The sequence below is a fragment of the Catharus ustulatus genome, chromosome 1 (genome assembly GCF_009819885.2).
Source record: "Catharus ustulatus isolate bCatUst1 chromosome 1, bCatUst1.pri.v2, whole genome shotgun sequence".
Classification (NCBI taxonomy): Eukaryota; Metazoa; Chordata; class Aves; order Passeriformes; family Turdidae; genus Catharus; species Catharus ustulatus.
The window spans coordinates 44,473,773-44,545,861 of NC_046221.1; the positions used below are offsets into that span (position 1 = coordinate 44,473,773).

Below are 72,089 nucleotides of genomic sequence, written 5' to 3' on the forward strand. Positions count from 1 at the left end.
TGATGACAAATATCCACATGGCTTTCTGTAGTCCCTGATAAAAGTATCTGAGCTAACTGCACAGCAATGCAGTTGTTTTAGGGAAAAATACTACCCATGTTTGCAACTCACAACTTGTACTTTGCTTCAGTCAAGAACCACTGTACTCCTTGCTATGGTAAATAGCTTCTGAAGTAAGACAGTGCTTCACATTAAGCCTTCATATCCACAGTTCCTCAGTGTCTGAAAGGAGCCAGAGCAGATACCCCCAGCAGGTATCTTAATAAAAAGAGGGAAACAGACAATTCAGTGATATTTTAAAAAGAACCTGCTAGAAGTGTAGCTTTGCCATCTCCTGCTGACCATCCTGCTTCAGTGTGACTGTCAACAACCACTGTCTGTCAACAAAACTGAAGTCCCACTGTGCAGAGGGGGTGTGAGAAAATCCATCCTAGGTTCTGTGGGATGTATTGGCAAAATGTGAACAGCAAATCCATGATAATTCTGAGGTGCTACCCAAAAGCTTTTTCTAGATGAGAAACAGAAAGTTGTATCTCTTACTACATCTTTGACATGGCAACGGTGGCTTGGATGCCACACAGCCTGAGAGGCTGCCAACCTCAAAGTAAAGGTTCAGTAGTGCTTTTAGTTAACAGCAACTTTTATCAAATGTCACGTGCTGTTTTTGGGTCTGAGTTTATTCTGACTTGGTGCTGCATTACCAGTTGCCTTATCATGTGGGAAGACTGAAGTACAGGACATACAGTTGTTCTTTAACATTGCATATTCATGCCAGCTATGTAGATTGATATTACTGTAGATGTATTTGTTAAATTGTAAAAAAGAAAAATGGAGTGCAGGACAGATCAAGAAATTGCTGTCTTCTGACTGTGGCGTAAGTGCATGGCATTGAAGACAGTTCTGGAGCATTTCTTCTCTCTTTGCTCATCCTTATAGGGGCTGTGACTGTCCTTTAAAGCTCATTGGTATCTTCCTGTGTGTTGTGTTCACATAGAGGTGATATTTTACATGTGTTGGATGTATGCACTTTGTTCTCCTTGTTATGCCATAAAATTGATCCAACTCAGTTCTCCAGGTTTCATCCCCTTTGTAATCAGAAACTTACTGAGAAAGGAACACGGGGATGACCACACTGCTTGTTTAAGCATTTTGTAACAACTGAGCCTCTCATGCATCCTAGGCTAGTGAGATCTTGAACACCCCAAAACTGGCTGCTGTTTGCTGGGGTATTGGGAGCCAAAATGAAGAGCTGAACCTTTCTTCCAAGACAGAAGCTACTCCGTGTGAATTATATCTGCTAAGGTGGTTTGCAGAGAGAAAAGCTGGGCATGATTCAGTATGAGCTCTGCACTCCCACCCACTCTTTTTCCCATCAAGAGCTGAGCAGACTCCCAGATCAAAAAGCATTCCCTGGCTCCTGCAAGCAGAGAGAGAGGAATGCTGTGGAAGTGGAACACACTGCTATGGAGCAGCATGACTGTGGCTAACACAGTAGCACCTCCTGGTGTTTCATGGCGGGGAACAGGGAGATTTAAAGGGAGATACAGCAGTAAACAATATATATACAGGCACTCGTGTGTAGAGAGAGAGAAGTTAAGGTATTCCTATTGGGTTTAATCTCAGTGATGCATGTATTTATTGCTAAACTCTGCATAAATTTGTCTCATAAAACAAAGATCAACTTTCTGTGAATAATGTTTTATCTTGTCCTATCATCTGTTTTAATATATTCACTGACCTTCTTTCCTGTAATAAATCTACTCATTCCCTTTTCTCCAGTCATCTTCTCTTAAGCTGGCAGATCTTTCAATTTAAAGAATTGCATTTCAGGGACCGCTTGTTGATGGGAGAAAAAAAAGATACCTTTGCAGCAAGATAGGACAGTTTAACAATGTGGATGCTTGTAGGAGAACAGGTGGTGAGAAAAACAGTTTGGCAACAGAGGTGTTTACTCCTGACAATGAATAGAGATTTTCAACAAGGTATAGAATACCTACCAGTAGATGTTTTTCACATTCTCATGCACAACATAGCAGCACCAAGTATGAACTATTTACCGCTGTTTTGTTATTCTTGCTGGTACACTGATGACTTGGCAGAGAATATATTAAGAGCTGGGAAGGGTGGATGACCAATTGTCAGGGCAAAATTGCTTACCCTTCACACTGCCTCCAAATTATGTGACTAAAAAGACCCAGGTCTTAGAGGAATTTCATTGTGATCACATATTCTGTGTGCTGTACAAGAACACATACCTTAAGAAATATCCATTAGATTTTGTGTTCACGTGTGTGTAGACTGTATGCATGTATAGACATATTTAACTGATTGTTTTGTTGTGAGCTAAAAAGATAAGAGGCATAGATTTTTTGATGTTGCCCTGAGGTCTGAATGTTAGACTTTTTAAGCTATAAAATCTCATTCAGTGTGACCTTTTACATTCAAAGATTTTCACACTGCTTTCTGGCAGATCATACCCTCTAGGGGGCAGTTTGTACCACAAGTGAACATATTGAAACATAAGGATGGTCCCTCTGAGATGTAATTACTTCTAGAAGTATTTGTTAAAGAGCTGAACATGTTTATCTCTTTCATGAGAGAGGGAAAACTCAGAAAACTTATGTGAAATAACAGAAACAAGCCCAAACTAGCAAGCACAGAAAGCAATCTTGTGATTGCTAAGTGTTTCAGAGTCAATGAGTGAAAAGAGAATAAAATTAGGTAGAGTGCTGTTTTACAGCTAAAATTGCATGCCTCTGACTTCCTTGCAGAGGTACAACAATGAACAATAATTTATCTAGGATCACAGAATAAAATTCAACATGAGAAATGAATAATCAAGGTAGAGAAGAAAAACCATGTGGTTTAGCTGAGGTTTTAATGAGGGCAAGATGATTGGGGCAGGGGGAGGAATTAACCACGTCACACTATTGGTTGTTATTATAAGGAGCAATGCAAGCAATTCCATAACTCAGGTGACCATCACCTTACAGCAGCTGTTTTTCACAGAGGTTATGACATTTCATGTAGGCAATGCCTCTCTCTCTTATGTTTGTTTCTTTGGGCTGTTATTCTACATTTGCATGTATCATTTGGTCTTGTGATACCATTGGAATTTGTGTTGTACATTCTCAGTTGGTAGCAAAGCTCATGGAGATTTTTTCAAGATTAGGTCCTTTGAGGACAATGAGCAGTTGGAAAACAGATATGATTTGCAGTTTGGATGTGCGTGCAGGTGCCAAGTAATTTAGTTCTTAGTAATTGCAAGTTCATATAGTTACACTGGAACCTGTGGGCTGATGCTGTTTTATGTTTATGGAAAACCTGTCTCACTGATTCTTACTTCTGGTTTTAAATCTACCATGTTGAATTTTGTTCCATGATTCTGACAGAAAACAAGATGATAAAGAATTTATGTTTATAGTTCCCTGTTTCCTATATTTTTTTTTCAGAATGCAACATTGATCTTTCTATAGCAATTGATATTTCAAGGAGCACGGAGCCAGCACCCTCAATGCTTGTGAAACAGAGACTGCAAGCATTCCTCCCCAGACTTCTACTCCAGATAAAATCATTGCCAAATACCAGCTGTAATGCTCCAGTTGACATTGGGTTCAAGTTCCAAGTATTGACACAGGACAAACAATTAATCTTTGACTCTGGTTTTGAAGACTATAATGAAGAGATCATCCAGAAGTTCTTAGATGCACAGACCACTGTGGACACCTACATTAATGCAGACTTTTTGCAGGCACTTGAGGAGAACTTCTTTAATGTGACCTCTGCTAAAGTTAAGGTAACTTAATGGTATGAACATACATTTTAGAAAAATTAGGCATTTTGATATTTACTCTGGTGCTGAGTACTTCAGGAAGAAAAAAAAATTGTTCGGGAATAGATGACACTAATATGCAGAATCACAGAATGGTAGACATTAGAAGGAATCCCTGAAAGTCACCTTCTTCAATCCCTGTGCTCAAGGAGGATCAACTAGAGTAGGCTGTCTAGGGCTGTTTCCTGATGGCTTTTGTGTATCTCCAAGAATGAAGACTCCAGGCAACTTGTGCCAATGCTCAGTCATCCTCATGTTTTCTTAAGTTTATGTAGAACCTCTTGTTTTTTTCATTGATCTGATATAGCCTGATATATCAATTCCAATTCCCTAGGCACTCCTGTAGTGAGATGGTACCAGAACATTTGGCTTGATACATGTGGTGATGAATATTTATACAGATAACCTTCTTATATCTACTGTGGAATGATTGTATTTTGGGCAGTGGAAAGTGGTTTTCTTTCCGGAACTCTAATTCCTAAATGGAAACTGTTTTCTTATTCCTGATTCTGTATCTTTGTCCAGGATAGTGACAGCTCAAAGCGGAAGTCACAGGGAAAGGTCATCAGAGAAATTTGTCTACAGAAGTTTATTCATGTCATTAACTTGTCAAATAATTTCAAATAACAAAGCTGGCTTCTACTTACAGATAACTGATGATCAGGAAAATTTGCCTAGATGCTACAGTTAATTCGTTCATAAGGCACTGACTCTGTAAAGAACTGAGCATGTCCTGTAGTAGCTGCTTGAATATTAGCACTTCCTAAGTGCTTCTACCATGCAGGAAGACCTTCCTACTAAGTAAGAATTGGTTAGTTCTTGCCGAATACATAAGGGGTTTCCTCTCAACTTTATTTTCACTTCTATGAAATACCAATTTTGATCTGACATGGAGTGAGAAAGCTATATTACAAATTCCTCTGCTTTCAGATGAAATTTGGCATTCTGTTTTTAAGTTGGCGTTTGCATGGGTTTGTGACTTACCAATTTAAGTTGTTATTTGGTGCATATTTAATGTGGTTTTTTCCCAAAGATTTCTTAAAATATCTGAACAGGGAACATGACCACATAAGATTTTGCTTGTTTTGAGTCTCAGAGAAAGAACTTGTTTAACATAAAAGTAAAAGCAGTGCTTTTTTCCTGCTGATTGCCAGTTCTGGAGATCAGCATCAAACGGGGCTTCTTTCTGTTTAGACTTATTATTATTATATATAAACATGCTGCATATCTCAACACTTTATCAGTGGATTAATATTCTTCTCTGACACTGTTTATGTACAAATTGAAAGTACAAGACTTTAGAATGCACATGAAATCACAATTTAATCTTCCTAGGATCCTGAGAAATAACATGTTTGTTCTGTAAAGATTATTAGTTATAAAACTCATCAGGGAGCATGATTCTCTGTTGGTTGAATTTCTTCTTTTCTTTGTTATTTGTTTGCTTAGCAGCAAAAAAAAAAGTTGGACCTAATTGCAGCATTTTCAACAATGGATGTGTTCCAAAAAGAGCTTTATATAAACAAATGCTTTTAAAACGTATCTTTACATATATTTACATACAATGCCCACAGTAACACCCCACACTCCCTGTTCCCCATGTTTTTAAAATGGAAAGATCATAGAAAAAAACAGACCAAAGCCTACATTATTGTCTTTAACAATCTGCGATGAGTTTACCCACCCATGGTCCAGCTCTCCACTGTATCACATGGTGCTTGAGCAAACTTAGAATTTGTGCCAGCGCCTCCATGGTGTATGTTTTATAACTTACCAGTTAGCTCTAGCTTAAACTGGTGTGGCAGTCTTTTCATTTGCTTTTGTCACCTGTGGAAAAATTTACATTAACAGAAGTAATGGGGTTTACACTGGTCAGAACTGTGCCTTGCATAGAGAATGTAAAATAGGAAGGGTGGGAAGAAAGAAACTCTAGCTGTGCTTGTACTTTTATTGATCAGAGAGTTTATGAGGACTTGAAGTCATTACCATTGGGGCTAGAACACAATTTACTTGTGCAGCTTCTTTCTGGGCAAACTAATCCATTCAGTGAGTGGAACATGATCTTCTGTTGGTTTGAAGAGGGAGTTAGAAAAGAAAAATGGGAAGAGACTGGTAGCTTGAGGGGGTACTTTAAGAAATTGTGCTTTGCTCCATCCTGGAAGAGACTTGAACTATAGCTCTTTGGCCTGAAAAGATGGAAATGTAGCCAGTAAAAAAATATTAGTATCCTGAAGTGAGCTAACCCTGATGCCTTAAGAAGGAAACAAGGCAGAGAACAGAGCAGATTGATGACCTGCCTGTGTGGAAAGGGGAAAAAGACATAAATATCTGTATGGGGGGAGGACTAAACCCAGAGAGGATGCGCTTCCTGGTGTGACTCAGTTGACAGCCAATGGGAGCTGCTCTTGCAGTAATGGGAAAATTTGTTTGCTCTAAATTCTTCTCCACATTCACATATAAGAGAACTGTTCAGACATAAGAGAAAGTTCTTCAGTGGGTAGGTTAAAAAATAATTTAACCTAACTCCTACCTCACATGCTAAGATGACAGATATAATAGCCATGGTATATTCAGCAGGAAAAATCCCTCAAATGGAAGTGCTATCAGGGAAGGGAGGCTTTTGTGTCCTGTTCTCATTGTTCCTCACTACCATTTTCCAGCACACATTTCAGATCTTACTCAGTGTAGTGCAATTTTACCATCTCATAGCCATTTCTCAATGTGAACTGTAAGTCTTACAAAGACTGAACTTTCAGTTCTTTTCCAATTGACTTGTCATTACTTTCTTTCCTGACAGGTTCTATTGGTATTTTCAGATGGGCTGGATGGTTCGCTGGAAGACCTGAAGAAAGCAGCAGACTCACTTCGCTTTAAAGGTATTACAGTATCACATTGATGCTCCAGCTTCCTAATTCCACAGGCCTGATGTACAGCTCCCTCATTGCAACTTTTCCACTTAACACTGCCTCTCCATGCTCCTGTGGCATTGCTCAGGTGTCCCTGGGAGAGTATTTGCTTCTCCATGCGAAGCAGTGTACATGATGACTTGTCATTATACGGCAGATGCTGCCAGAAACGTGCCTAGGGGTGCAGAAGTTCTAGCTTCTGGAGTCCAGCTCCAACAGCTGGAGCAAATTGGCATGGACCCCTCTCACTGATGAGAACAGTACTAGTGGTTTGATACAACTCTGACCTCCCTAGGAAGAAGAGGGTTTGAACTTGTGTTTGGGCACTGAGTAGCAGTGATTTCTTTTAACATACTATATTGAAGCCATGAAATGTAAGTCTTTCAGGGAATTGCTGTTATTCAAGTTTATATTGTTGGCTAAATTATGTTTCAGGTATTCACTAATTTATATCTGTGCTTATGTTAAAGGTCTTGATGCACTTCTCTTGGTTGGTCTGGACAGTACACAGAACTTGACTGAATTTTGGGAAATAGAGTTTGGCAGAGGGTTTGGATACAATGAGCCTCTGAGTGTTGGGTTTGCAGATATTGCAAACATCTTGCAGAGAAACCTTGTAAGTCCTTCTGTGATATAAACAAAAGGGGGGTGGAAATTGGTCTTTGTTTTATGATTAGTATATGTCAATGAACTGTTTCTTATAACTTTTCAGGATACTGTTGCAGAAAGAAAATGTTGTAAAGTTATTTGTAAGTGTCTTGGAGAAAATGGTGATCATGGTGTCCGGGGAAATCCTGGGAGGAAGGTAGGAGGTCTAAGACAGACATTACATAAGAACTGCTTCATTTTTCAAAGTGTTTCTGTTTTTTATAGTATTTCAGAGCATGCATGCATGTCCCCATAACATTTAATGTTAGGACAGATGAAGGAGAAACATGAAATGTGATCCTTTCTCTGCTGCATGCTCCTGTGCAAAAGTGTTTTTGTAATGCAAATTACTTGTACATATAAAAATCATTAAGCACTCTACCACACCAATCCAGGAGAAAATGGAGAGGAATTAAAAAAATTAAGTCCAATTAATCTAGAGGTATATCTATTGGGAATGAGAAACTTCCAAATGACAAGCAGAGAGTAGAAAATAGTAATTTTTCACTAGGTATGTGCCTTATCCTTTTGTCACTGGTTATTCCAAATGTCCTCTTCTATAAGTCTGTTTTGATCCAAAAGGATTATTTTTTTCAAGGTTTTTAATTGTTTGGTTTAAACCTTTTTGAATATTACAGATGTCATTACTTCTACAGCATACTAGTAGTATTAATTATTAAAGTTTTTATTATATGTAGTCTCCATTTGACTACTATTCATTCCATTATTGCTTCTTATTCCAGTAACATGGGAGATAAATTATATCTGCAGTCAACATACTTCAGTTATGTGATTGCAGTTAAATGAAGTTTTGGTTATCTCTTAACAGAAATACAGTCTTCTAATACTTCTTCATAAACCGATTTACTGTTTTTTTCCATTACTCTTGGTCCTTTCCTTATACCCTTCTGTTTTACTAAAAGGCTGTATTAAGGTGCTTAGACAGTGTTCAGAGTGTAAACATAGTTGTTTTACAACTAGAAATCCCCTTTGTTCAGTTTCTCTCTGCTCAGATTTTGCCCTGAGGGTATGATATTTGTATGACTTCCAATACAAAGCTGAAACATTCCTTTGTGTTTGCAAGGCATCGCAATAACTTCGTCCCAACTAGTTTCCAACTCCTTATATTTTTCATTTCACCTTAGAATTTCATTACTATATAATGTTTCCTCTTCCAAATCACTAGAAAGATATTTAATTTGACCAGGTATCCTAATGAGCTTTGTTAAGCCATCAGAGAATCTCCTGAAATAACAAATGAAACTTTAATCATTGTTCTTTTCTCCAGTTTGTGTTTGGGTTTTTTTCCCATCCATGTCAAATACATAGCACTGTGCAGAGTGTCTGTGTAAATGCAGGGAGCCTGCCCTCCTCAGCATGACCAGATCTAATTTTCAGGGAATGGTTTCTATCTCTGTGTGCGGAATAATCTGATAGAGATGAAGCCAGTGTGCTTGGAGAACAGTGTTACATTTAAATTCTCATTTTTCAGGGAAGTACAGGTTACAGAGGATCTCCTGGCCATCCTGGTGAGGAAGGTGGGATTGTAAGTAAACATTTATCTTCCTGCTATGATGTTGTTAGTTGCTACCTGAACTTGTCTGCATTTACTCACTGAGTACCTATCAATGTTAACCCAAAATGTGTTAAAAGAACAGGTAAATACACAGATCTGTTTCTCTGTGCTTCTGCACCTCACCATAGATTAAAAACTGTTAAAAAAGCAACTCACTGAAAGTGTGTTATTCAGTTAAAAAAACCAACCCACCTTCAAGTACAGACATTTCAGTTGGAGATTGGTAATACCCTATAAACATGGCATGATAATGAGAGCAAAGAAACAGGTGCAACTCAAATTAGTAATTGAAGTTCTCTTATGGCCCATATGAAAATTTCCAAGTGACTTGCATTTGTATCTTTAGTGCAATGAATGGTGATACAGTTCTGTCTTACTTTAGTCTTACGAGATGAATGAAACGGTAATCATCATTGTACGGATGAAACTGAACATTTTCTTCTGTTTCTTAGGGGGAGAGAGGCCCAGCTGGTTTCAGTGGGACTCAAGGAGACAGGGGGTGTCCAGGTGTCAGAGGCCATAAGGCAAGTATATAACTTTGAAACATTTCCTAATTTTGTTTCTCACAAACCTGTTATCTGGGAGCAAATCCCTGTGCTGTCTTCCTGGAGCATGGATGAATTACAAGATCCAGCTGTGGAGACAGTGTTTGCTGTCTCATTTTGAGAGGTATTTTGTGTGACTCAAGCATGGTTGAATACCTCAGGATTTTACTGATTAAGCAGCTTGATGGTGACTTTTTCACCACCAACTCCAGACAGACCTTAGTTAAAGCTATACAACTTTATGGAATGGGAATGAAAATGAAGCTTGTACTATCTTCCCAGAGGAGAGGAGTAAATGCCGTATATGGCAGTAGAGGGTTTAACAGTAGGGGCTTCCAATACTGAGCATGGCATCCCTCTGCACATCAAGCTATTGTGCCCTGATTTTCAAGCTCAACAAAAATACTTCAACCAAAAATACTTTAACCAAATTTCATCATGTTTATTTTCAATTTCAGGGTGCCAGAGGCTATAGAGGAAGTCAGGTATGTGTTTTAGTGTGTGATCCATTTTCTTTGAGAACAGCGTTCTGCTTCCTTTTAAGTTCATGTTACCCTGTAAAATTAAATTATCAACAAGGAAGGAAAATAGTGTGAAAACTTCACAGCATTAATTTTACTTTTCTTATGGTTCTATAAGGATGGATTTAAGATACCTATCACATTAATCAAAATCAGCAGTCATAACTGTAGTTTTACATGATTGGAGTCGTAATTGATTTAGTCTAACTGATGGGAAAAGAATTTATTTACTGACTAGTTTAATAGTATGTAATTCTGTCAGCTGAGTCTCGTTCTAATTGTTGAGGAAGAGGAGCAGGGGGAAAAAATGGTTGTAACTAATATTTATTGGGGGTTTGGACAGCATTTTTACTAGATCATTATTGATATGTTTTCAATATCCAGACTTCTCTTCAAGCTGTGTTTGTCATCTCATCTGCTAATATTTAAAGTCTGCTTGTTTAACCTTGCAAACATACCTGTTCATCAAGGAGATATGATCACTAATTGGATAATAAAATGTGAAGCCTGGAAGTCAATGATCTATAATGCTAATAGTTTCCAAGCTACAGTGATTAAAATGAAATTAATTTGTATTGAATGTTTTGATATAAAACCACTTCTAAAAAATACTTGTGAGGCTCAAAGATTCAGAGGATGTTTGCCTCCATAACTGAGCAGCAGTGAGAAAGTTCAGAGAGTGTTTCTGAAACCTCAGCTCTGTTTAAAGTAGTGCTCGGTACTGACTTTTTAATCTTCTCACGTGTTTCTCTCTCCTTTTCCATTTTCTGCTCTGTTCTCTGAAGTAATTTGTCCTCTTTCAAATATCCAAAATGTCTGATTATACAAGTGGGAGAGTACTTGCTAGTGGTTTCAATTTTTCAAAGCTAAATAGTGCTGTAAGACTTACCAGTTGCACAGACTCTACTGAAATCCAGTGAATATGTGAATATATTCATTATGTTGTGTAGTTAAATCCACAAATTTTATTTTAAATAAAAATGTGAAACTTTCAGCGCATTAAAAATGTGGTTTAATTGTGCCAGCTTAGTGAGGCTGAAGCAGCTTAACGAAGTTTTGAAGTCTGCAAGGCATTTTATTGTAGCTATCTGAATAAAAGGAAATGCTGAATGTTGAATAGTATGAAGTTTGGCTCAGGTTTTCTGAGGTAGGAAATGACTGATGGAAAAATAATACTTCAATAAAAATTATGATTGTTTAGTGCAGAACATTTTTCTGGAATGCTTATTCATGAAATTCTTGTTTGTAACGTATTAATCTAATCAAAATGTACAACCAGCTGTTTTTTCTTGTAGTAGGTACAGAATTGTTTTCAATGAAAGAAGTTCTTCCTCAGGAATTTTAACTAGGTGGTTTTGCAAAGTCAGTTTAGCATCAAAACCTACAATGCAGTTGTATCTGTGGTTTCTCTCAGAGTGAGGCTGCTGATGTGTTTAATTTGTTCTTGTGCCACTTCCAGTGTTTGTTGAATATCATTTCAGCTTTCTGGTTAGTTGTCTGCTAAATTAATTTCTTACTACAAATTAAATCACTACAGTTAATTCCTTCATTTTTATCCTAGTAAAGAAAGATGGAAGAAGTTTCAAAATATCCTGTAAAAACTGAGTCATTTGGTTGAGTCTGAAACCTTGTGAAACATGCATACGTGAAGTAAGAGTCTCACAGTTATAACCTTATTTAGATGCCTCACACAAGTTAACACTGCAAACTCTTTAAGTCTGGGATGGACATTTCATGGGAAAATGACTTCCATAAATGTTTGCAATGTGCTGTATCATTTTTGTGGGCAAAGGGAAGAAAAAAACAAGGTGAATTGGAAAGAGAAGGTGACTGATATTTATATAGCTCTGGTATTTATGTAGTCTTGCTGAAAGAGTTATGAAGTTTCTTTAAAATCCTAAAGTCTAAGATCAGTCTTCTGTAATTATTTTTTAATCATGGTTATTCTTTCTGGTTTTTCAATCCACTATTCGTGTTATAAAACTGTGTAAAAAAAACCAAAAAAAGCACAGTACAAACACACATGATGGTTGAAATCAGAATTACAGGGTTATCAGCATGATAGACCAAATACTACTCGTTTATTTTGGAATATATTTGGATTTTGAAGGTGCTGCAGCTGGGAAAATATTTGAAAGCTGAAAGAATGAAAAGCAGAATTTAAATCCTGATGGAAATCTATAATTTAAATAGTTGTTTTTCTTATTAAGTGTCCTTAACAATTAGTTGTTTTAGACATTGCTAATTACTTTAAAAATATGAATTAGTAGTTCAAATTTATAGTTATTATTCTTGATTATTCTTGCTGACCGTTAAAACCCCAGATCTTATTGAAGTTTCCAAATGCAGGGCAAACACTTCTTTCTTTGCTCAAAGAGACAAATGGACTAATGCTAATTTTTTTTTCCTTATTGCTACAGGGTGAACATGGTGAGAGTGGATTTGATGGCACTGATGGAGAGCAGGTAAACATTACTTTAAATATGCAGTGCTATTAAAGACACCAATCTCAGGGTTGAAAGGGACAGATTTTGTACCTTGAAGGGCTTTAATGCTGAACAGAAGTTCTATTGTTGGATGTTTAGAATTGTGTATGTGATTAAAGCTTGATTCTGCCAGAAAAATCTTGAGAGCATGATTTAGCAGAAATAGTAATTTCACAAGTATAAGCCGCACCATTTTGACGAAAATTTTGCTCCCACCCCAGAAATGCGGCTTACACTCAGGAGCGGCTAACATATGAAAAATGTTCGGAAATTTCCAACCCCAGAAGTGTCAGCCAGGGTGCTGAGCTGAGCACCTGCCAGTAAAACTTGGGATCGCGCAATTGTTACAAATTGGTTACTCTGTTGCATGGCGGGTGGAGGTGGGCTCCATACCAGCAGCGCGGGGGGGCAGGCGGGGGGGGTCCCTCCTGCCGGCCCTGCAGCCCAGAGGGGAAACGAGGGGCTCCCACCGGCGCCGTGGGAGCGGGCGAGCTCCGTCCCCGCCTGCCACGGGAGCGGTGGGGGCTCCTTCCCCGCCTGCCACCACGGGGTAGTGCCGGGCTGGGGCGAGTGAGCCCGGCGGCAGCGACAACTGGCCCCTAGCAACCCCGCCAAGCGGCAGCGCTGAGCTGGGCCACCTGGCCCCCTTGGCAGCCCTGAGCAGCCCGAGTCCGCCTGGCCCCGAGCCGAGCCAGTAAACCCTGCAATCCCGCAATTCTGTTACTATTTGGCTACTTAGTTGCACGTGGGTCCTCGCTGCAAACAACAGAGCAGCTTATAATCAGGTGCGGCTTATGTATGGACAAAGACCCAAAGGTTGCTGACACCCGGAGCTGCGGCTTATAGTCAGGTGCAGCTTGTGATCGTGAAATTACTGTAATTTTTTGTCTTCTTTCTCTCCCCTTTCTAACTCTAGGGAGAACGTGGACTTCCTGGACCTTCTGGAGAGAAAGGCAGCAGAGGAAAATGGGTGAAGTACCCCTTACAGTAATGTTTAGATTTTACGGAAACATCTTTCCGAAGTGTAATGCTGTCTGTAATGCCTGTGAATTGTTTTTAGAACTGCCTTTTCTATAAATGCTGTCACTCCTAAATCAGTGTAGCTGCACTGACTTCAACAGATTTGGCTCTCTGCTGCCACAGATACTATTTATACTTGTACCTGAATTGTTTGTGCTCTTTTTATGGATTTAGGGCAGAAAAGGCCCCAGAGGAGAACCAGGTGATCGAGGACAGTCTGGTCTAAGAGGAGATCATGTAAGTTCATTCCTTTATTTTGTTTATATTTCACTGATCTGCACTGTGATTTTGTGATGGATATGTCTGAAATATATGTAATTTGAAGAGTTTTTCACAGTCCTAGAAAACACAGTACTCTGCAAAAAAACTGGATATTCTAGGAGTCTTGAACTCTTTAGATGTAGATGGACTGACATGTTTGGATGTGTTGCTTGGAAGCAGGTGTTTAAGCCTCAGATCTCCTGCTTGTTTATGATTTTTTGTTTGTTTGTTTGTTTTCACCATGGGAAACATAACTCATTTTGGAGCTACTTATCATAGAATCATAGAGTGCCTTGGGCTGACAGGGACCTTAAAGATCAACTAGTTAGTTCCACACTCCCTGCCATGGGCAGGGACACCTCATGCTAGACCAGATGGTCTGGTGGAAACACCAGGTGGACTAGGTCAGTCCTCCCTGTTGGTTCCCATCCTACAGAAATTCTGGATCACTTGAAAACCCTGTGCACTGACTCATGGTTAGCAATTTAAAATGATGCAAAGACAAGTTACTTCTTCATGTTCACATTTTTTCCTTGTATGCTCCAGAGACATAAATGTACTCCCTGAGGCTAAAATTCCAGTGCAGACACCACAATTCTTGTCTTGAAAAGACACAACTTTGTCTTTTCATGTATATTTCAAAGACTTTGTTCCAAACAATCATATATTTTGCTGAATCCTGTCTTTAAACCTTATACTGAAAAAAAAAAAGATCAGGTGTCATGGTAATTTGCCTCTTTGAAAGATCAGGATTTCACCTGATCTAGCATTAAGTGGCAAAGTGGAACTTCATTCTACTGTAACCCCTCATCTGAAACTCATGAGTTGTGATCTTAACTCAATTAACTATATAAAATCATCTGGAACAGCTTCACATTTTCAGTTTAATTTGTTACCCATTAGTAATTTTGGTTTTAATCTCTGTGAAGAAGAACTTAATGGACTTTGCAGAACTTCCTATATAGTGTTCTTACAAGCATCTTAATTTAAAATAGCCTTTTTATTTCTTACTGTCTGCAATTACAAATCTAATTCATTCTGTTTCTGTATCCTGCCTCTGTAGTCAAAGTAAGGTGTGTAACTGAAAATGCTAAGCTTTCCATTGATCTTTTCCAGGGAGATCCTGGGGCTAACAATAATGTTACTGGTCCTAAGGGTGAAAAGGGAAACCTAGCATCACAGGTAAACAAGTTGTTCTATTTTGTGGAGAGAGGATTTGTGTAATTGCTAACTCCTGTTGGCTGTCCAGTGACCAAGGAGGTTTTTGTTTGTTTGCATTTTGCCTTCAGTGTTTGTCTGCAATGCTGAAAGTTTAGGAAGTGCTTGATACAGTAAAAAAAGAAAAAAAAAGTTTAAAAGTGTTTACAAACACAATGGAAATATTCTCATAATAGAGAGCTAAGGAAAAATATGGCTTTAGTATAAATACATTATTATACCACAAATTTGCATCACCAACCTGTGAGACTTCTAGTAGTGAGTTGTAAGGATACTGTTAAAAATCATGCTGAGAAAAATTCACAGGGTATCAACAGGCTGTACTCATTTTGTTACGGAACTGCTATTGCCTCAGGGTGGTGAGTGAATTCTATTTTGATCTGTAAATAGAATATAAGGGCTGGGATATATGCTTATATAGTGATGTTTGAGTTTTAGCAGGTGTTTTAGCAAAACTGCAAGGAAAGAAGCATAAAAGAAAAGCATGGCTTGCATTGCTATTACAATTTGTTTGGAAGAGTGTTTAAAGAGTTTGGTCATTACTTTGTTTTGCAGGGAGACCCAGGCCCACAAGGACTCCAAGGAGAGCAGGGTGATGCCGGCCTAGATGTAAGAATAGCAATCAATATGGGATGGAAATAACTAATAAAAGATACACTGGGATTCCCACCAAAAAAATCCATTTTTGTCTTCTTTTTATCCCACCCTTCAAACTCCTGCAAGGAGAGGGGAAAAACACCTTCTGAAGTTTTCAAAGAGAAACCTATTTGGCATCAAATTTAGTAGCTTATATATGTTACAGTGTGTTTTCTTTTCTTTAAAATCAGGAATTTGCATTCCTGTTAATTCCATGTCTGATTCATGTGAAGTCACAAACCTTAAACTCAATTTCTTTTTAAATGAGCCCTAAATGCTTCACAATTCCACCTTAGATGAATCTATCCCTTCTTTCTGCCCATGACTACAAGTTTTCTATGTCTGTTCAAGCATATATATAAGCTCACTGGCAGCTGAGCTGTTTTAGTTCACTGGAGACTGGGAATCGTGAAGACCCTTTTTCTAGTCTGTCAGAATGGTACCTAATGCCAAAGTCTGGCATGATCACTCCTCAGACAGGCTGCAAAAACATCCTAAAGGCCTCTGGTGATGTCAGGTTTAGCAGTAACATTCACTAGAGCTCCTGAGCAGTGTGCAGCAGGAAGTGAAGGAAACCTCTGGATCACAGGCAGAGAAGAGGGCTTTTGTTCTCTTTATTTTAGCCAAAGGGCAGCTGACTGGGAAGATGTTTTTGAGAATGTTGTTGAAATGTCTCCTCTCTGCACTCATTAAGGATCTAAAATATTTTTTTCTTTTTGGAAAGGCTTACTTGTGTAAGAATTTCTGTCCCAAATTAATTTTTCTCATTTCTTACCTTAAATCATTCTGTGGAAATAATCTCTGCTTTCTTTAAGCTGTATTTGGTTTGATTGTATGTATAATGTGTTTTATGATGAACTGCTCTTTCACATATTGCTCAGTATTCTGGATGTAATCTCTCATGCTACTCCTTCCTAGGGTGCAGCAGGTCGAAGAGGCCCTCCAGGTATAAAGGTGAGTGGCTGACACTGGTGCTACCTATTTATATGCAGCTACATGTCCAGCCTGAGTGTTTGCTTCTCTTAAGAGAAAGATTTCAATGTGAGCCAAGACACAAGTGTTTAACAATCTAAAGTCTATTTCAAGCAAGGCAGCCTTTGAATCTCAGGTGGATGTAGTAGGGACCCTCCTGACTTGAAGGATTTAGATAGGAAGGGTGTTTTAATGAAAAAAAGGACACTTTTACTATTAGGGCGAGTATGGGAATGTAGCTAGAGAAAAGACTGTCACTAAAGATGACAGGAATGAGCAGTCAGGCTGCAAAGTCTGACAGTTTATTCCTCCTTTCCTGCATGCACACAGATATGTGCGATACACACGTGTGGCACAGATAAAATCAGGGCAAGTTCTACATGATGCTTTGCTCAAAATAAACAGTGTTAACTGTAGCTCTGACAATTGGCTAAAACATATAATCAATATTTTGGAAATAATTTCCCAGGTCAATATCTGGAAGAATATAGGATGTACAGAATAGGTCAAACCCACTGCATGCTGACTGATCATTCCAGGAAGATTGTCCAGTAGGAAAATTTCTCATGTTGTTGAGAGAAGACAAAATCTCTCTCATTGTTAGGTGGTAGCCCTGGTTTTCCTAGACCTATACCCCATAGAGTCACAATGAAAGAAAACTTTTCTGAGATGTACTTAGTAAAGACAACACTTCAATTCTCTTAAATGGTGATTCAGATAATATTCTTGGAAAAGAAAACTTGTTTGTCCCAGGGTATGAATTACAAAATACTGTTATCAAGGCAAATCTAAAAGCAACTATATTCAAAGGTGGCTTTGTACAAGTAAAAATTAAATTCTAGGTATTCTCAAGTATAGTTTACATGATTACTCTAGAAAACCTTGCTTTAGCATGTGTGGTTTACATTTGACCCAATCTCTGCCAAGTTGGTAACACAGATAAGATGGTATATGCCATGGTACAGCATTTCCCCCTTTATCTTAGGGCATATAAACCTAAGGAAACATTACAATTTTGTGTACAACATTGTCAGTGCCAACAGGGTGGAATATATCTTGAAGTTCTGCTGTGTATTGGAGTCTGGGGAATGGGTAGAGTTGTAGCTTCTGAATAAAAGTGCCAACCAGCATTTTGAGTAGGCTAAGTGTAAAATGTTAATAAACAAGAGCAAGAATAGTGATGCAATATAGAACATAAATTTAAATGACGGAATACTGTCTTTTATGACAGTAATATTCAGCAGCATAGTGTTTGATTTGTCTGATTTCTGGACTTCCGGTCCCTCATCTGTTGAGGGGTTTTCCTAAACTTTTATTACTTTTTTCCTCTGTGTGGTAGCCAGGTAACACAGATTTTTTACATTTAGAATGATTCAAATTAATATTTCACTAGGAAATATCAGTCAGAAGTGAGAGTGCAAGTTCCCTTAAATTACAGTCTGGTCACTTCCAAGGTTTTTGCAATACACTTGTGTGGCATGTGCCAAAACCCCTGTCCCCACCTGGTTTCTGAAAACCCCAATTTGGATTTCACTGTGAGAATCCAAAATTTTCATGGAGGCATTGCAGATAGAAATATACTGGAAGGTTTTGATACTGTCTGCGAGCAGGGATAAAGCACCATGCTTTGGCTATTGCCAGTATCAGCATAACTTGAAAGAATATGAGCATTTTTTTTCCTATTTCTGTCTCAAAAATTCTTTATAGGGTTTAAGAAGACATTTTAGATTAAAAATACTGAAGAATATTTAAGTCTGCCTCTTAATTATTCCAATCCTTGCTTGATCACTCAGCAATCCATTTCTTAGGTAATTAGGAAACTTTTTGCTTTTTTTTCTTTTCCCTGTTGGATTGCAGCTGAGATCTCATGGACGGTTGCATTATTCTCTCAGGTAACAGGAAAAAGAAATAATCTGACTAAACTGTGGTGATAACAAGACCAAAACTGAAGTCAGTGGAAATGGATCTGTACCGTATCTTGGTTGTACTAACAAGCACAAGAACTCTTATGTGGTTAGAAAAGAAGAATGTTCAATTTGTTTAGTAAATTCACTGAGTACAGAGTTAGTTGAATCTTTTCAACTAATTGAACAATTAGTTGAAATTGAGTTGAGAAATTAGTTGATTAGTTGAGACATTCCTCTTCATCTCCACAGAAGCCCCCATAGCCAGTGATGAGGCCACCCTTTTGTAAAATTGCAGGGAACAAGAGAAATGAATGAAACTCACAGCAACAGAGAACTTTCAAACTGTTTTCATCCAAGTACTGGATGATCACCTTAGACTTCTAAAAGCATATAAAAAACATTTGTCTGGGTCAGTGGGCATTGAAGGGTAGGTACCACTCAATGATCAAACATAGGTAATGTAGATATCCTTCACTGAAAAGGTGTAAAAAAGTGAATGGCAAAGAGAATTGCACATTTCTGTCTTCCATGTCCCCTGGAGAAGCAATAAGGAACACTAAACCCTGCAGTAGAACAGTGGCATCCATCCTGGGGTGAAATTGTAGGCACTGTGTCCTTCCACTGAGATCTCTTGTGTGGCAGGACATTACACAGCTGCCACAGGGCATAACTGTCTCAGTAGAAGTTATGAGAGCTTCACTGTAAAGCTCTCCTGGTGTCCCTGGGCCAGGAAGCAGATCTATTTAGTCTTGATGTTTGTGGGGTCTTCAAGGGCTCTTCTGTGGATCACAGCATCCTGCTTTGTAAGGAAATAGAGTATGGCCAGTCCCTCTGGAGGAGGACTGAAAATGGGGTAAGGAAGAATATCTCTTTCAGGTACATAAGAGAGATATTGGTGGTGACATACTCAGAGATGAATAATCGAATTAGAGACAGTGAGCCAGAATTCACCCACATAACACATAAGGACTTGTTCTAGGTTTAGGTGTTAATAAATGACACTGAAATAACAGCCTCATCAACAAAGTCATTAAATTCCATTGCAGTCAGCATGAACATGCTGCTGTTCACCATATCCTAAAAAAGACTCCTCCCAGGACTTGCAGTTCCAATTGTCTGTGCCTTTCTGTGATAAAAGGAAACTAATTTTTTCAAATAGTTGAAACAACATAAAGAAGCACAGCTAGGCATTGTTAACAGTCAGAGCTAGTCAGTGGGCAGAAGGAATAGAAGGTGTAGTATCAGAGAGGTATTTGTTGCAGAGAAGAACAACACTGCAATCTGTGAGCTGGAAATAAAGCAAAAGAGTGAAGAGGGAGAGAAAGGAGATTAACCTAAAGGAAGGCAAGAAAGAGAGGAAAAGACAGGGGAGAAAAAAGGACAACCACTTTTCTGGGTTTTGATTAAAACTAAATTTAAGTAGCTGAGAACTTTAAATTGGTTTTGGATTTTAGTAGAGTGTGCCTAAGGAATATACTCACTTTTATTGTGTCAAAATTATATTTGTGGAGATATATTTCTACTTGATTTTTTACATCTGGTAATATCATATACTTACTGATGTTCCATTTTACAGTGTTCTTACTCTGGCTATAAATTAAAATTATTTTTTGCTTTTGGCTTTTTGTTTCATCCATATTTTTATCTTTTGTTTCATTCATATGGTGCAGAATGAAAGTTCAGCCTTTTAAATTCATTTTTCCGGCCTTAGCAGTGGACAAGGGTAATGCACAAATAGTGCTGAGACATGGTGTAAAAAGTATTCAGCAGAATAAAACTGACCTCTTCTGCTGCAGCTTTTATATTAATCACACCTCCTAGAAAACCAAAGAAAAGCTCTTCTTCTGCTTTTTATTTGAGTTTTCTTTAACAGGAATTTGAAGCTGTTTGAAAACAGAGTGCTTTTCAATTCTATCAACTGATACTCTGTAGAGATATAAAATTAATATCTTTTGATGTACAAATAAGAGATACTAATTTGTCATTTTCTTGGGTTTTGGTCTGGCAGGGTGAGCAAGGAGATCTGGGAGAAACAGGTTACTCAGGAGAAGCTGGTCTTCCAGGCCCACAGGTAACTAATAGATCTTCTGAGTTGATTTTATGTACAGTAATTTCACGAATACAAGCCGCACCAATTTGACCAAAATTTTGGCGGAAACCCGGAAGTGCGGCTAATATTCCGGGGCGGCTAATACATTAACAAAATTCTAAAAGCTGCCAACACGGAAGTGAGAGCCCGCGGCAGCCCCAAGCCAAGCTGGAGCCCGGCCGGCCCCGGCAGAGGTGGGAAAGCCTGGCAGAGGCGGGGCCAGCAGTGTGGGGGGCGGGCGGCAGAGCCTGAGCCAGCAGGGCGGGGCAGGGGGGCGGCAGAGCCCGGGCCAGCAGGGCGGGGGAGCCCGGGAGAACTGGGGCTAGCAGTGCAGGGGAGCATGGCAGAAGCAGGAAGGCCGGCGGGTGGGGCTGCCTGGCAGCGGGGGAAGCCCAGCAGAATCAGGGCCAGCAGCATGGGGGAGCCCGGCGGTGCAGGGGCCTGCAGTGCCGGCCAGGGCGAGGAAACGCGGCGGCGGTGCAGACGGGAGGGGGTGGCCGGTGAGCCCGGCGGCGGCAGCCCGCCGGCAGGGCTAGGGAACGCGGCGCGGCGCGGCCGGCGAGCCGGGCAGCGGCGGGCAGGGCTAGGGAACGCGGCGCGGCGCGGCCGGTGAGCCGGGCGGCGGCAGCCCGCCGGCAGGGCTAGGGAACGCGGCAGCGGGGCGGTGCTGACGGGAGAGGGGGGCCAGCGAGCCCGGCGGCGGCAGCAGTGGCTGGCCCGCCGGCAGGGCGAGTACGTAAACAGCGCAGCGGCGAGGTGGCCGGTATGCCTGCCAGCGGCGGCAGTGGCTGGCCCGCCGGCAGGGCGAGTACGTAAACAACGCAGCGGCGAGGCGGCCGGCATGCCTGCCAGCGGCGGCAGTGGCTGGCCCGCCGGCAGGGCGAGTACGTAAACAACGCAGCGGCGAGGCGGCCGGCATGCCTGCCAGCGGCGGCAGTGGCTGGCCCGCCGGCAGGGCGAGTACGTAAACAGCGCAGCGGCGAGGCGGCCGGTATGCCTGCCAGCGGCGGCAGTGGCTGGTCCGCCGGCAGGGTGAGTACGTAAACAACGCGGCGGCGAGGTGGCCGGCATGCCTGCCAGCGGCGGCAGTGGCTGGCCCGCCGGCAGGGCGAGTACGTAAACGCAGTGGCGAGGCGGTGCTGACGGGAGAGGGGGGCCAGTGAGCCCGGCGGCGGCTGCAGCACCACCCGGCCGGCCCCGTCAGCAACCATGAGCGGGCCGAACCTTCCTGGCCCCGCCCCGAGCCAGTAAAGCCCTCTATGCCGCGATCCTGTTACTAATTGGCCAATTTGTGAAAGCTGCGCACGGATTCTCGTGACGAACGAAAGTGCGGCTAATATTCGGGGTGCGGCTTATCTATTGACAAAGACAGCAACATTGTTGAGGCACCGGAAGTGCGGCTTATAATCCGTGTGGCTTGTATTCGTGAAACTACTGTAAGTTATGGAGAAAATAAATTGTCAGCCTTGAAGTTTTGTTTGTTTTCTGGAAAGCTTTGTTAACTTCAACTAATGAATATTATGAGTAAGACTCCCCTTTTCTGTAACCCTGAGGAATTAAATGTGACAAGTTACATAGGTGTAGGTTCTAGCAAAATTAAAAGAGGAACAAAGAGTAACAAAAATAAGTAATTTAGCCAACACACCTCTAACTTACATGATATTATAAAGCCAATATCTTTAAAATGAATTAATCATAAATTGCTAGCAATAAATACATAAAATCTACTGTATTGGCAAAACCAATGAGAAAAGCTTTGTGTTTAAACAAAATTGCTGAGTGGAGTAATTTTGAAGAGAATTATCATGGTAGACTTCTTACAGTAGCTTTTAGTTTAAAGGTGCTTTTAGACACTCTAAAAGTGTTTTAATTTTATATTTTAAGATGGAGGCAGCATGCCTAGTTTATAGTAGGCTGCTTATGGCTCCCTTGGTATTTTAGATACCTCGGTGCACCTCTGAATTAGACTGGCAGGCAGTGACCATCTCAGGTGCTTCACACAGGCAAATCCATAGAACAGCCAGAAGTTTCACCTCTATAATAAGACTTGTGAAACAGGTGCTGGGATTCTGGTCATTGCAGCAACATGATTGTCATTCAAAAGCTGTCTACATTGAACTGACTTTTTGTTTCAATGGTTTTTTTGCATCAGGGCCCAAGAGGACCACAAGGACTCAGAGGACCTCCAGGACCACAAGGCGTACCAGGTCCTCTGGTTAGTGTTAAATAATATATTCCAGCTGAACCCATTAGGGCTTTTCATTCTCAGTGTTGTTGTTGTTCTTATAAAAAAATTTTTTTAAAGGTAGAAATCAAGGGCTTTTTGGTGTAATACTTCAGAAAACTGATTTTTGCAGTCTCATATGATAAAAAAACAACCTTGAAAACAAATTTAGGTGCGTGAATAGCAAGTGCTAGGGTGTGATGAGGCTGTAACTATTGAGCACTATCTGCTGAAATTTTCATTTTTGTGATGCTGTTGATTTTGGGGATTCTTGCTCTGGAATTACACTATTGTAACTCTGGACTGGAATGTCCTATGCTGGCAGCCTTGGTCATCTGTTTCAGTCAAGTAATGATGCTCATGCTTACATAACCAATTATATGTGTACATTGTTATTTTTATGCACGCATGTATTCACTACATATCTATGTAGACAGAAAATAACATTTGTGATATTTGATAACATTTTGAGAATTTTATGGCAGTTGTACAGATGACAGGAAATAAGTAGAACGATAGTTTGACCAGTAACTCTTACTTGTGGTCCTCAAAAGCCCAGTATTTTTACTGATTCTGTAGTAATTTCAAGTCGCAATGAATCCTTGAGTGCAGTGAGCCCTTGATTTCTTCATTGTGCAGCTTTTAACTGATACTTCTTATTACAGGGTGGTCTGGGGATGCCTGGTTCACCTGGCTCTGTTGGAAAGCTAGGTGCAAGAGGACCAAAGGTATAGATTTTCAAAGTATCTAATTGCAGCAATCTAACAGTGTCGTTCATTCAAGACTCTGACCAAAGAAGCATGGACTAACAAAGAGTTAGTTCCATGCTGTGAAATATGTGCACAATGTTAAATTTTTAAGGTATTTTTGGTTTGCATGGCAAGACAGGTGATGGACTTAGGGTAATCTTACATATATCAGAATTATACTAAGAAGTTTTTAGTGTTGCCATGACCACTGTTGTAATTGCTCTTGCAGTAATGATTCTGAATGGGACCTGGCTTCTCACAACATGATGCAGAAATAAGGCAGTGCTGACCCATGAGTTCGTTTTATGATTCCTAGAGTCTGTCCAATCCATTGAAAATACTCACCAGTGAATCAGAGAATATCTCATCTTCAAAGGGATCTACAAGGATCATCAAGTCCAACTTCTGCTTGCAGCAACTTGCAGTACTACCTAAAACTAAACCAAAAAGATCATCGTTCAGGTGCTGCTTGAAGTCTGACAGGTTTTGTGCCATGGCCGCTTTTCTGGGGAGCCTGTTCCAGTGACCAACACTGGATCAGTGACTTCACTCTTAGCTGAAGAACTTTTTCCTAACATCCAATCTGACCTTCTCAGTTCAAAGAAGTACAGCTGCTTATTTTAACCTTGTTTTCTAAAGATTCCAAACCAGCCCAAGGAACCTTCACTGTTATGATGTCTAATTGGAGGAATGCACATGTTGAGAAGAGCTGAATAAACATGAAGTCTAACAGAAAGGCTTATGCTAACAGGTTGTTCACATTAGAGTTCGCTTACTTAAAATAAATGTTATCCTTACTTCCCTTTTATTTATGTGTGTTGATATGTGGAATTTTATTTGATAAAAATAACTCAATTTAGGTGGCCTTGCATCTTTGAATCTAAAAATCACAAGTAATATCAGCCAGCTAAGGCTTTCCGTCTCTTTGAAGGGTTGTAACCTTTAGTGACAGAGAGGTATCAGAAGGTCAAAGGGCTGCCATGGAAAGAATCATTGTGTGAAAGCATATCAAAACAGTGACAAAGATTGGGAAGATATATGGGAATTTCCATCATACATTCCATTTTGTCAGTCTCGTTTTGTACTGTTTAATATTAGGGTCTTTGTTAGAAGAATGTTCAGTTAGAAAGTGAAAACAGAAAAGGGAACTGAAGGAAAGAAACCCTGCAAGAGGTTTCTGAGAGCGCAGCGCAGACAACCTGCATGAGAAATATCATTTGCTAACAACAGGTGCTTTTGGCTGGTAAAATTCCAGAATATATTCTGCTACCATTAATATAATTTTTTCCAAAATCTACCTTTTTTTTTTTTCCACTTGTAATTCTTTATTACAGTGGGAGTTTTATTGAGCAACACCTTTGGTGTTTAACTGCATGAATACTCAGCATATTCTGATTTGCCAAGTCCTTTCCAGTTCTACCACCAGGAACAGTCCATGAAACATGGTCTGTAATGGAATGTTTTTGCCAGCATCAAGTAGTCTATAAAATGTATAGGCACACTTCAGCTTAACAGACAGGTTTTCATTTCAGAAAGAAGAATTCTCCTGAATGAGGCAAGCTAATGGCTTTTGTGTTTCAATTATAACAGGGGGAACCTGGTGACCCTGGAGAGAAGGGCTTAGCTGGACCACCTGGACAGAGAGGCATTCCTGTGAGTCTTTCTGCCCTAATTCAGGACCCCTGTGTTTTAATAACTATCCATCTGAATCAGTAATGTTCATTCCCTTCTATTTTCTCTACTTGATACAATTAAAATTATTTCACCTTTGGTTCTCAGTTTCCTTATGGACACCAGATTTCTTGTGGGATAGAGAGAATATCTTTCCCCTCAAATTCTCTAGAAGAGAGAAAGTATGATGAAGGTAGGGCACACAGTGGAAAGGAACTATGACCTCTATCCTTGTTTTTCCTTTACACTTTTTGCCATCGTTTGCTAGTTTTTTTTATATTGTATTTTGATAGCTTGTCTGACTTCATCAGTCGTAACAGCTTGGGCACCTAATTGTAATAGGACAACTTTATTCCAAAATGAAATTTGGTATAAACTTAATCCTCTCTTAAAAGCAAACTCATAGTATGTTTAACCTACACAGGGCATGGATGGCAGAGATGCCTATGGTCCTGAAGGAAACAAAGGAGCAAAGGTAGGTGTTTGAAGTCAGAGAGTCTGTCTCCATTCTACTGTGTTATCAAACATGGCCACCCATATTTGATTAAAAAGAAATGTGAGACTTGCAAAGTGCATTTCTAAGGTTCAGTGAGAGGCTCAGGATTACCACAGTCTTTGTGAGACATTCTTCCATAGGACATGCTTTTGAGGACCACTCACTCTTTCCCTGATGTGTATATATATGTGGAGGATTGTGCTTCCAGTACACAGTGCTTTCTTCCCACTTCAGCCTGCCTGACTGAACATTATTGGCAAGTATTGGTGGGCCAGTCACTATGTACTCTTTTAATTTTTCTGGTTTCAGAGGAGGGATTCCTTAACTACCAAGGTGTTAAGGTAATCAAAAAATCCCTCCAAGGTGGAGGATGGTACCAAGGTGGGGGTGATACTCTCTAAACATCCTAACTGTTTAAACGTGAAATATTTTTCCTTATGCTCCTACGGTCAGCAGTAAGATCTGAGGATTAACCTCTGGATTGCTAAGAAATTCTTATCATTCCCTTCACAGTGCTGAAAAAAAAAAAAAAGTAATGAAATGCCTTTTTCTCTAAAATTGTACAAGAATTCAGATAAAATAAAAAGTATACAGAACGTATGAGGTCAAAATCATGGCATCAGTGGATCAGTCCATGAGCAAAGTGATCAGGATGTTGGACACTGCAGTCCACCTTTCAAAGAGTTTTTGCAGTTTTGCAACACTAATCCTTTCTTGTTGCTTGTGAAACAGAAAGGGTCCAGTGAATCTCGCTGGTAGACCCATCTGTTTCATTCTCCCTTTCTGTGGGAGAACCAGAGTACTACAGAAAGCTACAGAAAATATATTAAAGTCTTTCTCGGAGCCTCTCCAAATAGATGAACTCCTTTTTCTTAAATTACTTTTTGGTAAGATGGCTGTTGATACTTCTTATATTCCAATCTCTTTTCTTACCTTCTTAGCTCTAACAATTTTTTTGATGACACGGTTTCATAGACTGCGCATATGTTATATGCAAGAGGGCAAGGACATATGTAAGTGGTGTGAATTCCAATGTTCAGGGAAGATACTTCTGATTGGTTTTTGTGAGAGGTTCCTTATTTCTCATGGGTGAACAAAGAGCACACTAGAGACTGAAATAACTGAAAGCAGTTGATGCATCTACTTCTAGTAAGTCAAGAAAATATTGTTTAGTCTGGGTGGTATAAAATTTTAAACTACATTCAAACACTGAGTTCTGAATCTGAATTCACATGCTACATGGGAATTCCTCTACATGTTATTAGGAGGCATGAATAGGTTTTGATAAAACACTTACTTGAGATATGGAATGTTCTTGAAAATTTAGAAACTGATGAAAATTCTTAAAATGCTCTTCCTTTAGATGAGCAAGGTATTAATCTAAAATGGTGCCATTTGAGAGCAGAGTAGCAGCCACTATTGCTCAGATGAGTTGTAAAGCTGAGAATAATTTTGAGATTGTTTTTGGTTTAAAGACATCAAACACTAAGCAGATCACAAAGTTCTAGATTCTTATTAAATCTTTGTCCTTTCTTTTCATAGGGAGAATCTGGATTCATAGGATATCCTGGTCCAGAGGTATGACTAAATGGGCATGTTTGTTTTCTTTTTGTCTTGTTTTAAATTATTCTTATTTAGAAGAGGTTACCTGTGGTTTTGTCTGTCTTTTCCTTTCCAGTAAATTCTGGATTTCATTTATTTTCAGGGAGAAGAAGGAGATCAGGGCATTCCAGGAGCTGAAGGACCCAAAGGAATTAGGGGTAGAAGAGTAAGAATGATAAATCTGCTAACTGTGTGAGAGTTCTAAAAGTAAAACCCTTACAACCGAAGTGTTTCTTATCAAAGGTTTAAAATTGGTTGCCACTCTGATCTTCTAGAGCCATAATTTGGGCAAGAAGTCTTGAGAAAGCACAGTTCTAAATCTTTGGAAGTGTTAACTGGTAATAATTCTTAGTAGTGGTAGACTGTCTTCATGAAAATGCAGGATCCTACTCAAAGTATCATTACAGTGCTGTTTTTTTCCTTGATGACATTTGGTACCAGTGCATGCAATTATAAAGAATAAAACTTGTATTTCTATTTTTAGGGTAATTCTGGCACACCAGGTTCCTCAGGAGATCCAGGCGACCAAGGGCCATCAGGACCTATGGTAATTTTTTTTTTTTTAGAATAAAATTTTTATTTTTAAAAAGTCACTTTTAAATAGTTCTTAAAATTACTATTAAATTAATGGAATATCTAATAGTGTTTCACATGGTAAACTATGCTTAATCAGTCTGGCAGCTGCACAGGATTATGTCATGCCTGTGGATGTGTGTGCAGAGGAGCAACTGCTGCTGGAAATGGAATTGTAACAATACAATGCCGACCAGAATTTCTTCCACAGTATTTGGTATTCCTTTAGGCTGCATGCATATCTAATTAAAAGAACAGAGAATATTGAGATACAGAACTGTATAGATTTTCTGAAAGCCAATGCCTTTAAAAAAAAATTAAAAAGAAAATCCATTTAAAATCAAACTTGTAGTTACAGGCACTTATTTAGAGTTTAAATTGACTACAACCTGTTAATGTATAATACAAGTAGATATCTTGAGGTACTTTTTCTGTGTTCTGCATTTTATACAACAAAATGTTATATTAACTAACTAAACAGGTGAAAAATTGTGGGTATCAATAGGATTTAGGACTAACCCTTCAGGTAGTTAGGAAAATCCCTGTATGTGTCTTTCTTCATCCTGTGGCAATTCTGAAAATCATCTCCACAGTGACAAGAAACTATCCCTACTGTTAATGATTTTCTTGTTAAACTTTCTTAAGCTTACTCTTTCAGTTTAAAATTCTTTTCAGTTCAATGGAGCATTATTGGTAACATTATCTTTATCCATATAGCACGGGCCACGGGATGTGTGCAACTTAGAAAACATTTTTTCCCCTTCTCATCACACCGTGTTGGTTAACAAATGTACCTGTCCCAATTTATTCTATGATACTGGGCACAAGAATGGTTAAGAGTGCCAGCTGGAGTACACTACCCTCTCTGCTGCTTGGCCACTCACAAAATTTACAGATAGATCTTGTGAGTTGATGAACCAGAGCTGTAGGCCTTGCCAGTCCATGGTCCAAGAAGTCTTCAGAGATACTTCAAGCTTAAGATCTGCTCTTCAAGTGAGAGTAGAGCTTGGGATGGATAGGCTTGGTAGGATTATTGCTGTAGCAGTGCATCAGTGAAATGAAAAAGTGGGAACCCTGTAAGAAGTGGAATAGATAGGAATGCAGGAAGCGGTACAGGTGGTAGGTAGGGCCAGCCCAAACAGGCTTGTTTTACCCATCCTTGGTGATTTGATTATCTGTATGTGTCAAGTCTGTGCAGCTCTGTTGCCCCCACTGAGCTGCTGTAAGTAGCATTCTTTAGGACTCAGGCAATTCACAATTAACTCTTACTGAACAATAGCAAAGAAGAACATGGACCTGCTGGGAAATATAAGAAGAAGAAGCATGGAATGGCAGTGATGGTGCTAGCAGCAAGACAGCAGAGGAGGTGAGGAAGGTAGCTCAGGCAGATGGAGGAATGGAAGGTTAGTTGAAAGAGAAAGAACTAAAATAAAGAAGGGCTGTATTTCGGAGACATAAGGAGGTACTGTAATTTCAGGATTACAAGCCGCACCTGATTATAAGCCGCAGCTCCGGGTGTTGGCAACGTTTAGGTCTTTGTCCATATATAAGCTGCACCTGATTATAAACCGCACTGTTGTTTGCAGCGAGGACCCGCGTGCAACAGTTGCCAATTAGTAACAGAATCGCGGGATGGCGGAGTTTACTGGCTCGGCTCAGTTGGGGCTACCGACAGGACCAGGTGGCCCAGCTCGGCACTGCCACTCAGCAGGGCCGCTCGGGGCTGGCTGTCGCTGCCACTGCCAACGCCGCCGGGCTCGCTCACCCCAGCCCGATGCTGCCCTGCAGTGGCAGGCGGGGACGGAGCCCGCCTGCTCCCGCGGCGGCAACAGCAGGCAGGCACAGAGTCCCCCGACTCCCGCAGCAGCAGGCGGGGATGGAGCCTGTCCGCTCTCATGGTGCCGGTGGGAGGCGGGCACAGAGACCCTGCCTCCCCGCTGGGCCGCGGGGCTAGCTGGAGGGAGCCCCCCACCTCCCCCCCTGCGCTGCCTGCACGGAGCCTGCCTCCACCCGCCACACAACAGAGTAACCAATTTGTAACAATCGCGCAATCCCGGTTTTTACTGGCAGGTGCTCGGCTCGGCACCCTGGTTCGCACTTCCGGGGCAGGAAATTTCCGAACTTTTCTCCTATATTAGCCACTCCTGAGTGTAAGTCACATTTCTGAGGTGGGAGCAAAATTTTAGTCAAAATGGTGCGGCTTATAATAATGAAATTACTGTATATAATCTTGGTAAACTGTAGTGTTATGATAGAGAGAGGGTGAGGAAAAGAGTAGGACGTGGAGTTCAAATTTTTCTGGTGTATCTCTCTGCAGATCCCTGGGAGTAAGGGAAAATTTTCAGTAGTCTTAAGCATCTGAAATGCACACATGGTGAATACTCAAGTTCCCTTGAGAACTAGTTCTTTTTCCTGTATTTCATTCCTGTTATGAAGATTAAACAGTACTTTTATTTTGAAAAAAAGATTCTTGGAGTGCTGTCATTTTTCCACAGCTCCCAAGGAGAAAGTTGCAGAGTAGGCAAAGGTGTCATGGTGTGTATATGGTCTGCAGGATCTTTCAGGGTAGAACTGTGGGGATTGTACTGTGCAAGACAAGAGGGAAAGCCTGTCACTCACCAAAAGTTGGAAAGTATGTGAAGTGCAAATAACAGAACTGTAGCACAGAAAGTGCTGTTTATAAAGGAACACAATTCTGAATTATACTGTTCCTCAAGGGCAACAAGTATTGAACATTTAAAAACCATTAAGGAAAATGAACTGAGAAACAGATCTGACAAGTAGGCTGCAACTCTGAGCGGGTCCACAGAAATCTATGCTGGGAACTTCTGTCTACTCACAAATTCATGAATGATTGCTGGAAAATACTGTTTACCTGCATTTTCTTTGGGCTACAGAGCAATACATGGAAATACATTATCAGGGTCTGATTTTTTGGACCTGTGTTTTATTTGTTTCAGGGTGCCAAGGGGCCAATGGGCACCATTTTAATGGAAGTAAGTAATCACTTTACAGCTAACTATACTGCATGGAATTATCTGGTTTACTTTCGGTTGATAATCACTGACAATTAGCTGTTATAAAATAGTATCTTTTCCATGTGCTTGCCAGAGTGTGCAGTGGGTTCTTCCATTCTGCAAGCAGCCAAGGAATGAGAAACATTTATGCACGTGGGTTAACACCATGTCCAAACTTTTACAAACTGTTGGACAATTAATATTCATTTATCTGTTTCTTCACTCATATCAGTTTACACACCAGCTCATGTTAGGGTTACTTCTTCCCCTATTGTAAAGAAAGCCATTTCTTCAGCAACAGTTATGACTGGGAATAGAAGTGCAGGATTTCTTCAGAATCCTAATCCTATGTAAAATGAACATTTATGAGTAAAGGCTTCATTAATCCATGCATGAATGACTACCTGCAGGCAGTACTATTTCAGGTGTGTTCTGTGTCCAAAGGGTATCCGCTCCTTGTTCATGGACCTTTCTTTTCCTATGTGAGTCACTGTTGAAATGCCCATTGTTTATGAAAGTGACATTGACTGGTGACATCTTAGATCAGTTTATTTCACAAAATGAAGATACAACCTTCAGCTCAAACCAGCAGTAAGATTCCCAGTCTGGGGTGATCTGGGATTTGCCATTAATTCCCTTTTTCTGTTTTGAACCTACAGCCTTGTGAACTTGTGAATTTTACCCGAAAAAACTGCCGTAAGTGGGGAACATCTTCTTTTACCTCTGATTTCACCTAGGAACTCTTCCTAAATGGAATACCCTTAATTGGAAACCCTATAAATTGGTAGTTTGTATCTGGGTTCAGTTTGAATGGTAGTTGTTAATTGTGATGGGGTTTCAGCAGGTGTATGAAGCAGACTCACGCTTTTTGCTAAATTTTCCTCTCTATTTATTGCAAATAGCTCTTCCTCGTTAAAGATTAAATGAATCCTTGGCATTGTGCCAACACCATTTGGGGAGTTCTCTGAGAAGAGACGGTATTTGTGTATTAACTGTCCCCTAGATTAGGTGCATTCATTCTCAGATATGTGTGCTCAGCAGAATCCAGGACAATTTTTTAAATTCTTATCCAGTAAAATTGCACTGTTTTGAGTATTTGATTGTAAAAAAGGAATGTGGTCTTGCACTGACAGCCTCTGTCAGTTTTCTGAACTTTGAGCTAGGTTTTTCACTAAAGCCAGTGAATATGTCACTGTTTAAATGCATATGAGTCCAAAATAATTTAACTGCTCTCCCTCTCCTCCTTTCAGCATGCTCATCAGGTAAGCTCATTTGATCTCTATGCATCCATTCTTCGATAGACTTGAAGAACAAACTAACAATGTTTGAGTCATGGAAAGGTTCTCACATAACTTCTCTGCTTCGATATACAGACACATGTCCAGCTTATCCAACTGAAGTGGTTTTTGCCTTGGATATGTCTGATGATGTTACACCAGCTGCATTTGAAAGAATGAGGAATATTGTTATGTTATTGCTGAAGACAATTAAGATCAGCGAAAGCAATTGCCCAACAGGCGCTCGTGTCTCTGTTGTTTCTTTCAATACCAACATGCACTACCTCATCCGATTCTCTGAATTCCAAAAAAACAACTTGCTGCTACAAGCAGTCCAGAGAATCCCACTAGAGAGATCCAGTGGAAAACGAAATATTGGGGCAGCCATGAGATTTGTTGCAAGAAATGTCTTCAAACGTGTTCGTCAGGGCATCCTCACAAGAAAAGTTGCCCTATTTTTTGCCAATGGTCCATCGCAGGATGATGTTGCCATCAGCACTGCTGTGCTTGAGTTGAGTGCTTTGGATATCACTCCAGTGGTCATTGCCTTCAGTGAAGTGCCAAATGTCAGACGTGCCTTCTCTGTAAGTAGACAACCTATTGAAAACTGAGTCAGTCACCCACTTGATAAGGATCTGCTAGGATTTGAGTGAATCCTGTTCTCAACCATAAGTGCTACAGGAACTGTCCAATCCCTTATTAGAAAGGGGTACATTAAAGGCTAGTAATTTAACAAAGTAACAGTGATTCACTTGACCATAGCGATCACCATCTGACCTTTTCCTGAACATGAATTATTAATTATTTGTGCTTTTAGGGCAAATCAGAGAATTTCCATAATGTGTAATTTCACTTATTTACCTATGCCATTATACTTCTGAAGTTGTGACATACAATACCTATTTAACTAACAAAGTCTGGTGCTAGTTTCTAGAAAAATTAGTAGAAGGCTTCAAGCACATTAGATTAACAAAGCCCATTTTGATATCTTTATTGCCATTTGTACAGAAGATAATGACGAAATTTTGGTTTAAAATACGACTTCATCAAAAAAGATAGAAAACAAAAATAAAGAGTCCAATTTTTAAGGTACAGAAGGAAAGCAATTCTATATTTATTTAAAGTTTCATTATATAGATTGCATGTTCTCTGTCTTTTCAATTTGTTTTAATATCATCTGTGCTCAGTTTTAAGTTTTTCAGAACAAAGCTATTTCCTTTGCTGTTTCCTCAAAATTCTCCTAAAAAAAGTGCAAAACTTGAGTTCTGATCTGGCAACATCTATGTCAGTCCATTATTATTTTTACTGTATTTATTCTCATGCAGTCTCATATTTATTAGTTGATTAATGTATTTTTCTAGCTGAATGATAATGTAGCAGAATAAAATATTTCTGCGACCTATGAGAAGGAAATTTACAGGTTATTGCCTGGGTTGTTCCACAGGATAAACAGGAGCAAGAATCAGTATTTTTTTTACTTAGTATAAGCAGATTACAACTTTGAATGCATGTGATGATATCTGATGACTTTACATAAATCGGTCTTCAGAGTAGAAAAGTTTAAAAGAACTGCTTGTCAGGGGGAAAGGCAAAAAATTCACTGCCCAGCTTTTAAGTTTACAATGATGGCAAGACAACCAACCTCACCACCACCTCCAAGTAAACACAACTTCCCTTTTCCTTTCAGATGAACTTCTGCCCTTGCAGTTGAGAGATGGTGTAATCTTTATGATCCTACAAGTCTGTAGCAACAGATAATTACTGGCTTTGCTTTAGGAGCTTCACTTTAGAGACCACACACAGTCATTGCCAATTCTAATTCCTTTGAAGAATTCTATATGTAACATGCTTTACAGATGTTAATCAAAAATTAATTGTGTGGTGTATAACACACAAAGCCAAAGTTTAATGCAAAGAAGTAATTATTTTTTTGCTTACCATTATACTTTATTCATATATGTTCATTTCCTGTAATACTGTGATATTTTAGAGCCCTTTTTATTTATCCTATTCCACAAGGAAATGCTTTTCCATTGGATCACATCTGGATGGGGTTGGGTGATGGTCATCAAAATTGTAGAATAATGGAGTACCTTCAACAGTATCTTCAAGAATTCCTCAAGCATTTCTGTGGTCAAATCTTCCACTGTGAAAGATTGTCTTTCTTCAGATCATCTCAGGAAACACATGAGTTGCTCTCATGCTAAAACTTTCTAATGTTAGAATTTTCCCTCCAAGAAATTATCTTCACTCTTTGTCGAAGAAAAAAGCTAAGATATCCTGCCCTTTTGTCTGTGGAAAAATGTCACCCTATTAAAAAAAAAAAACCCTATAATCCTTTCCTGGCAGGGGAAAAAAAAAAAAAAAGAAAGAAGAGAAAGTCTTCATATATTTTGCCTGTCTTCTTAATTTTGCTTTTGTGTCTGCTTTAAAACACAGATTGATGACACAAGGAGATTTCAATTATTTGTTTGGGAAAGACAACAAGATGAAAATTTGGACGCCATCACATATTGTACACTTTGCTTTGGTAAGACATTTTACAAATTATGTCTATTGTATTGATCTATTAACAATTTCAATAACAAATTCTATAGCTTTATTTTTGCTGTGTGGTGGGGGGCAATTTTTATGGTACACCTTAAACATGTCTGTGCTTAAATATAAAAGAAAAATATTAATATTAATTTAATTCATTAAATATTAATGAAAAATGTGCTGGTCAGAATCCTACTGCCATAAATGGTACTGGAAGGAGTTTGCAGAGATGTGTTAAGAACTGTATGGTTGGTAGCATGGAGCAACTCAACCCAGCTCTGCGGCCCATAGAGATATCTGAGTGTTCCCATTTCAGGATGGCTACCAGACAGTGCTATGGCTCTTTCTTATAGTCTCCAACAGAAACTTCACTCCTTTACAGTGGAAACTTTACTCCTTTTTCTGTCTCTGACATTCCAACCAGTTGAGTCCTTCTGCTACTGGGCCTTCTCGCCCTCTGTGAAAGATCATTTTGTGGTTAGACAATACCACTGCTGAGAATTTTAACTTCCTCTTCAGTGGATGGTAAGAATTAGAATCCCAAAATCACAAAAGCTGTTTAATTAATTCCTAGCTCAGCCATGTGAAATTAATTATTGTGTTTGGCATTTCCTTTTTAACAGAAATGCACTGAAAATAGCAATATGATTTTGGGAAACCAGGCTTATTTACTGTAAGTTCTACGTTGCGAGAGGGGGTGAAGCAACTAAATGATAATATGTCAAAATATTGAACAACAATCTGAGATTGAAAAAATAGAGTTTGGTTCTGCGTCCTTTACAATGTTTAGATTTCAACTGAAGAAAATTTCTCCAGGGGACTGTTACCTATGAAATTTTGCCTTATGAATGTTTTTCTGCACTCATGCATGAATAATTTCCCATGGTGTCTCAAAATCTTCTTCAGCAAGACTCATCTGTTATTCCTTACTAGAACAAAAAGATTTCAAACTCCTGTTATAAATGGAAGTAGAGGTTTAGAAAAGCCCTTGCCTTTTGCACAGGCCTCTGGCAGCAGGTGGTAGCTTTATTGAGGAGGCCAGCACTCCAAAACCTACTCTTATTCATGAGTTCTTTAATATAATGGCTGATTTGGTCTATTACAGAATGAATTATATATTTAATAGATAGAAAACTAACAGACATAAGACTTAAACTAGTACTACATAGTAATAAGGACAAAAAGAAAAACTACTAGTAGATATAAACAGTGTGAAATTAAATCGGAATTTCACAATTATAAACCACACCATTTTGACTAAAATTTTGGTCCGAACCCAAACCCAAAGTACAGCTTATAATCAGGTGCGATTTATATACGGACAAAGAACAAAAAGTTGCTGTTTTAGTTTGGAGATCAGGTATCTGCTGAGAAAGGCAGGAACTTCTCTTTGAAATGGAGAATGTAAACCCCTCTCTCCAAATTATTCTAATTTTGAAATCAAGGGGTTTTCAGGGAAAAATGTGGGAATTAGGAATAACAGTTCTTTTCTAGGGAAATTAAAATAGAAATACAGTACTACAAAGAAACAAACTCGAAACCCTGACAAAGTCAGAGTACAACCTGACACCCTGTCAGGAAGAGTGTTGGTAGCAGTCCCATTAAATGGTGGCTGCATTCTCCTGCAGTGACAGATGTGATGCAGTCGGTGCAGTGCTCCTATAGAAGGTGCAGTTTCCCTCCGGAGGTCCAGTGGTGATGTGGAGAAATCCGGTTTTCCTCTGGAGTCCAGTGGAGAAAGGGGCTCCCTTATTGTCCCAAAACCTCTGTTTTAATCTTGGTAAGAAATGTTGGGCTCTTCCCCCTGGCTGGAGCAACTTCCAATGGGATGAAGTAATTTTATCAGTCACACAGTGGGACTCAATGGGTCATTAGCAGAAAATGACTGGCTGGAGGAAGGCTGGGTTGTGAAAAGATAAAGAACCATGCCCCTCCTGGTTTCAATGGATGGCCCATTAGCAGAATATCTGCCGTTGAGATAAGGATGACTGCCCTCACCCTCAACAGATGGTGATAGAATGGACCTTTTATCACACTCTGTATTGTAACATGCGGCTTATAATCAGGTGCGGCTTATGTATGGACAAAGAATGAAAAGTTGCTGGCACCCGGAGATGCGGTTTATACTCAGTGCAGCTTATAATCGTGAAATTACTGTATATTATTTCTTCACTAGCTGTAACACTAGCTGTAATTTCATGATTATAAGCCGCACTGAGTATAAGCTGCACTACTGGGTGCCAGCAACTTTGTTCTTTGTCCATATATAAGCCGCACCTGATTATAAGATGCACGTTACAATACAGGGTGTGATAAAAGGTCTATTCTATCACCATCTGTTGAGGGTGAGGGCAGTCATCCTTATCTCAATGGCAGATATTCTGCTAATGGGCCATCCATTGAAACCAGGCGGGGCATGGTTCTTTATCTTTTCACAACCCAACCTTCCTCCAACCAGTCATTTTCTGCTAATGGCCCACTGAGTCCCACTGTGTGATTGATAAAATTACTTCATCCCATTGGAAGTTACTCCAGCCAGGGGGAAGAGCCCAGCATTTCTTACCAAGATTAAAACAGAGGTTTTGGGACAATAAGGGAGCCCCTTTCTCCACTGGACTCCAGAGGAAAACGGGATTTCTCCACATCACCACTGGACCTCTGGAGGGAAACTGCACCTTCTACAGGAGCACTGCACCGACTGCATCACATCTGTCACTGCAGGAGGATGCAGCCACCATTTAATGGGACTGCTACCAACACCCTGCCTGACAGGGTGTCAGGCTGTACTCTGACTTTGTCAGGGTTTCGAGTTTGTTTCTTTGTAGTACTGTATTTCTATTTTAATTTCCCTAGAAAAGAACTGTTATTCTTAATTCCCATATTTTTGCCTGAAAACCCCTTGATTTCAAAATTAGAATAATTTGGAGGGAGCGGGGTTTACATTCTCCATTTCAAACAGAAGCTCTGGCTTTTCTCAGCAGACGCCTGTCTTCCAAACTAAAACAACAACTTTTTGTTCTTTGTCCGTATATATAAGCCGCACCTGATTATAAGCCGCACTTTGGGTTTCGGACCAAAATTTTAGTCAAAATGGTGTGTCTTATAATTGTGAAATTACTGTAATTTAGGACTCAATGTATCTTATAATCCAATCGTTGGTGGGGCACACACACACTGAGATCCTTTCCCTGAATCCCCAGAGAAACAGGGAACCTGCATTTAGGCTCCAGGGACAGGGGTCCCATACTTTCAGGTGTATGTGTAGAAGGCTTCTGCCTCTGTGCTAACTTGTGTGTCTTTTATAGTTTGTAAAACTGTCTCTCAGTCAAGAATATTTCCTTTGTCTCTTCCCACATCTGCTCTCCAAACTAAGATGTTGATTCTTAGCTGAGACCTGAGCTCTTTTGGTGCCAGAGATAAGCCCTTGCTGGACCTTTCCACCCCTAGGTTATCTCTTTATGTGCCAACTATCTGTGGTAGAGTGGAGGGGAGGGTAGATATCCCGCCCACAGCTCCCAAATGTTTTGGGAGTTTTGTTTTGGTTTTTGTTGTTGTTGTTGTGCATTTGTTGTTGGTGGTGGTGGTTGTTTTGGTTTATTGGGGGTTTTTTGTTATTGTTTAGTTGGTTGGGTTTTTTTAGATCAAAGTTTAGAAAAATTAAAAAATACTTTGTTGTGGGTTGACCCTGTCTGCCAGACACCCATCAAAGCCTCTCTATCACTCCCCTCCACAGCTGGAGAGGGGATGGAAAATACATTGAAGGGTTGATGAATTGAGATAAGGACAGAGTGAGATCACTCATCAAATACTGCCATCAGCAAAGCAAACTCGAATTAGAAATATTAATTGAATTTATTGCTAACAAAATTAGAGCAGGATAACAAAAAGTAAAATTAGACCTTAAAACCACCTTCCCCCCACCACTCCCTCCTTCTCAGCCCTACTGGCTCCCTACCAGCAGCACACAGATATGGGGAGTGAGGGTTATGGTCACTTCATCACGCATTTTTTCTGTCACTGCTTAGGGAGAGCATGGGGTCCCTCCCGTGGGAAATAGCTCTTCGTTAACTTCTCCAACAGGAGTCCATCCAATGAGTAACGGTTCTGTGAAAACTGGTGCAATGTGAGTTCATCCCATGGGCAGCAGTCCTCTCCAAACTGCTGCAGCATGGGTCATTCTTCCGTGCGGTGCAGTCCCTCATGCACAGGGTCACAAGTCTTGCCAGAAAACCTGCTCCAGCCTGGGGTCCTCTCTCCGTGGGTCTGCAGGTCCCTGCCAGGAGCCTACTCCAGCATGGGCCTCCCACAGGTTCACAGCCTCCTCTGAGGTGTCCGCCTGCTCTAGCATGGCGTTCAACCACAAGTTGCAAGTGGATCACTGCATCCCCATGGATCTCCAAGGGCTGCAGGGGCACAGCTGCCTCACCACGGTCTTCAACACGGGCTGCAGGGGAATCTCTGCTCCAGTACTTGGAGCACCTGCTCCCCTCCTTCTCCACTAACCTTAGTACCTGCATAGTTGTTTCTCTCACATATTTTCACTCTGCTTTTCTCTGATCACAACTAAATCTGCACAATAATTTTTTTTCTTCTTCTTAAATGTGTTATCACAGATGCATGTCCACCATTTTTCAATGGCTTGGCCAGTGGCATGTCTCTCTTGGAGCTAGCTGGCATCAGTTCTGCTGGACATGGAGGAAGCTTCCACCATCTTTTTACAGAAGCCACCCCTGTAGTGCCCCCCACAATCAAAACGTGGCCATACAACTTAATGCAGATCTACTGTGCAAAATTTTTATAAATCATTGTTTTTGTTGTACTGTTAAATAGTTCACTGCCTATTGGCTCTTCCTTTCTAGACAAATGTAATCCAAGAACCAACTGTGAGGTGCCTTTTTCTCCCCTGGTTCAGATGGATATGGATATAACTTACATCATGGAGAGCTCTCGCAGCATTAGCAGTGAAGAGTTTCAGACAACCAAAGACTTCGTGAGCAACATGTTGGATCAGTTTGTTGTTTCCTCACAGCCAAATGAATCATATGGAGGCATCAGAGTGGCACTGGTGCAGCAGGCTCCCAGGGGCTTCCTGCCTGACAGAAACCAGACACCCGTGGCACTGGAGTTTGACCTAGTCACATACAACAACAAAGATTTGATGAAGAAACACATCCAAGAGTCTGTTCACCAGCTGGAAGGGCCGTCAGCCATTGCTTCTGCTCTACAGTGGACAGTCGAAAATGTATTCTTTAAAGCTCCCAGACAAAGAAAACACAGGGTCATATTTACAATAGTTGGAAGCAAAACAAGCTCGTGGGACAGAGAAAGGCTGAGAGAGATTTCACTCGGAGCCAAGTGCCAAGGATTCACCTTGTTCACTCTTGCACTTGGCAGTGGTGTGAGTGACAATGAGCTGATGGAACTGTCCAGCTCCCCCACAGACCAGCACTCACTAACACTGGGCAGGGTTTCCAAACCGGAGAAGGTGTATGCTCAGAGGTTTAGCCGGGCATTCCTAAATCTTCTAGAGCGTAAGTATCACACAGCTGAATTTTCTTCAGTTATGGGAAGAAAGACAAAATGCTATGTAGAAAAAGGTAGTCAGTGCTATCATTCAGTTCCTGGTCATAACTTTGCTGCTAATCTTTCAGGATTAGTTTGCGTCAAATGCTGAACATCAGTAAAAGTAACGACAGAGCAGCAATTTATTCTGAAGTAGTCTTTTTACCTTAAACTTTTATTTAATGTGTGGCTTTGTGTACTCCACTTTCACTAAAGACAGACCATTCTTCAGCTAAGATAATACCGTTATATTTCAGATTTAGGCCCACATTTCTCCTCAGACGATTGGCAAGTCCAGATCTACTGAGCTGTATATGCCTATTCAGTTTCTGGAGCAGGTACAGCAGGTCTTAGATGCTTTGATATTGAAAAAGAGACTATCAAAAAGGAAATTGCCACTTATTTAAAATGCTCATCAGAAGCGTATGCTTGGAGATGTCAAAGCTTCTATAGAAGGATTAATAGTGTATTAAAGAGCAAGACAAAAGTATAAAAGATTGGTTCAGGAGTCATTCTTATCTATCTGATCTCTATAATAATTTTCATTTTTCTGGGCATAGGGTCAGTCACTCTGGACATGGTGTGTCACTTATTGAAAGATGCAAACTCCAATTCACAAAAACAGCCATATAGTAGTTTTTATTAACAATACTGGGTTTTCGAGAACTTTAAAACTCACCCCCACTACCTGTGCTTTCTCACAGAAGAAATGAACAGTTATCCCTCACCTGAACTTCAAGTGGAGTGTGAAAACTTAGACCGAGGAGACATACAACAGGAAGCATCCATGACTGAAAGGTTGGAAATTGCCTATTCATTTTTTGAGTGCATACCTCTGAATCCCTTTACCCCTTTGGGTTAGTTGTTACATTCAAAGTAGTTATAACAGAAATTGAATGGGCTCAAAAGATTTTTTCATATTTTTCAGAAGGAATGAACCAGATGCATTTTCTAAAGTCATATTGGTGCTTAAATATTTTTCCTCTCTCTCCTTGGAAGGATACCTTTTCCTGAAATGGCTGAAAGGGGTTCCCGTCAAGTTTTAGAAGACATGGAAAAAATTGAAAGTAGAGTGATGAAGAGTATAAAAGAGAGCGCTAAAGAACCTGTATACACAATGCCAGAAATGAGAGATGATTATGAGGAGAATGAGTATTTCACAGAGGAAAATGCTAAAAGGGAAAAACCTCAAGAGTGTGGAAAAGTTCAGGAGAAGAACAAGAAAAACTTAGAGAAAACAACAGAAACTAGAGGTGCCTGTAATGATTATGGTATGATTATAGAATATTAAAATATTTTTTTAATTCAGTAAAAAGGCTAAACTGTGAAGGACTCAATTGGATATTTTTACCAGATAAAGAATTTGCAATTACATTTCTCCAAAGCTTTTAGTCACCGTACATTAGTATTCGGTCCAAACTTACATAGTAAAGACTGAACTACAGGTATCATTATAACTTCAGTTTTGATTTTTAACTTTTTGTAATAGTATCATATAAAGTTCTTATCCCCCTTCCTAAAATATTTGATCATTTTAAAATCCCCAAGTTGCACTCAAATTAGTGAGTTACTTCTGCTGCTAATTTAGCTCAAAATGGAAGAACTAAATATATCTGCTGCAGTCTGTTCCTGTAGGAAGAACAGGATCCATCAGGAGGGGCATCAAAATATATACTCTTCATGTTTTTAAGTGCTTCCTAATGACACATTTTTCATTGCAGATTTGCCATTAGATATAGGTATGAAAAACTGATTGTGAGATTATTTGTCACCAACGTTCTTGTAACACTACTGTTTTTATTGTGTAAACTACAACTAGAGAGAATTTATGTGAAAATAAATGGTGTCTGCATAGTTTTGGGGTGCGGTAGCTCATTTCTATAGCTGTTATCCCTTTGTTTTTCATCCCTCTCCACTCAAGAATGGTTCTGGAAATGTCTGGTAGCCTCATTCAGGATGAGAGAGGATCAGTAACAGGAAGTTATGTTACTGTTTATAAATAAAATAAAATATGTCCTTTGAAAAAGTAGTTATGGTCACTGCACCTAAGTGAGAAATTACCTAAGTCACTTATGAGAGATGTATGAGCTGCCTCCCGCAATCCTGTGCTGTAATTAGTGACCCAACAGTTTACTTCTAGAAACATGTAGACCAGTTCCAGAACTTGCCTTCTGAGAGATGTACTTCGTGCTCATCCCTTGCTTGAGATTTTTGCTTTTCAGTTGATTAGGAGGTTATGCAATTTTAAATGTTTAAGTTGTATAATTATATTTCTTTATTTCTGAGTTCTTCCTCTTTAATATTGTATTGACACCAAAGTCTAGAGCTGCTTTCTGTCTTCTTTTGAGTAACTCTGAACTTGCATTGGTGAAAGGTAATTAGATCTGTTCTTACCAAATGTCAGATTTCTACTAAGTATGCTTCTCTCACCTACTTTGCTAATTTATGCAATTTAAATCTGTAATACTCTCGGATTTGGCTAAGAGACTAGCATGGATAGTTTAACAACATATGTATATTAATTTATGAAATTTTATTGATGGATACCAGTATAAGAAGTTGGAATAAAGAGGAGGGCAATTATTAAAAAGTTTATTCTCCTAGTCCCTATGATCTAGGTATAGTTATTTTAGAAACATTTTAACCAAAATGTCATGCTAGAGAACGGAACAAATTTTAGCAGTCCTTCTGTTTATGACAATAAAAATCTAGTTGTTTCAGACATTCTTTCTGGGTAAAGCAATCATAAAAAGAGGCTTTTCACACTGGCACTGTGGGGTTATAGATGAATACTTAGTGAATCTGTGTAAGACTTTGAACACTGGATACTCCTTTTGTCTGACAGTTTGCACTGAATGTTATTTTTCCCTGAATTTACGATGCTGAGAAGGGTGGATCTTTCTTTCATTAAATCTGTCTCTTATTTCCCTTTTCCAGATGCATGTGACCTTGTTCAAGATAGTGGAGAATGTCAGAATTACATTTTGAAGTGGTACTACAACAAAGAGCAGAAAATGTGTGGTCAGTTCTGGTATGGGGGCTGTGGAGGCAATAAAAATAGATTTGAAACACAAGAAGAATGTGGATTCTTGTGTATAGAGTCCTCCTAGTGCAGAGGCACTTAAATTACTTTAACTCTTCATTTAGATTATCAATGTGGAAAAGGCATTCAAAGAGGAAGTTTTACATACCCACTTGGCTCCCATATTTCAGTTGAAAGAAATACTTGATTATAAAGTAATTATCTGGTTATGTAATTGTGAAAATAAAATTTAGCTAATTTCTCCATTGATCTAACGTGTTATGTATTGAGAAACTCTTGTTAGCTAACGATGTATTGTTTAAAAGACATATAATTATTGAAACTTGACTTTCTTCCATAAACACCAAAATGTGCACTTTCTGAATATACTACATAAAACAAAGCAGCGCCTCAGAGATATACATGAAATAATATCAGATGCCAGACACTGACATCAAAATGTTTTGATGTGCTTGCTTACATTTATCCTGCTTATAGAAAATATGAAAACGCATTTATATCTCAAATGACAGAATTCCTAGAACTTAATTCACTTACCATAGCATCATTCTTGGCTTCTTATTTTTTTTTCTGAATAATCCATCACACAAATAAAATCAATCATTCTCAAATGTTTTACTTCTGCTGTTAGTTCTTGAAACAGGTGGAAATGTATTCTCATGGTGTGGCTTCCCATTGGTAAAAAAGCATTGGTCCCCTTTCCTTGTTACCAGATGTTAAAGAAGTGCTTTTATTTTAGAAAATTAAATTTTCATGATCACTCTTGAGTGAAAGAAAAATCATGAGGACATCTGATTGAAGATAGTAAATGCAATGCCCTGCAGAAGTGTAGGATTTAGCTGAACTTTTATACTCTGATGACTTACCCAAATTCTCTTGTTGCCCATTTTATGGCTGTAGAACTCACAGTGCCTTTAACTTTGTCACCATAGGCCGTTCTGCAGAGGTGGCTGTACTTAGCTGGCATTTTGTTCTTCTCTGGATTCACTTACAAGATGCAAGAATAGATCTAGCAGTATCTTTCTATATGCTCCCTTGAAAAAAAAAAAAAAGCAAAAGATTAAACAGGAAGAAAAGCTGTAAAATTATGCAGAAAATGTTTCGTATTGAAGAAATTAAGTAAAATAATGACATATATCCCATATGTGAAGATGGATGCCCCTGGATATAAAACAATATGTGCCAGCTTTCCTTTAATAAAATTTAAAATTTCCCCTTGAAAATATTGGCTTTGGTCTGATTCAGAGGAATCAGATGCACAGCATTGAGGCATTCCTAGCAGAACGGAAGGGCTGGTTATACTACTGACTCTATGGAAAGAAGTTCTTGTCCACTTGTAGAAGAAATTAACAGGGAATTTTATGAATGAAGTAATTCTGGTGCTACTGCTCAGTGCCATTGGACCAGACATACTGAACTTCTATATGAAATGCTTTGACTAAAAGCAGCCAAGTGCTGTGACACAAATGACTCTGTTAATGCCTCTTTCTCAGTCCCCTTTGGTGGGAGAGTGCAGGGCACACTTTGCTTCCACTTGGAGGGATGATTGTACACCTGAAATCAACTGCCCCAGGCATGGAAACCAAGCCCTACTGCCATGGATTGATCCAGTCTGCCCTGGAACAGGGTGATGCTCCAGAACACCTACAGTACATGGATGACACCATTGTGTAGGGCAATACAGCAAAAATTTTTTTGAGAAAGGGAAGAAAATACAGTAGTTTCACGAATACAAGCCGCACGGATTATAAGCCGCACCCCCGGTGCCTCGACAATGTTGCTGTCTTTGTCAATAGATAAGCCGCACCCCGAATATTAGCCGCACTTTCGTTCGTCGCGAGAATCCGTGCGCAGCTTTCACAAATTGGCCAATTAGTAACAGGATCGCGGCATAGCGGGCTTTACTGGCTCGGGGCGGGGCCAGGCAGGCTCGGCCCGCTCATGGTTGCCGACGGGGCCGGGTGGCCCAGCTCAGCGCCACGGCTCGGCGGGGCTGGCTGGGTGGTGCTGCCGCCGCCTCCGGGCTCGCTGGCCCCCCTCTCCCGTCAGCACCGCCCCGCTGCCGCGTTCGCTCGCCCGGCTGGCAGGGCTGCCGCCGCCGGGCTCGCCGTCCGCCCCGCTGCCCCTTTCGCTCGCCCCGTGCCGCGCCTCGCGAGTGCCGCGCCCGCCCCGCGCCGCGCCCGCCCCGCGGCGCTTTCGCGGCTCGCGGTTCGCGGCTCGCGGTTCGCGGCTCGCGGCTCGCGGCTCGCGGCTCGCGGCTCGCGGCTCGCGGTTCGCGGCTCGCGGTTCGCGGCTCGCGGCTCGCGGCTCGCGGCGGCGCTTTCGCGGCTCGCGGTTCGCGGCTCGCGGCGGCGCTTTCGCGGCTCGCAGTTCGCGGCTCGCGGTTCGCTGCTCGCGGTTCGCGGCTCGCGGTTCGCGGCTCGCGGCTCGCGGCTCGCGGCTCGCGGTTCGCGGCTCGCGGCTCGCGGCTCGCGGTTCGCGGCTCGCGGCTCGCGGTTCGCGGCTCGCGGCTCGCGGCTCGCGGCGGCGCTTTCGCGGCTCGCGGTTCGCGGCTCGCGGTTCGCGGCTCGCGGTTCGCGGCTCGCGGCTCGCGGCGGCGCTTTCGCGGCTCGCGGTTCGCGGCTCGCGGCTCGCGGTTCGCGGCTCGCGGCTCGCGGCGGCGCTTTCGCGGCTCGCGGTTCGCGGCTCGCGGCTCGCGGCTCGCGGCTCGCGGCTCGCGGTTCGCGGCTCGCGGCTCGCGGTTCGCGGCTCGCGGTTCGCGGCTCGCGGCTCGCGGTTCGCGGCTCGCGGCGGCGCTTTCGCGAGCGGCGGCGCTTTCGCTCGCCGGGCGGCGCTTTCGCGAGCGCCGCTTTCGCTCGCCCCGCCGGCAGGGCTGCCGCCGCCGCCACCAGGCTCGCCGGCCGCCCCCTCCCGTCTGCACCGCCGCCGCGTTTCCTCGCCCTGGCCGGCACTGCAGGCCCCCGCACCGCCGGGCTCCCCCACGCTGCTGGCCCCGATTATGCTGGGCTTCCCCCGCTGCCAGGCAGCCCCACCCGCCGGCCTTCCTGCTTCTGCCATGCTCCCCTGCGCTGCTAGCCCCAGTTCTCCCGGGCTCCCCCGCCCTGCTGGCTCAGGCTCTGCCGCCCGCCCCCCACACTGCTGGCCCCGCCTCTGCCAGGCTTTCCCACCTCTGCCGGGGCCGGCCGGGCTCCAGCTTGGCTTGGGGCTGCCGCGGGCTCTCACTTCTGTGTTGGCAGCTTTTAGAATTTTGTTAATAGATTAGCCGCCCCGGAATATTAGCCGCACTTCCGGGTTTCCACCAAAATTTTGGTCAAATTGGTGCGGCTTGTATTCGTGAAATTACTGTAGTCCAAATCCTTTTGAAAGCCAGTTTTGCCATATAACAAAATAGAGTGAAGGGACCTGCACGGGAGATCCAGATTTTTAGGTGCTTCTCCTGGCATCGTGATTACCCATGTTAGATTGGATGTTCTAAGGGAGGCTTTCCTCTGCACATCATGCAACTGATGCTATGTGGAGTAAGTAGGTCACACTGATCACATAATGAGTTCAAATAAGAAACCCCAGTCATCCAGGAATCTTGGAAGTCATCATGGGCAGCCAGAAGGCAAAGATTTTGGACTGTCTCCTGAGGAGAAGTTAGCACATGCTGGTAATGCCCCACTAAAATGCCCCACTATAATAAATTAGCAGAATGTGAGAAGCAATATGCCTTGTTTACTGCTGGATTCTACCATCCTGTGGGAAGGCATCAGATATGGAAAACCTCTGTATGGAGTCCCCTACTACAAGCCACAGAAACTACTGAAGGAAAAGGTGAATCGAGTCAATTTGCAGAGGTCAAAGCCATCCAGCTGGCTTTAGATGCTTTTGAATAGGAAAAGTGGTCAACACTTTATACTGATTTCTGGATGTTATCAAGTTCCCTGTGGGCCTGGCTGCAGCAATGGAAGCAGAATAACTGGCACCATAGGGCTAACTCCATCTGGGCTGCCACACTGTGGTAAAATATTGCTGCCTGTGTGGAGAATCTGGTTATGCAGGTATGTCATGTAGATGCTCATGTCAGGTCACTGAAGTATGTAAGAATAACGAGCAGCTCCAAGACTGAAGTGGCTCAGGTGGATTTGAATTGCCAACATAAACGTGAATTATTACTATCTCAATGTGTCCATGATACCTCAGGACATCAAGGAAGAGATGCAGCATATAGGTGGGCTCATGACTGAGGAGTGGACTTAGCCATAGACATTTTGCATGGATGTGAAAAATGCACTGCAATTAGGCAAGCCAGGCTGTTAAAACCTCTTTGGTACAGATGACAGTGACTGAAACGTAAGTATGAGGACACATGGCAGATTGAGTATATCACACTCCTACAAACCTGTGATGGCAAGAGTCATGTGCTTAAAATGGTTTGCAGCAGCCACCAGATGGCTGGAAACACCCTGTGCCCCATGCCACTGCCCCTTCTGGGCCCTGAAAAGCAAGTCTTATGGGACAAACTACTCCAGAAAGAAATTAATCCTTGAAACTCCTCTCCTAAACTATCTTGTAGACACTTGGGCCAAAGAACATGCCATTTGAGTGGGTGTATCACATTCCCTATCATGCACCAGCCTCTGGAAAAATCAAACACTGTAATGGACTGTTAAAAACTACACTGAGAGCAATGGGTGGTGGAGTCTTCAAATTCTGGCATTTAACATCTACTGAAGGCCACCTGGTTAGTGAACACTAGGGAATGTGCCAACCAGACTGGCCTTGACCAGTCAAAAAATTTACATACTGTAGAAGGGGATAGTGCGCTGTAGTGCAAATAAACATGTACTGAGGAAAACTGGGTTGTTCTACCTCAGGCAAAGATGAACCCATTCTACACTAGTCAGCATCTGGAAAGGATTGCCATGGTTTAACCCCAGCCAGAAACTATGCCCCACATAGCCAAGAAGAGAATTGGGAATGTAAAAGGGAGAAAACTCAAAGGTTGGGACAAAGGCAGTTTAATAGGTAAACTAAAAGTCATGCGTACAAGGAAAGGGAAACAAGGAATTCATTCACCACTTCCCATGGGCAGGCAGCTCAGCCATATTTAGGAAGGCAGAGCTACCTCATATGTAATGGTTACTTCGGAAGATAAATGGCATCACTCTGAACACCTCCCATTTTGTTCTTTCCCAGCTTTAGATGCTGAACATGTTGCCATGTGGTATAGGATATCCCTTGGATCAGTGGGGGTTGGCTGTCCCAGCTTGTGTCACCTCCCAACTCGTTGTGCCTCTCCAACTTTCTTGGTGGCATGGTAGGGTGAGGCCTTGACTCTGTGCATGCACTGCTCTGCAATAACCAAGACATCCATAGATTATCAACGCTGTTTTCATCACAAACACAAAACAGACCTGCATATCATATATTGTGAAGAAAATCAACTTTACCCCAGCCAACAAACATCAGAACATTCTCCACCCCTACAGGTGGTGTGTTGACCATATCTGGATACCAGGTGACCACCAAACCACTCTTCATATTTCCCTGCTCCAGTGTGGGGTCCCTCCCACAGAGTGCAGTCCTTTGGGAAGAGGCTATTCCAGCATGAGACCCCTACAGAGTCACCAGTCCTGCCAGCAAATCTACTCCAACATCTTCTCTCCAAGAGACCAACTTTATAGACACTCAAATTTTTGGTCTTTTTCTAGACGAAATAGATTCTCTGTGCCCTTTTGACAGCCCTACATAAAACTGCACTTCTGTAGATGGATTATGTTATAGTTGTCATCAGCCATTTTTGCCTGTCTCACCTTCTTCTGTCAACTAGGACAAATCTCTGAGCAAATCTTGAGTGACTTGGTAGCAGTCTTTGGTAGAGTTTTGTAAAGGCTGATCATTTTATGCCTTGGTAGTCATAGTCCAGATCTCTGTCAGGCCTGTCAGGTGAAGGAACTGTTCAGGTGCCTGAAAGTGTTTTTAATGTTGTATCAGGCTGCCCATCAATGATAAATCCAAGAGTTTTCATGAGCCAAGAAACTGATTTGACAGAGTAATACCACTCTGAAGTCCTTGGTCAAAGGAGGTTTCTCTGCAGTTATCTAGGTTATCTAGGTGATACCTTCTGCTCATTGGTATCACCTTTGCTTTGTCAAGGTCAATGTCTGTTTTACCTTCATAGAGTGCTGTTTTACTCTTTCCTTTATGGTATGTCTTCTGTTCTTGGGACCTGACCTTTCTCAGGAGATGAAAGAAGAGAGAAGAAAGTGTCCAAAAAGCCTCTGAACCTCTGGGCCAAGTTTTTTGCCAGCCTCATAGCAGTGCTGTTCTCCAGCAATTCTACAGGACAGCCTGTTAGCAGGTGTACATCACTGTGTCTCTCACAGGAAGCAAAAAAAAAGATCCCAATGCCTTCAGAGGCAGCTGGCACAGTCCAACTCACATCAAACCTGAATGCACCTTCTGGACAACAGACACCTTTGCCATGTTCATCCACTGTTTCTTGAGTCAAGTAGGGTAGTGAAGCATTTTGTACAACCCTTTTCTGCCTAGATTGCTTTCATTCTAGGTGAGTGCATGTTTCATGTTTCAGGGATGTCTGTCAGCAGTTTTTAAGATCTTAGGAAACATCTTTTCATCTTTTTACTTTCAAATCCCGTTCCTTTTTTGAAGAAAAGAAAAATACTTTAAAAAGAGACGTAAATAAATAAGGAAATGAAAAACCTAAAAGCCTTAGCTCTTATGTGTGTCTAATGGAAGATTATGATAGCTATGTATTATTTTCATCTGAGAAATACGGTATTTGTGAAAATCAGGGACTGCTGGATGCCTTCTTCAAATTAAAACCCTTTTTAGAAGGAAGCTGTGTATTACACCTTTCCAGATATTTATTGCTAACCTGCAGAAAAAGCTGAGAACACAGGAAAAACCAACTAATTGCAATCTTCTGTAACAGAGATGTGCAGGACAATGTTCTCTAGTGGGATCTAAGGGGAAAATATTATATAATTCCTCTTCTTTAATTTGTTTTCTCATCTAGTTTAAGCCACAGCTTTAAATTTTGAGATTCTCTTAACTTTACACTCTCCTTGACAAGAAATCTCTGAGCTGCCAGAGAATTCCTAAGGCAAGGCAGTGCTAGCAGCCACAGCCTCAAGAAGGAGCATGTCTAAAGTGCCATCAAGAGCCAACTCTATAATTACTAAAATTGAAGTTGAAAGTCAGAACTGCCTGGACTCACAAAAAAGAAGATATTCTTGTAGTTGAAGACCACATTACAATTGTCTTATCCCTGTTCTTATCCTGCCTTCCTATCTCAGCTGTACCTAGATTACCCCCAGTACCTGCAATGACACTTTGTGCAGGACACTTTTCCAGAGTCCTTAGATCAGCAGAGCCTGAGCTCATGAGGAAGTTAGGTGCTTGGCTGTGGACTTGCTGAGGTTTTAAAAGAGCTACCAGCAATATATCCAGAAATATAGCATTGCAGTAGTTTGCACTGATAATTGTTTCTTAATGACTTGAATACACATAGATGTTTTTATACACATATATTTATTAAATAATATACTAATAATCCTGCAAAGTAAATGTTTTCTTTAATTAGTAAACTCATAGGAATTGATTCTTCTCAACTAAAATAAGTTCACAAAATCAAACACCAGAGCACAAATTTGCTCCCACCAAAACTGGAACTAAAATCACAACTCAATATTCTGTAAAAAGATTTTCATCACATTATTACTTAAAAAAACAAGATGAAGACATTTTTTGGAAAATAGTGATAATAGCAATATAAGATACCCAGACTTCCTGAAATCACAAACATGCCATTTATTAAGGGTTAATAGCAGTTCAAAACACATTTTTTAAAAATAGTTACCATTTAATTAATAGATGGCTAGTTAAGTGTTTTCCACTTTCCTTCAAATTAAAAAAAAAACCCAGGATGCATCTGAACTTCAATACAGCAGGCTCTTCCTGGTACCTATGCATGGTTAAAACCTAGTTTCTTCAACTTAATGACTGTAGCCATTCTTTTCACCTCCCTCAGAGAGGATGCACCGAGAGACCCACCATGACCAAAATGAAGACCAGGTAACATGCTATATCCAGGTAAAGGAAGTCTAAAGATTAAACAAAAATTCTGAAAATATAATTGTGTCTTAGAATAATTCTTCAATGTTTTTATTACATATTTTTCTAGCTTCTGCATAATTTTTCTTTTCATGGATGCAAGGATTTGTTGCGAAAAGGGTACAATATTACTCTAGACAAGCTGAACGTGTGAATGCAGTATTCTTTAGGGCTCTCTCTCGCAATAATTGAAGATTTTCAGAGTTTTTCAGAGATGTCAGTGAGTGTTAAATAAACGTTACTTTTTTAAAAAAGCTGTGTGCAGGTATCTGCTCTAGTGCCCAGTTTGTGGTTTTGCCTAGGAAACATGTGGGAAATCTAACTGCAAGCATTAATTCCTGTGTTTAGGGTTTTCTTTTTCTTCCCTTTTTTTCCTGTGTGGTTGATTGGTTGTTTATGTGAAAAATTCATGCACATTTTTATTATTTCAGGAACGATGCGGAAGATAGGAGTGATGGAATTAGTGGAGAAGAGATACATTATTTCCTTTCTTTTACCTTCTTGACCTCAAAGTTACCGAGTGGTAAAAATGAAATAATATACCATATTTTGTCTCTAAGAGATCTCCTGGGGTTCCTGGAAAGAAAGGAGAAAAGGGTGACTTTGGATATCAGTAACACTTAGTCATCTTTTATTGGTCAGGGTTTGGATTTAAGAACAATAGTATGGCTATTTCATGAAACTGTCCCTGTGAAAAATGTCTTTAATAAACTCTCAACCACAAGGCCCAACTTTGTACCACAAAGTTATTTTCATGTCTTTTTGTATGAATTTCTATCAGAAGAGGTATTATAGGACTTAAAATACTTTTTGTTCCTCTGAAAAAGAGCAAGCTACTGATGAATAGTCAGTGGGTAGTTTTGAAAACAGGGTATGCATTCATTAGAAGAGGCTAGTGTAGGACAGGGGAGAAAACAGACAAGATTGTTGTAGTAATCTTTATCAGACGGTGATTTTTAACACATGTGCAATGCTTTAAAATTACTGCTTGGTAACTCACTTCCAGATAAAACGTTCTTACCCTTTCTGTCCTTATAGAGGTGTTGAAGGATGCATGATTTTTAGTGTCAAGATTTTATTTCAAGAATATTACCACTGCATCAGTTTCAGGAGTACTGGCTTTGAATTATTTTTGCTGTGTGGATTGCTAGTTCTTTCTGTGTCTTCAGTGATCAGTGCTGAAATCAAACTGAATAGATAGATCCCCTGAAATCTTCATTGACATCTGTAAATGCCAGGAAGTATGTAAAGGAGGAAGGTGTAAAGGAGAAAGAAAAATGTAAAGAAAAAGTGAAACCTTTTCAATACAATTAGTCCCAACATATTACTGTCTATTAGGTCACACAAAAAAAGCCTTAACAAGACAAAGATATGTTGTCATTTAGAAACAGATCAGTTGTGAACAGCCTGGTTACAATGGCTTGCAATGAAAACCAGGATACAAAGAACCTCAGGTGAACATTTTTAATATTCACAAGTGGAAAAACCCCAGCATTAATGATTTGTGTGTGTTAACTGAACTTTTTTGTATGCATTGATTTTTGGGGTCAAAAAGGATAGAAAAACCAGGAAGTAAGAGTCTTCCAGTAAAGAATATACTGAAAGCGTGCTATGTTGTTTAATTATGAGGTACTGGATATGCAACCAGATGAGGATTGAAGTCTGAATATTTTTCATAACTAATTTTTAAAAATTCTTATAAGTACACAACTTAAATCAGAAATGCATATCGCTAAGAGACAAAAGCAATTTTAAAAAATTAATAATACTTCATTATTACCAATAAAAGATCAGATTTATAATAATGCTACCTTCCTAGAAATAATGCAGAAGATAAGTGATAGTGTAAGGCACTTCTCCTGCGCAGTACTTTTTTCAAGCTGTGATAAATTCTACAATTATACCTAATAAATTGCTGTAGTTATCTGTAACAAGCTATTAACAGAGCCTTGACAGTTTTATTACAGTAAGCTAAGACAGAAAACAAGACAAAAGGTCACAGATGTGGCCATGCAGAAACGATCAAGTATGAATCGATGCTATTAATCTAATAATGATCATCATTTTAGTTCCTAGGAATCCTAGTTATTTCATTATAGAAAACCCTTCCTATAAAGGTTTTCTGTCTTTGCTCCTTGGTCTCCTTTCTGTGTATGTCTCTTGTTCCAAGCGCTGTGGCACAGGGGCTTTTGTAAGGACTTGCTTTCAAGAGCAGTTGGAATTTTTGTAGGTGTGTATTTACCTTTTTGTTGTTTATGCTCACACTTCCTACAACCTCCACTGCATTCTCAAATATTTTGTATAATTGTGGTTTAGTACTTAATTAAAAATGGAGTAAATATACTGATTTTCACAATCCAGTAGAGTAATTTAGCCAGACAAAAACTCCAGGCTGAATGTGAAGTATGAAACCCCAATCAGTTCTCATAACAATGAAAATTGCATAAATAGGACTGGTCTGTGAAATTGGTGCTACACTTTAGACTTCAAACAATAAGGCTGCTTAATATCTGTACTCTCTGTGGATGCAGAACTATCACCACAGAAAAAGCAGGCTGGCTCTACTGAACACCATGATTTAGTGACACTGTGGGCAAACCTCCGACCTAAAGCTTTTGGGTAAGTTGTCATTTGTACATGGGGTAAAGAAGAGTAAGAAGTACTTAATGTTCCCACACTTTACTGACTGATGTACATTCCCAATAGATGCAGAAAATCTGCCAGAGGCTTGTTGTTACGATGTTACTGGGCATTTTCAATGTTCTGTGCACAGAAATTGCCTGGTAATATTTTCTCCAATATTTGTGCTTACACAGCAATTAGGGAGCAATTAGAGGTTTTGTTAAATAAATTGAACTGACAGCTCTTCACTGTTCTCATGGGAAATCAGTGTGTGCTTCAGTAAACAAGTAGATAAATCACACTTTGGAAGCAACCCACTTCTGCACAGACAGTATTACTTGGAGAAAATATATCAGTCAACAGAAAGTTGTGGCAGATTAAAAGGAGGAGTACTTTCAGTTCTGTGGAACAAGATGTTGCAAGTCTTTTGTTATCTTGTGATACTGCTGTAAACTAACAACTGCATCTCATTTTCCTTTTCTCCAGTAAAAATTTTGACTGGTCATTGTGCAAATTTAGTTTGAGTCTTTTACACAAATCTATGATTAATTTTTAAAATTCCATATCCTTGTGTTTCAGGGGGAAAATGCTGTCATAATTTCTTGAGAAGCTTGCATTTTTATCAGAGGAACTTCTTGTCGAATTTTAATTGCATTTTTTCCTACTAACTAGGGTAAAGCTAGAGACAAGAGACTTGCAGGAGAACATGGACTAAAAATACATAGAGACAGAATGATAAGCACATAATCATTGATATTCTTTAATGGATTTTTTAATAGGTTCCTCCTTTATGGGCTGATTTCACACTTGTATTGATTTTTAAATGTTATGTCTCTCATTTGCAAAAGCTGTTAATACTCTGTTCCTTTGTAAGTCACACTAAACAGAAGCAATGACCATCTCTGAACATCCTACTATATATGCTCTGTTCATCTTGCTTTTTTGCATTTTAGGTAAAAAACTGCTGTAGAAGAAATAAGCTGGTTTAAGAACAGTGAGATGATCACTTTTATTCCCCATAAAATTCTTTGTCCTGCTTTTTCTTTTTCTTTTTCTTTTTCTTTTTCTTTTTCTTTTTCTTTTTCTTTTTCTTTTTCTTTTTCTTTTTCTTTTTCTTTTTCTTTTTCTTTTTCTTTTTCTTTTTCTTTTTCTTTTTCTTTTTCTTTTTCTTTTTCTTTTTTTTTTTTTTTCTGGCTTCTTATATGGTTCTTTCTCCCTTTTCTTCACAAGCTTTTCCATGGCTGAATAGTTACTTCAGATGTTCTCTGCTATGACAGGCACTGACAAGGGCTGACTGCTCCTTACCGAAGTATGTGCTAATTTTATTTTAAGGACTATATTTTTAAATGGACTTTGAACGTATTGGATGAATAACTCATTTAACAAAAATGAGCTGAACTACTAGAAGAAAATTGGTGCTTTGATGTTATCCACCCAGGCTGTTCATCTCGTATAAGTGAAAATGGTGTCAGACCTTATTTTTCATTTACATTAATTCAGTGGAACTTAACCATGTAGCAAATAAGGGAAGAAGAAAAGAAATCTACTCATTTCCAGTAGAAAATAAGAATTTTATGTTGCCTCTGTATGTTTTTTGAATACCACATATGTAACATACTACTATTCATAGAACTATTCCAGGAACTATTCCAGAACCTGCTGGTCTGGAAGACAGTTGAAGTGACAGACTATCTCTAGAATGAAGGGCAAGACTCCAAATATTTTGCCATTACTGGAAACTACAGTAATTTCACGAATACAAGCTGCACCGTTTTGACCAAAATTTTGCTCCCATACCGGAAATGCGGCTAATACTCAGGAGCGGCCAATATGTGAATAATTTTCTGACATTTTCAACCCCGGGAGTGCAAACCAAGTCAGTGCAAACTGCAAAGTCGAGCTCCTGCCAGTAAAACCCTGCATTTACGCGGTTGTTACAAATAGGTTACAGTAAATTCACGACTACAAGCCGCACTGAGTATAAGCTGCATCTCTGGGTGTTGGCAAATATTTCGGTTTTTGTCCGTAAATAAGTCGCACCTGAATATAAGCCGCTCTGTCGTTTGCAGCGGGGACCCGCATGCAACAAAGTTGCCAAATACTAACAGAACCGCGGCATGGCGGGGGGTTTACTGGCTCAACTAAGGCTGTGCAGGCTCGGCCCGCTAGGGGCTGCTGACGGGGCCAGGTGGCCCAGCCCGGCACTGCCACTCGGGGCTGGCCACCGCCTCTGGGTTCATTCGCCCCGGCCCGGCTCCCGCTGCGGCGCTGGCCGGGCACGGAGAGAGCGCCCCACTCACGCCGCGGCGCTGGCCGGGCACAGAGCATCCCCTGCTCCCGCCACGGCGGCGGAGGGCGGGGGCAGAGCACCCCCCCTCCTCCCCGGGCCGCAGCAACGGTGGCGCAGGGCCCCCGTCGGCTCCCCGAGCCGCAGCAATGGCAGCGCCCCCCCTCCGTCCTCCCCGGGCCGCGGCAATGGTGGCGCAGGGCCCCCATCGGCTCCCCGACCTGCGGCAATGACAGCGCGGGCTCCCCCCCTCTTCCCCGACCTGCGGCAATGGCGGCGTGCCCCACCCCCGTCCTCCCCGAGCCACGGCAATGGCGGCGCGCCCCCCCCCCCCACCCCGTCCTCCCCGAGCCGCGGCAATGGCGGCACGCCCCCCCCCCCCCCGTCCTCCCCGAACTGCAGCAATGGCGGTGCGGGGCCCCCCGTCTCTCCCCTGGGCTGCGGCAGAGGAGGAAAGAGAGCTCTCCCGCCTCTCTCCCCGCCCCCCGTGCTGCCTGCAGGGAGCCAGGGCAACACAGTAACACTGTAACAATCGCCGAATGCCGGCTTTTACTGGCAGGTGCTTGGCTCGGCACCCTGGCTGGCACGTCTGGGGTTGTAAATGTCAGAAAATTATTCACAGATTAGCCGCCCCCGACTATTAGCTGCACTTCCGGGTTTCCACCAAAATTTTTGTCAAATTGCTGCGGCTTGTATTCGTGAAATTACTGTACTCTGTTGCACAGTAGGTGGAGCTGCTCCATGCAGGCAGCACAGGGGGTGGGGAAGGCGGGGTAGGTCCCTCCCACTGGCCCCGCGGCCCAGGGGCAAGGCGGGGGCTCTCTCCTGCTTAGCCCTGCAGCTCGGGGGAAGCAGGGGCTCTCTCCTGCTTGGCCCCGTGACTCGGGGGAAGCAGGGGCTCTCTCCTGCTTGGCCCCACGGCTTCGGGGGGCTCCCGTTCACGCGTGACGCCACCGCAGGAGCAGGCAGGCTACATCCCCGCCTCCCATTGCTGCTGCAGGTGCCGGCGGGCTCTGTGCCCCCCCTGCCGCCGCAGGGCAGCGCCAGGCCGGGGTGAGTGAGCCCAGCGGTGGCGGTGGCCAGCCCCGAGTGGCCCCGCCGAGTGGTAGCGCCGAGCTGGGCCACCCAACCCTGTCGGCAGCCCCGAGCCCTCATGGCCCGAGCCGAGCCAGTAAACCCCGCCCTGCTGCGGTTCTGTTACTAATTGGCAACTTTGTTGCACACGGGTCCTCTCTGCGAATGACAGAGCCGCTTATACTCAGGTGCGACTTATTTATGGACAAAAAACAAAATGTTTGCCAACACTCGACGATGCGGCTTATACTCAGTGTGGCTTGTATTCGTGAATTTACTGTATGTTTGTTCTTTTTCATTCTGAAGGGAAAATAAGGAAAGAAACAGAACATTTTCTTCCTGTTGTGGTGGTCTGGAGTAGTTATTTGTGCAGTACTCTGAATAATTCCAATGAAGTGTTGCACATATATTGTAAATTGCTTGACTGTATTATTCTGTGAACTTATTTATTAAATAAAGAAGACAGGGAATCCATCTGTATGCAAGTACAAATCAGGTACTTCTGAATGCAAGTGGCTGATTGTATACCTATAAATGTAACTTCCATAAGTCACCATCTAAATGCATGACTTAGAACCTCTCCTTTTAACTAATGCAAAAGAGAACGATTACTGTAATTTTTGGTTGTCAGTAGCACCGTAAATTTTGTAATTATGTGTTTCTAACAAACTGTCTAGAAGTGCCATTGTGGGAATTCAACAGTATGTATCTTTAGTCTCAAATGAAAGAGGCTCACTTTAGAAATATTTATTTCCTCTTTGACTTTCAGCTTTCCAAGTTCAACATAGTATAAAAGACAGATTGGGTTCATTTTCCCCTCATTAATTGTTACTGTTGCTAAGAAGTCTGCAGCTCTCGCTAAGGTGATATTTTTCCTGTACGTCTTTGTCCAGATGATATACTGTGAATTTTTTACAACTTCAAAATAGGATTAAAGGTGAAATGAATTGCAACAGTCATGTTCAAAAATTCCTATAAGCACTAGAAGTCGGTCCTTGCAAACAAACAAAAAAATGTTTTCTCAACCTAATTTGAATAAAGATTATATATATACATATGTTTATGTATGGACAGATATATGTGTATATATATGTGTATATATACTTATATATAAAAATATATACAGTAATTTCACAACTATAAGGTGCAACCTTTTGACTAAAATTTTCCCCGGAACCCGGAAGTGCGCCTTATAGTCCGGTGTGCCTTATAGGATGTACAAAGTTGCGACACTTACCACCCTGGAAGTGTGAGCCGTGAGCCGTGGGGGGAGCCAGCAGTGCCATGGCTGCCGGGTGAAGGCGGGCCAGGGGGCCTGTGGCACCACCCCTCCCAGGTCCAGGCGGGCCCGGTGGCTTGCGGCACCGCCCCTGCTGGGTGGAGGCGGGCCCGGGGGCCAATGGCTACCAGGTTGAGGCGGGGCCTCGGCCAGCAGCCGCGCGGGGGGGAGCTGGGGGCGGAACCTCGCTGCAAAAAAAAGTGCGCCTTACAGTCCGGTGTGCCTTATGGTCGTGAAATTACTGTATAAACTGCATCATTTTGACTAAAATTTTGGTCCGAACATGAAGTGTGGTTTATAATCCAGTGCAGCTTATATATGGACAAAGAATGAAAAGTTGTTGTTTTAGTTTGGAGGACAGGTGTCTGCTGAGAAAGGCAGGAGCTTCTCTTTGAAATGGAGAATGTAAACCCCCTCCCTCCAAATTATTCTAATTTTGAAATCAAGGGGCTTTCCAGCAAAAATGTGGGAATTAGGAATAACAGTTCTCTACTAGGGAAATTAAAATAGAAATACAGTACCACAAAGAAACAAACTCCAAATCCTGACAAAGTCAGAGAACAACCTGACACCCCGTCAGGCAGGGTGTTGGTAGCAGTCCCATTAAATGGTGGCTGCATCCTCTTGCAGTGACAGATGTGATTCAGTTGGAGCAGTGCTCCTGGAAAAGGTGCAGTTTTCCCTCCAGAGGTCCAGTGGTGATGTGGAGAAATCCAGTTTTCCTCTGGAGTCCAGTGGAGAAAGGGGTTCCCTTAGTGTCCCAAAATCTCTGTCTTTATCTTGGTAAGAAATGTTGGGCTCTTCCCCCTCGTTGGAGCATCTCCCAATGGGATAAAGTAATTTTATCAGTCCCACAGTGGGACTCAATGGGCCATTAGCAGAAAATGACTCACTGTTGGAAGGATGGGTTGTGAAAAGATAAAGAACAATGCCCCGCCTGGTTTCAATGGATGGCCCATTAGCAGAGTATCTGCCGTTGAAATAAGGATCACTGCCCCCACTCTCAACAGATGGTGATAGAATAGACCTTTTATCACACTCTCTATTGTAACCCAAGACAGTTGCCAACACCTGGACGTGCGGCTTATAATCAGGTGCGGCTTATATATGGACAAAGAACGAAAAGTTGCCGACACTCGGAAGTGCGGCTTATAATCGTGAAATTACTGTAGTTAAAATAAGAGATAACAGGTAGTAAATTACTACTGTGGAATTTCAATATCCCCAAATCATAGTGGACATTAAAAAAGCATATAAAAAATGTGTAATGCAAATAATCCTTGGCTTTGATTGATTTTTTCCCCATGATTAGTAAACTATCTGAGCAATTAAGTGAGATGAAAGGAAAATAACTTGAAATTTGTTCTTTTTCTTTTTTATTAGGATACTAAATTACTGAATGGACAGGCCTGATTTTCTGTACATATCTCAAGCAAAGTCCTTGTTACAAGCACATGTAATGCACAACCTCACTATGTATGTTTGTGTCTGGCTTTTTGTTCTTGTCCACAGCCATGTGAACTCATTATCTATATCTACAAAGACAGCTATAAGCATTCAATTGTATTTTAAGATTATAAAGCAGAGTAATCACTTGCTTTCTTCCTGATTTATTAATATCACATTGGTTCTGTGTTCAGCACTCCTGTGAATATACGGTCTTAGCAGGCAAGTGTTTGAAAAATGTTGTTAGGGCTGAGAATGCAGAATTGGATTTTTTGCTTGTTTAGGTTACTTTATTTTACTGAAGTTACTGTAGCATAATTTATCAGAAATATTAAGTGCCTTGGTATCCAGTGGTTCCAGTTACCATGAGATAAGTTTGCATTACTTTTCCTAGTCTATCTATCCTATTTCCTTAGGAGGTGACTCTGACAAATAGTGTGACTTTCTACAACAAGAAGTATACTTATATCTGTAAATTCTGAGAGAAACCTCTCAATGAAAATTTTTGTTGTGGAGCAGGGCCAGGTCCTGCTTGTCCTTTTACTCCATCCTCCAATAAAACCAAAAGGAGTTTAGCAAGTATACATAGCAGCGGAAGACAGTAATGTCTTAAGTCACTGAAAGAGCTAAAATCTGTAGAACTACAGAAAATAAATTCAGCGTGTGTTCCAACAGTGATCTCAGCATTTGTTTCAAAAACTCTTCAGATGCAATGTTTTTCAACTAAACTTTCTTTTTCTCTTTCTTTGGCTTTCTGGGATGCTGAGTACATTTTACTCCTATGTTACTGGTACTAATGGTACTGTTCATTTGTCAAATTGACCTAGCAGAGATCTGATAAGCTGTGAACTACTTTGCCTATGTAATAGTAGGCTCCACTCAACCAAACATTCTGAGGTGTGTGTTTCCTTCACAGGGGTTAAATCCTTCATTGAGCCAGGTGTGTTTACTGATCTGCAGCTTCAGCTTGCTCATCCATTTATAGGTAAGAGAAAATGAACTGAAAAACAACATTTAAAACTTCAAATCTTCAAATCTTTTATGTATCACAAATTTCTATTTACAATAAAGGTCATTGGTCTTCTTAGAGACTTGCATCCTTTTGTTCCAGTGATATATTATTTAACATATTAGTAAGGGTATTGTTGGCAATAATGAAGTAGTCATTATTCCTCCTTTGTAATTTTCCCTTATTCTCTATGTTCCTGTGCTTCTTATTTTTTATTCTTTCTTTCTGCTTTTCCCTGAGAGATACAACTTGCATTATCCATCTCTGACCTTTCATAATTCTAATTGTCTTGCAGCTTCAGCACTGCAGATTTTCTTCCTTCTCTGACCTTCTATTCTGTTTAACTTCACTCCCATTGGTTCCTCCATTGCTTCACACTGAACTGACAAATAATTTTATTACATCCATTATTTAAAACTTTCTCCTCCTTGTTTGTTCTGATTTCAATACTGCTCTCCTTTGTTTTGCTTTAGGTAGTTTTTTTCCCCCTAACTATAGTCAGTACTTGGTGTGTTCCATGCCCAAATGTGTCTGATACCAGTCATGTACAGGAAATGATAATGAAAACCATGTTCTACACTGAATTTGACTGGAATGGTGAGTCAGTTATCTCCTCCCATCATGAGTGCTGATAAATGATCTTATCGTTACTGTACTCATGCTGCCTGCTGTAGCTTGTGATTTTTTAAATGACTTTTTTCTTCATGATGCAGCAGATTATTTACTTCATCACAATTCTGCTTTTAGATGTAATATAATGACTGAAGTAATCACAAGATGAAATGTGTTTTACTACAGAAATGTCACATACATTATAAAACCTGAACAGCTCTCTTAGTAATAATACAGTAATAATAGAATCAAATCAGTATCGGAGCCACACAGCAGTATTTGAATTAGTGCAGGCCCTCACTGTGCCACAGAGGAGCTTTAAAAGGGAATATTGTGTTCTGAAATTGCAGGGTACAGCTTTACCCCCCAATGCTGACTGTTGCAGGCTCACTCAGAGGTCGGTAGTGCAGGTGCTTCCTCTGCAGGCACACTCAGCAAGGAGGCTGCAGCAGATTTGCATTACCAGAGGTTCAGAGTGCAGGTGAATGTGGGCCTGCCAGAACTTGGACAAAACCCAAGATCATTTCTACTCCTGTTGTTGTCCTGGTGCTGGAAAAGCAACTTCTTTTCTCTGCTGCAACTTTTCCATCTGTAAATAGTACTAATAGAATTTAGCATCATTTTTTCAAATATCTTTGTAAAACCTTTTCACAGAAACAACAATTTGTACTCTTCCATGCTTCAGTATACATTGGGCAGATTTTTATCTAGCTCTCCATTTTTCTGTGAGCTTCTATCAAGTATGGGATGTAGTTCATCATTGTGCTACATAGCTTTTATGTGTATTACTCTCTGTGTCTGAGATACAAGAACAAAATAATTTGGGGGTGTTTTTTGTTTCCTGCAGCTTTGTTACCACCACCTCATCTACTTCTCAGAGTTTCACAGCAACAATACACTACTCAAATCAGTAAGAAATATTTCTCAGCAGAGATCCTCCAGTGAACAGGACACTGGATATGTGATGAGGTTTGTTGCCATGAATGTTTTTGGGAGAACTGTACAAGGTGCTGAAGTGAAAAAAATAGTTCTGATTTACAGCTATGGACCAGCTTCTTCTGTTAAACAAACTGTTGGGGAGATGAGTGCAGTAGAAGTCATTCCACTAGTTATTATGAAGTTTCTTGTTTTGAGGGACTGCATGAAGAATGAGTAGGTGTGGAGTTTCTGCTACATGAGAAAAACTGCAAAATGCCTCTACTTGTCTTTTCTGGTGCAGAGCCATCTTCTCATATGCAGATGTGTCTATGAGTGAGTGCAGATTCCCTTTACAAAATGAGTTCTCAGAAATGAGCAGCACTCTGCCGCTTGATATGCTTTCCCCTTGTGATCATATTTCTCATTCTCTGTCATTTATTTCAAAGAAAATGAATGAAAGGCTGATAACTGGGCTTTTTCCATCTTGCTTTAGGAGGACAGAGCAGGAAAAGGCACCCTGTGAGGCAGTGAAACAGACACAGTTAATGTACTCTTTTCATCAAAGAGAAATGGTGAAAAAGTATGAGCATAAGAAGACTTTGGAACTGGAAGACAGAGACCAGCTCAGCAGCCTGGCTACTTAGTTGGATGTTGTCAGCCAAATTGCAAATCTCTCCTATCCATTGTTGCAAAACCTCCATTTGTTGTGTTGTTAAGTTAGACTTGCCTCATCACTGATGACTTCAAAATCTCAAAATGATGAACCATTTCTCTTGTAACATTTGGGGTAAAATCAAGAGTGCCCATAGTGCAGCTAATGAGTTTTCATTACAAAACCTCTTTCAAGGTGTTTTTTACTTTTTTTTATATTTTAAGTAATAAAGCTCAGAATTATTAGTAGTCACACTGGTCTTAATAGGGCATTTTGTAGAGTTACTATAGGTACATTTCTAAAATAAATTGCTTCATGTTGTAAGTTCACTGAAGAAAGGATTAGTTTTTATTATCTGGCTTTTATTGTTTGGCATATTTAGTTTCTGAAAGGATTTTATACTCTTGTCACAAAAAATTGTTAGAAAGGAGTTCATAACTGTAGTGGTTTATTTAATACTGCCATGTGGCCCTACAGGGAAATGTGATCTGTCTATTATAAATGTCCTAGGAAATAATGTAATTTCATTTTAGATGAAAAAGACCAAATACAATAACATACACTTGGCATTAAATAACATGCCGTGGAATGAGGGTGCATTTCTAAGAAAAAATGTAAAAAAGAATGTAAAATATCTATAAATTTGGTGTTGAGAGTAAATTATTATTCTGTCTGATTAGGAATGAGTAAAAAGATATATGAAAAACTAATTCCAAGAAAGACACAGAAGATTATTACATTAAGAAAATTGAGTTATTGATTTAGATTCTGTTAATGTTCACCAAAAATACCATGTTATCTCACAGAAATTATAATAATACCACTACATAGGAAGGATTTTATTAATTTAAAGTATGTATTCTTCCTTTTTGCCCTGTATTATACAGAAAAACTCTTTTAAAATTTATTAGGTGTTGTTTCTCTAGCATGCAGTTGAAACTCATGGAGCAACGTCCAAGATTGTTTTAAGTGATTGGGTTTTCATTCTGACTGGCATAATTAAATAATGTTAATTGGGAAAAAGACTTCCATGTCACACCTAGTCTATCAAAAGACTATATTAGGTACAATGTAACTCGTGTGAAAAACGCCAAAGGGGAACTGTGTTTCTCCTTAAGACTGAATTATTTAGCCCCATTCTGGTGGCTTCTATTGCAGATGAGTTATTTGAAATGGAAACCTCTTCCTTTTCCTCACGTGTCATGCTCAGCTTAGAGGTTAACAGATAGAAAGTGAAGCTTACTGAAAATCTCTGTTCTTGTTCATATGCCTCAGGCCTCCTCATGAGACTGAGTCCAGCAGGATCTGACCTGTCACTTCTTTAACATTCACTGGGTTTTAACTTATTTCCTAAAGCACTTTTTGTCTTCATCCAAAGAGGTGTAACTTTTTTCTAAAACAAATGAATTTTAAAAACCCCAACTTTTAAAATGCCATATTAGAAGATTATATACTTTAGTAAAGTTTTGTGTACTCTGGCATCCAGCACAGTTTTATACTTTGTTCATCTTGCAAAATCACCGCAGGTGCCAGTGATCTCTGCTGCTGCGTCTTCTCTGTCACATCCTGGGCAGATAGGGAGTTTACTGTCTTTCTTGTAGGAAGTTCTTTTCAAGCTGCATCTGTTAGAGCAGAGTCAGTGGGGGCAGACACAGACAGGGCACTGCAGAACTAATTTTGCTGTTTCAGATCTTTTTGTGAGGATAAACAGTTGTCTGGAGACAAAGTTCATAAGCAAGAGCATAAGTGATCCAAAAAGCTGCCGTTGAATGACCTGTAAGCCTCACAGAGGTTCTGTCCCAGAGAGGTGATACTCTGGTCATTACATTCTCTGAATATATGATTGTGAACTCAAAAATATTGCCTTTGTTTATTCTGAAGTGTTGTTGGAGTAACTCCTGAAAGTTGTTCTGTCACGTATTTGGTATCATATATTGTAGATTCATCATATAGCTAGAGAGGGAATTCTGCCATCATCAGGGTTGTTTAAATACAGAGAATACAAATGAGACTGACTTGAGAATTCATTCTAACATCTGATTTTCTTGCTACCGTAAAAATATAAACTCTGCCTGTCAAACGAGAGTGAGAACAGTCTAGTGATTGTCTGTATCCTTTACAAAGTACGTTAAATTGTGATTATAGACCATATAAAAAGACATTGAGTGAAAAGTCAAAACACCTTACTAAGGAAATAAATAAGAAAGGTATAAATACACCTCACATATCCTCACATTCATTGAAATTTAAGTTTATTTAGATCCTTCATTTTTTAATTCAAATTTTCTTATTGATAAACACAGAATCAGACCACCACAGCATTCACATACATATAGTGTTTGCTGTAAGTGTATAAAATCGATGAAGTCACTTAATTTGCCGATATTCTTGGATGAAAGGTAAATCTTCTAAATCCCATAAAGTTAATGAATTTTATTACTTTTTTTCTGAACAGGAAAGGACAACTACACACCAGAAGAACCCAAGCAAAAATGCAATAGACTCCAGTTTCAGACTAAAAGAGCTGTGTAAGTTCACTAAATAATTACAGTAATGTCACGATCATAAGGCATACCGGATTATAAGGCGCAACTCCGGGAGTCAGAAAATTTCACAACTTTGTACATTATATAAGGCGCACCGGACTATAAGGCGCACTTTTTTTTTCAGCAAGGATCCGTGCCGCGCGCAACAAAGTAACGAAGTAGTAACGCCTCCCTGCCCACGCTGCTCCCGGCACCTGGGGCTGCCCGGGGCCACCCCCCGCCTCCCTGCCCACACTGCTCCCAGCGCTTGGGGCCGCCCATGGCCACCCCCCCATCACTACTCGGCACTTCCGCGGCGCCACCCCCCTTCGTGGTTCTGACTTCCGGGTTGGCAAATTTCACAGCTTTGTACATTATATAAGGCACACCAGATTATAAGGCGCACTTCCAGCTTTGGGCCAAAATTCTAGTCAAAAGGATGTTCCTTATAGTCATGAAATTACTCTATTTGGACATTAGGTTTTAATAGTGGATAGGATTTGCTTTCAGAGCACTGCGCTTCATGGGTATTTTCAACAAGTTTTTTGTTTTATTGGTAAAATTCTGTTTGATTTGCAAAGGAAAAGAGTGGAACTGGACTATAACAGACATGAGAAATTGATGTCATACCATGTTTGAAAAAATCTAAAATTATTGTGCATAATTAATGGCATCACTTATGTTATTTCTGTATTTTAAATATACCTTTGCAGTCATATGAAACCAGTCATTGGGTCCTTCTGACATTTCCAAGTGCCGTAACAGATTAATATTAAAATGGTACTTTTTTTTGCTTGTTGTTGTTGTTACACGAAGGTGTAAAAACAATGGAAAAAGAGAAGCCAAAACTCAAGAAAACAGTCACTCATGGCAGCAAGTTTTGTGATTTCTCCTGCAAAAGGCATTGGTGGATTCTGAAACTGAACCAAAGTGCAAAAGGCTCACTTTGAATGCAGAGATTCAGCAGAGAACTGCCTGCTAGGACACACACTGGAAAGTGCTGCAAAAGGACTGCACAGCCAGAGTTCTGATTAGCAGGAAAAAAAAAGGTTAAGCTATTTTAAATATTACAGTAATTTCACGAATACAAGCCGCATCATTTTGACCAAAATTTTACTCCCATACTGGAAATGCGGCTAATACTCAGGAGCGGCCAATATGTGAATAATTTTCTGACATTTTCAACCCCGGGAGTGCAAACCAAGTCAGTGCAAAACTGCAAAGTCGAGCTCCTGCCAGTAAAACCCTGCATTTACGCGGTTGTTACAAATTGGTTACTCTGTTGCACGGCGGGTGGAGCTGCTCCCTGCAGGTAGCACAGGGGGTGGGGAAGGCGGGGCAGCTCTCTCCTGCTTGGCCCCGCGGCTCGGGGGAAAGAGGGGCAGCTCTCCTACTTAGCCCTGCGGCTCAGGGGAAGCAGGGGCTCTCTCCTGCTTGGCCCCGCGGCTCAGGGGGCTCCCATCCCCGCATGACGCCACCACAGGAGCAGGCAGGCTACATCCCCGCCTCCCATCGCCGCCTCCCATGGCCACCGCAGGTGCCGGCAGGCTCTGTGGCCCCCCTGCTGCCGCGGGGCAGCGCTGGGCCTGGGTGACTGAGCCCAGCGGTGGCGGCGGCCAGCCCCGAGCGGCCCCAACGAGTGGCAGCGCTGAGCTGGGCCACCCAGCCCTGTCGGCAGCCCCGAGCCCTCATGGCCCAAGCCGAGCCAGTAAACCCCGCCCTGCCGCGGTTCTGTTACTAATTGGCAACTTTGTTGCACATGGGTCCTCGCTAGGAATGACAGAGCGGCTTATACTCAGGTGCGGCTTATTTATGGACAAAAAACAAAATGTTTGCCAACACCCGGCGATGCGGCTTATACTCAGTGCGGCTTGTATTCATGAATTTACTGTAAGTTTCAAGCCATTGTCTTCAGAGTTATTTCCCTGAAGCACAACTAAGCAGTGTATGAAAGTTCCTAACATTTTCTGGTTTCTATTGCTACAGTATAGAAGGATCTCTGTTATGTAGGCAGGCACATTGTCTTCTTACAGCTACTTGTTAAGGCAGCTTGAGCATGAACATGGAGAAGAATTTGAATTCCTGTTTTAGAAAAAATTGTGATAATAATGAGCAAAACCAAAGACCCTGAAAGCCTACTCTTGGAGGAAAAAAATCAGAACAGCTTGTTGAGAGTTCTTTTCTCAATTTTCTTGTGTTTAGAAACACTATCTCTTATTTGCAGTCACCCTGTTTTGAGTCTTCTCTAGCAGCAGTTCACATTACAACGAATCATGGCTGATGACAGCACTATTACTGACTAGTAACAATCAACTTTGGTTTTGCCCTTGCTTCAAGCTGTTCATTACTTTTCTCCTTCTTCTCCTTCTCTATTTGCAAGTCAATTATTCACATAAGCCTCCATCCATTTCCTGAGTGAATCCTCTCTAAGTGGGACAAGAATCCTGATGGTTTTCCATTCTCCTGCTGAGAGCTAGCCTTTTAAATGACAAGAATGTGTTTTGGTTTCTGTCAGCTCCATGCTGTTTCCACCAAGATTTAGGTGAATAAAAACTGAACTGCTGCAGAGTAGGTATCAGAATAGTCAATAGCTGCTTATCTAAAAGGAATGGATCTTCAAGAAGAAATCCTACAAATCATTCTTAGCTTTTTCTTGAATTGTATTTCCTGAGAATGGGTTTTGTGGTTTGCAATCAAATGTTAAAACATTCTTTGTAACTTTTATTCTGAATTATTTCCAGCTTTCATGCCTTTCCCAAGGTGTGAATCCCAACCACAGATACTATGTTTTAAGAAGATAATTGCCAGCACCATAAAGACATGAAATGTCTTTTCCTTGCAATTTTCTTCTGTTCCTTATCCCTTCACAATGCATTAGCAATGCTTGCTGAAATCATTATGTGATGATGCTGTTTTAAAAACTTGCAGATGAGAAATCATTTTTAGCAGTTCTCTACGAAAAAGGAGGCCAGAAGGCAGGGATTGCTGTTCCTTCAGAGTAGTCTATCAAATTAATTGCAGATGGAGTACATAGATTCTCCAGTTTCTATATCTTCATGTCTTTAGCTGTTCATTTTTTCTTTTCTCATGCAACCTTTAGAGGAGAAAGGGGATTATGTTTTGCTCTTACGGACTACAGTGCTCTACGGTGATGAGAGATGTTTTATTCCCATCTATTTCCATCACAGGCTCTTTATATGTACAAGCTCATTCAAGCACGTGAATTGGGAATAGATTCACTCAACAAAGTATTTGATATGTTGAAAACAAAGAGGATGCAGAAGATGGGAAGAAATAACCAAAGAAATAAATTTCTGTCTTCATAAGCAGATGTTTATGTTTATTTTGTCAGATGTCTGGGAAAGGGAGAAGGAATGCTCTTGAAAGGCACACAGTAACCTGAAGACAGGCAGAAGCTGTTCATGATTTTACTCTGAAAGTACATTGCATTCCAGAGAGATGTCTGTTTCTCTTCAATGTTTCCAAGGGTTACAGAGACCAAGGTCACTAGAAAGGTACTTTACATTCAGTACAATTTTGAAATTATAGTACCTGTTTCTCATGCCTCAGAGAAATAAAATATCTCCATTGCTTTCAGAAACCTGAAAATATACTTGAGCTCTGATGTTAATATATACCCTGTGTACTGCACAGGTGAGACTATTGAGGAGCTACCTCCTACCACAGTGTTTATCCATTTGGGTTCTTTACTGGTGTTAGTTGATTTGCAAGGTGCTGTGAAGTTTGTTTTTTACTTTTTGTTTTGTTGTCATTGTTGTTAATAAACTACATTGCAGGATTTCCATTTATCCTGATGGCTCTGCTGTAACATGTATGTCCTTCCTTATTAAAATCTTCTACACAAAAATCATCCACAGGACAATTTCTTTCAGATGAAAGAGAATTGTGAAGTAAAAATTAAATTTGGCATATTTGTGAGATAGCATGTGTGTATCCCCTTTGTGATTTACAGCCTCATCTATATTCATACCATGGAATTGCCCCCCACAGGTATAGGAATCTAGGAATGTGAGGGTATAGTGTGAGGAAAAAGGAGTGTTTTCTTTATCTTCCAAGAAATCTTGTGAAGAGCTGGGCTGTAATGGAGTTCTGATACAGAAAATCAGAAGAGATTTGTAGGGAGACAACTGTAGTTTCATTTGAGTAATGTAATTTCAAGTCATCATACAACTGGAAAATGTATTGACTGCTCAAAGGTTGCACTTTTTGTGAAGCTTCAAATAATTATTTTAATAAATTAACAGCAAGAAATGAGCACGTACCGTAACTCTTGACAGTCTGTTAATTATAATACATTCGATATAGAATATCAGCTTCTTTTTAGATGAGTCAATTCTGATATTGTTAAAATTACCAACCACTTCACATATTAAACTCTTTAATGTGGAATTTTGTTGTACTCAATATGACACAGAAGAATTGTACTACAAAACAAAAACAAATTATAACTATCAGAATTGGCAGTAAAAATATTTTAGATACATCATATATACTGGATTTCTTGCTGATCTAAACTTCTCTTAAATATAAGCTACTGAACCTGTTTTACAGAAGAAGACTAGCATTAATTGTATAAAAGACATTAATTTTCATGTAATTACTGTAAAAGAATTGGATCTGGATATTCATAAAAGACTGGCTACTGTCTCCTTCATTAAGCTATAAGGTGACATGGGGGAATAAGGAAACTGCACATTCTCCATTCTCAAGTCCAAGAAGTCTTTTCTAATGTATTTGTTACTTGTTCCTTCAAATGGGGGAAAAAAAAGTTAATGCTCTTATTGGAATAGCTGTGTCCTTGGCCATGTTGGGCGAGTAAGGAGGAAAAGGATTGTAAGTGGGGCTCTCCCACTCAGTTCTCTGCCATTACCCCAACTGTCCTGATTCTGCTTATAATGGTATTCTCAGCATCCTTTTGTCTTGTCTTGTCCTTACTCTTTCACAGCACAATTAAACATTGAAATCCATTCAGTTCTACCAGTTCTTGTTCTTTCAAACCCTTCTCTTTTCCAATCAAAATATTAAAAGTGGAGGTAATTTATGGTAAGAATATTTTAACCATTTCACAAAAACCAAACAAAAAAAAATCATCAAACTACTTGGAGACATTTTAATTCTGTGACACAGCTGAAGTTGTTTGATCCCTCTGCCCCTTTCTTTGTGAAGTTTACCTTTGAGTCTTACTTCACATCTTAGCATGTCTAGCATAGAAGTACTTGGGCTTTCTTGGTAATGATTGCACTGTAAAATACAGTGAAGCTCTACAATGACATGGATGCATAGAATTATGCACTGCCATGGCTGGGTATATGTGATATGTCTCCTGGACAGAGTAGGTTGCATCTGAGCTCATACCCTGCTTTTTCTCTTAGTAGACCATTAAATTAATCTCTAAGCTCTGTACTGCTGTCATCTCCCTAAAGTCTGCAGAAACTTCAAAACTTTGGGACCTCTACCTTTCTGTCACATTTAGTTGAAATTGGCCAACATGTTCACAATACTACTGTGGCAAGAATAAACAGACAGAGACTGTAACAATATCAAGCTCATTTTCATTGGAAAGAAAGCTAGAAAAACACTGTAGAAAAACAGGACTGGTACACTTTACCCTTCCTTCTCAAAAGGGCCAGATTTTCATTGTGCATATGGAAAACTTGCTTTTAAAACCTTTCTTCTTAAAACTAGCCCTGGTTATGAAATTGTGAAGAATTTTACAGGATGCCATATTTTTAAACTGAAAATGAACCAAGAAGTAGATATCCAGCTAACCTTCTCTGACTAAATTGTTGAATAAAAGCAGACCCAGAAATTTATTTCATAATTTATGCCATGATTAAACTTGTGGTTCTGGATCCTGAGTCCTTTGTGCTTCCTCTGAAGGTAACCACAGTAATACTTGTGACTGTAGTCAAAAATCACAACCCTGTGGTTGGTTTGTACTGACAAACACACTCTACTTTTTGATTCTTTTTTTAACTCTTTTGTGAAAACATTCACAAAATACAATACAGCATAAAGTGCTCATTTTTTCCAAGCAAAACAAAAAAACCAGTAGGTGTTCCAACACGGCCTGTCTTGTAGTATGATACCTTGGCAGGCATGGGCTTCCAAAGCACGTGTTACTTTTCGGCATCAGGAGTGAAATGTGTATGAA

General features: G+C 40.7%; 2 protein-coding genes across 2 annotated transcripts; both read left to right on the forward strand.

Annotated features, from left to right (window-relative positions):
* Positions 1 to 3,514: 3,514 nt before the first annotated feature.
* Positions 3,515 to 32,420, forward strand: LOC116992524 (collagen alpha-4(VI) chain-like; the record flags this gene model as incomplete). Its single annotated transcript, XM_033052296.1, has 25 exons — positions 3,515 to 3,796; positions 6,630 to 6,708; positions 7,209 to 7,354; positions 7,464 to 7,543; positions 8,879 to 8,932; positions 9,415 to 9,490; positions 9,966 to 9,992; positions 12,449 to 12,493; positions 13,431 to 13,484; positions 13,709 to 13,771; positions 14,912 to 14,977; positions 15,569 to 15,622; positions 16,568 to 16,603; positions 20,537 to 20,599; positions 22,770 to 22,832; positions 23,507 to 23,569; positions 25,181 to 25,243; positions 25,686 to 25,736; positions 27,300 to 27,335; positions 27,463 to 27,525; positions 27,844 to 27,906; positions 30,893 to 30,928; positions 31,609 to 31,645; positions 32,200 to 32,211; positions 32,323 to 32,420. Coding segments are annotated over exons 1-25 (1,710 nt in total), but the record flags the coding sequence as incomplete, so codon positions are not given.
* A 35-nt stretch (positions 32,421 to 32,455) lies between these two features.
* LOC116999932 (collagen alpha-6(VI) chain-like) lies at positions 32,456 to 43,515 on the forward strand. The gene is made up of 6 exons (XM_033067088.1): positions 32,456 to 32,810; positions 34,666 to 34,756; positions 39,624 to 40,295; positions 41,031 to 41,124; positions 41,326 to 41,597; positions 43,264 to 43,515. The coding sequence occupies exons 1-6, from the start codon at positions 32,502 to 32,504 to the stop codon at positions 43,434 to 43,436; spliced, it is 1,611 nt and encodes a 536-aa protein (XP_032922979.1). The 5' UTR covers positions 32,456 to 32,501; the 3' UTR covers positions 43,437 to 43,515.
* The last annotated feature ends 28,574 nt before the right edge of the window (positions 43,516 to 72,089 follow it).

Coding starts and splice junctions, on each gene's coding strand:
- LOC116999932 (XM_033067088.1), top strand. CDS start 32,502: ATGCACTACCTCATCCGATTCTCTGAATTCCAAAAAAACAACTTGCTG. Junction 32,811..34,665: donor ATGTCAGACGTGCCTTCTCT/GTAAGTAGACAA, acceptor TTTAAAACACAG/ATTGATGACACAAGGAGATT. Junction 40,296..41,030: donor ATTCCTAAATCTTCTAGAGC/GTAAGTATCACA, acceptor GCTTTCTCACAG/AAGAAATGAACAGTTATCCC.